Consider the following 70,506-nt stretch of genomic DNA (forward strand, 5'->3'; position numbering starts at 1 on the left):
CAGGGTTTTGACTAGAGCTCTTATCGCTTGGACAAGCCTACTGGTGGCTGTGGAGAGGGAAGAAATGTGTAGACTTGAGAAGTATTTAAAAACTAGTCAGCGCACAAGCTCCTAGACCAAGTGACCTGTTCTCTACTTCCTATCAAGGCCTGGATAGGATGTAGCATATTGTGCAGGAGTTTGCAAACTGGTAGCCTGTTGGTCCATTTTATTCCACAAATATCTTTTGTTTAGCCTGCATTGCTTTAAAGACAAAAAAAAGTTGCACTTTCTAAAAATAGTGATTGTACATAAAAATCAGAATTCCTGTCTACAGGACAGTGGTGGGGCGGGGCCGGGGGGGTTGTGGGAGGGAGGCTCAGGAGGGAAGGGGATACACGCCTGCATACAATTGACTCACTTTGTTGCAAGCAGAAACTAACAGCGTTGTAACACAATTACACTCCAACTGAGAAAGAAAAAGGTTAGTGGTGAGGATTCAGATCAACAGGTCTATGCTGGAGGGAGGGCTCAGAGTGGGATGCAGTGTGTTCTGTCCGCAGCCTTCACCCGGCCCGTGAGGTTACTAATAAAAATAAGAGAAGGCTGAGGGACACTTCAGAAATGAACTTAAAATGGGAGTCAAATATTTCTGATGTCCTTTATAAATTTACTTCACAGGAAAACTTTGAAGACAAGGTAGAAAGTTAGCAATAATGTGTCCCTCTTCCTCCCCACCACGAAATCTTTCTTTTCTTGTGTTAGGCCTATTTGCTAATGCGCTGACAAAACCCTCAATCCTGGCCGGTTACACGATTCCGTTTCTGGCACATCAGTCAGCTGAAACTTTGCTGTTAAAACGTCTAAACGGTTCAGTTTCAGCCAGCCTCTGCTGGGTCTTCCAAGTGGCCCTCCAGACCCATCCAGCCATCTCCCCATGGGCCCTGGAACAGAGCGCCTTCTATGGACCCTCTGGGTCCCGGCTGCCCACAGTGGGTGCCCACTGGGTTCTGAAGGGAGAGTGAGGTCAGCGACCAGTCCACACTCTGGCACTGCAGGGATGTCCTGGGCCAGCTACGCCGCTCGTCACGCAAAGGCAGCCCTGCCCTGGGTCCCACAGGGAAGGGGGTGGCTGCTCCTCCCCCGACACCCGTGGGGACACCACACTCCCGGTGTTTACCCTCCAGCTTTGGAACCAGGCTCAAAGTTTCTCCAACTTTTCTAATTTGAGAGAGACTGAGAGTGTTGGTTGCTCAGGGTCTGACTCGTGCGACCGCAGGGACTGCAGCCCACCAGGCTTCTCTGTTCGTGGGATTTCCCAGGCAAGAATTCTGGAGCGGGCTGCCGTTTCTTTCTTTAGGGGATCTTCCCAACCTGGGGATGGAACCCAGGTCTCCTGCACTGCAGGCCGATTCTTCACCATCTGAGCCACAAGGGAAACTCTAATTTGAGGGTGTTATCTATTTCCTGGTACATTTCTGAGTCTCACACTTGCAATCAAATGCACAGAAGAAAAAATATCCTTGTGACAGTCATTTTCTAGGATTTGAAGATACTATTTGAGAAAATTTGCAGCAACTTAAAAGTATGCCTTTAGGTCATGAAGAACTTGAGAATTATATATTCTACCTTTGGGCTTCTTTGATGGCTCAAACAAGAAAGAAAGAATCTGCCTGCAGTGCAGGAGACCCACGTTTAATCTCTAGGTTAGGAAGATCCCCTGGAGAAGAGAATGGCTACCCATCCAGTATTCTTGCCTGGAGAATTCCATGGACAGAGGAGCCTGGCAGGCTACAATCCATGAGGTTGCCAAGAGTGACTGACTGACTAACACACACACACACACACACACTCTACCTTTAAGGCGGAACTGTTTCTAAACATTTAACAAAAAAATACATATGCAGTGTTTAGCCTTGAGAATTAAAAACTGACATTCCCTCTAAAACTGGACAGTTAACTTGGACACCTCATTTTTGCACTATGAGGCCTCCATTGGTGGTTTGGTATATCAGTGCCATCTGCTGGAAAGTTAATATAATTAAGTCTTCTAAATCCCAAACGGGTTATCTTCTGGGGGAGGGCAGTAGGGAGTAAATGTACTCTTTAAGGAAAAAACCCTTATTTTTAAGTACATAGCTGCTTAACTTCCACATCATTATCAATATAAACCGCAGTTAATTATAAATAAAGTCTAAAACGTAATTAAAAAAAAAAAGAACCTAAACATCTCTATTGGTTCATCTCAGTTGTTCTGCTCTATGTATGAAGCTCAACATGCCTCAACTTGTTTCTGCGTCATCTGGACTCTTAAACCAATATATGTAAGAAGTATATATGCTAAGATGTAATATATACTGCACATATTTAAATAAAGCACACATATGTTTTAGTACACAACAAAGTGTCAGCTGGGAAGTGAGTGAAAAGAGACAGACGTAACACGGGATGGAAGCGGTGGTTTCATCAACGCAAAGCGGCGACTGAAATAGACACAGATGAACAGCGTGACGCGCATAACCGTTAGAATCTTGTGAGTAAAAATGGCACAAATATTCTAAATGACAATATAGAAACGTGAAAGACTGCTTAACTGATTTTAATAACATGACATGAAGCCCCTACACTTGATATAATTGTTATGCAAAATACATAGATGAATACTGTCTTCTTTTAAAAATATAAAATAAATAAGCAAGACATGAAAATAGGCAAGTTTCCGTTAAATAAATGAAAAATTTAAAAAAAGTTTTGCTTTCCATTTCATTTGAAGAAGGGAAATTATCATTTTAAACAATATTCAAGTTTATTAAACAAATTAAAAAAAATTTTATAAAATGTTTAACTTTCATCAGCTTCAAGGTTTATGTTACTCCCGAATTTTGCATATAACTGAACTTTCAGATCTGCTAACACCCGCTGAATTGATTCCACTCTGGATTCTAAGGCATCAATTTCCTCTTGCAAATTTTTCTGCCAAAAAAAAAAAAAAGATTAGTTTACATTGATTCTATTCAATTGGATGATTTCTGAGCATCTGTGGATGAAGGATGAAGTAACATCTGGGAAGGATTTTAGGTCAAACACTTCCTAAACTTGGACAGGCAGCTAAATAATACTGATAATTAAATCTAAACCAAAAGTCTGAATGTGGGCATGATCTGTATTTGCTTATTATAGAATAAGTCAGGCTTTTCTCAGTTCTGGCTGACTTAAAAGAACAGAGTAAGATAAAATAAATGATCATATCCCAATAAAGAAAGAATGATATATAAACATTTTAGGTAAACAGTTTACCATGGGCCTGCCTTCTGACACAGCCTCTTTCAACTTCCCACAAAAATAACTATGGAACTATGGAAATGATAAAAATTCACACTCCCACCAATAATTAAGAGTAACAACTTGTCAAAATCTGGCAGGCTTCCTAACTATGAGGCCCCTGGAGTCAGACTCTGAAAGAGCCGTAATGAGTCTCATTTATGACAGAGAAGCTTTGCCACACAAAATGCACGGAATGTCAGAAATCCCTTCCTGGCCAGGGTCAAAAGGATTTTTCCTAAATATGACAAAGAAAAAATGGAATCATACAAGTAATACACATACCCGTTAACATCTGGAATAAAAGAAGAATGTCTAGTATCGGCAATGTTAGGGGGGCCCCCAGGTCACCGGGGCGCCACTCCAGGCCTCACGAATAAGGAATTCGTGGCACTGGACTCAATAACCTGAATTTTTAACAAGCCCAAATGTTGTCAATGAATCCATATTCTGACCCAGTAATTACACTTCTCTGATTATTTCCTTAAAGAAACTTCCTAAAGGTGAAAAATGATTTAATAAGAATGTTCACCACAATATTCCTACAGAAAAACAGTGAAAACAAATTACTGTAAGGAGAGGACAGTGAGCTGAATCAAAGTCCTCTAACACGACATCAAACGGCCATCAAAAGTTATGCTTTTAACGCACATGTGGCCCCAACAGGCTCCCGGAGAAGACCTGCTGGATAAATGAACACTGAGTGGAACAATAAAGTACTCCCACTAGGATATGAACTGGCCAAAATGTGACGCAAAAATACCCAGAGGAAGAGAACATGAAAGAAATACAGGAAACTGTCTGTCACGGACGATTAACTCCGGGTGGTGGGGCTACGAGTGGTCGTCGTCTTCTGTTTTATGATATTCTGTACTTTCTGAAAACTATTAACTTAGGCCACAGCTTCTGGGCTCAGGGATCATCCCCTTTGTCACTCTGAGTGAGTCCCATAACCTAAGACTCTGTTCTTCTTGAACTCTAAACTGGGATTCCCACAAATATGCCACAGAGTCATCCTTGAGATTAAACAAAATCATGTTTACAAGCATCCAGAGAAGGCCTCGGACATCGGAAGGATCCATGAAATGTTAGCTAGCATCCCTTCTTTTCCCTACACCTATAATTACACATTCTTTATAATGACATAAAACCCTAATTTAAGAGGTAAACTTCACCCTCCAGAGAGATTTCAACATACCTTGGCTTCTTCTAACATTTCTTGTGTTTCTTCTTGAGAATGACTAATGAAAACATCGCCAATCTGATAAGGTATCATTAAGCAGTCGTCATCTGCAAGCATGATGTCCTCACAGGCATCTTCTAAATTCTGGAGTTGTTTCTGTATATCAGAAGTGAGCAGCAATGAAAAATGCACTCAAAATTCTCAAATAGAGGGTAAAACCCACTTGTCATTTGGGACACCCACGCTCTAAGAGACCCTTTCACAAAGGAATTATCACACTAAAGTAAGAGGGTCGCACGTTTTTTAGACGCATTTCCCACGGAAGCACACAGGAGCACACTGATACACCGCCCTCTGGACAGCCCCAGATGGCGCCACAGGCCCGGAGCGCACCGTGGGGGTATCCACAGCCACTCGGAAGGTCTCCTACTTTGCTTCTCACCTTGGGAATTCCACCTTCCACTAGCAGAATAAAAACACGAACACAAACGTGCCTTTCTCAGCTCTGCTTGATGCAAGCAAATAATGACATAAATTCCCCTAATCAAAGACACTTGACCTGGCCTTCAGCCCAGGCGAGCTGCCATGAGAAGTGGGCTCTGACATGCAGGCCAGGGGTGGGCAGCGGCCCAGAGTCCCAAGGACCGCGGGGCAGAGTCCTCCCCAAGGAGGGCACGGCCAGCTCTGCGTCAGCGGTGAAGCAGCAGCCCCATCACCGGCCCTGGCCTCTGCGCCAAGGCTCTGGGACCTGCTCCTCGACCCTCAGCCAGAGGGCACACCCCTCAACAATCGGCCTGCACCCACCTCCCTCAACTAACACCTTCTGCTTAAACTAACTGGAGTGTATTATGTGACGCACAATGGGGAACCCAAGACCGTTACCATCACACATGACTGAGTTTAGTTATGAACAGCCACAGCGGGAAGAGCTTTCATGTTTCTTAAATAACATCCAGTTTCAATACCTTTTTTACTTCTATTTCTTCCTTCAGCTCTGTGATTCTACTTGTATTCCGTGCAAATTTGTTTATCTTTTGTTGATCCTCAAAAGTGACATTGACATCTTCTGCAGCCTAAGAAAACATTGAAATGTTTTGTAGAATTAATCTGAATGGAGAGGTTAGAGGTTAGCTTTTAGCATAACTCTGAAACATCTCGATAAACCACTTGTCCTCCGAGTCCAGGATCACAAGAGGTAGAGACTGTCACAGACACAGACCCTACCAAGCCGAAGATTCTTCATTAGACCTAGAACCTCTCCTGATATGCTGCTGCTGCTAAGTCGTTCCAGTCGTGTCCGAGTCTGTGCGACCCATAGACGGCAGCCCAACAGGCTCCCCTGTCCCTGGGATTCTCCAGGCAAGAACACTGGAGTGGGTTGCCATTTCCTTCTCCAATGCATGAAAGTGAAAAGTGAAAGGGAAGTTGTTCAGTCGTGTCCGACTCTTCGCAACCCCGTGAACTACAGCCCACCAGGCTCCTCCGTCCATGGGATTTTCCAGGCAAGAGTACTGGAGTGGGGTGCCATCACCTTCTCCACCTGATATGCTATGGAATGCCTAATCCGCAAAAACATTTCAAATATAAACAACAATTGAGAATAAATCCTGGATCAAGTTAGTCAACTTTTGACCTGGAGCAGAATTTCTCAAGCTGGAACATTCTTTCATCAAGATAATCCAGGGAACAAAAGTGATGTGCTAGTTGATTTTGGTAAATGCCTCAGACTAGTTTATTCTATAAGAGTTAAAACTTGCTCAAGCTTATGAGGCTATTGCAAGTTTGACCATTTCCGTAATTTTTTAGAATTTATTTTTAATTGGAAGATACTTGCTTTACGTTGGCCACCTGATGCAAAGAGCTGACTCAATAGAAAAGACCCTGATGCTGGGAAAGATTGAGGGCAAGAGAAGGGGACAACAGAAGATGAGATGGTTCCAACAATCTCAATGGACACGAGTCTGAGCAAACTCTGGGAGATAGCTGAAGGACAGGGAAGCCTGGCGTGCTGCAGTTCGTGGGGTGGCAGAGTCGGACACGATTTAGTGGCTGAACAACCGCTTTGCGTGGCTGCGCTGCTTTCCGCTGCACAACGTGAATCAGCCACAAGTATGCAGACGCCCCCTTGAACCTCTCTCCCACCTCCCCACCCCCCCCTCCAGGCTGTCACAGAGCGCCAGGCTGAGCTCACTCATTTCTATAAGTTTTAATCCAACTGGTGCACTGGCATGAGGGTCACTATGCATTTCAGTGACTGTAGTCCACACACACACAGTAAAAGTTTACGTTTGCTTTAATGTAGAACTTACGTGGCTTCACTATGAATAAGGTGTTGCTGCTGCTGCTAAGTCGCTTCAGTCGTGTCCGACTCTGTGCGACCCCATAGACAGCAGCCCACCAGGCTCGCCCATCCCTGGGATTTTCCAGGCAAGAGTACTGGAGTGGGGTGCCATTGCCTTCTCTGTGAAGAAGCTGTAATTCACCATAAAATGAAAAAAACTGAATGCCGAGTTCCAAAGTACAGCAAGGAGAGGTAAGAAAGCCTTCCTCAGTGATCAATGAAAAGAAATAGAGGAAAACAATAGAATGGGAAAGACTAAAGATCTTTTCAAAAAAATTAGAGATACCAAGGGAACATTTCATGCAAAGATGGGCTCAATAAATGACAGAAATGGTATGGACCTAACAGAAGCAAAAGATATTAAGAGGTGGCAAGAATACACAGAAGAACTACACAAAAAAGATCTTCACGACCCAGATAATCACCATGGTGTGATCACTCACCTATAGCCAGACATCCTGGAATGAGAAGTCAACTGGGCCTTAGAAAGCATCACTACGAACAAAGCTAGTGGAGGTGATAGAATTACAGTTGAGTTATTTCAAATCCTAAAAGATGATGCTGTGAAAGTGCTGAACTCAATATGGCAGCAAATTTGGAAAATTCAGCCACATGACTGGAAAGGGTCAGTTTTCATTCCAATCTCAAAGAAGTGAAGTGAAGTCGCTCAGTCATGTCCAACTTTTGCGACCCCATCAACTGTAGCCTACCAGGCTTCTCCGTCCATGGGATTTTCCAGACAAGAGTACTGGAGTGGGGTGCCATTTCCTTCTCCAGGCCAATCCTAAAGAAAGGCAATGCCAAAAAATGCACAAACTACCACACAATTGCACTCATCTCACATGCTAGTAAAGTAATGCTCAAAATTCTTCAAGCCAGGCTTCAGCAATACGTGAACCGTGAACTTCCAGATGTTCAAGCTGGTTTTAGAAAAGGCAGAGGAACCAGAGATCAAATTGCCAACATCTGCTGGATCATCGAAAAAGCAAGAGAGTTCCAGAAAAACATCTATTTCTGCTTTATTGACTATGCCAAAGCCTTTGACTGTGTGGATCACAACAAACTTTGGAAAATTCTTTAAGAGATGGGAATACCAGACCACCTGACCTGCTTCCTGAGAAATCTGTATGCAGGTCAGGAAGCAACAGTTAGAACTGGACATGGAACAACAGACTGGTTCCCAATAGGGAAAGGAATACATCAAGGCTGTATATTGTCACCCTGCTTATTTAACTTCTATGCAGAGTACATCATGAGAAACGCTGGGCTGGAAGAAGCACAAGCTGGAATCAAGATTGCCGGGAGAAATATCAATAACCTCAGATATGCAGATGACAACACCCTTATGGCAGAGAGTGAAGAGGAACTAAAAAGCCTCTTGATGAAAGTGAAAGAGGAGAGTGAAAAAGTTGGCTTAAAGCTCAACATTCAGAAAACGAAAATCATGGCATCTGGTCCCATCACTTCATGGGAAATAGATGGGGAAACAGTGGAAACAGTGACAGACTTTATTTTTTTGGGCTCCAAAATCACTGCAGATGGTGACTGCAGCCATGAAATTAAAAGACACTTACTCCTTGGAAGGAAAGTTATGACCAACCTAGACAGCAAATTAAAAAGCAGAGACATTACTTTGTCAACAAAGGTCCGTCTAGTCAAGGCTATGGTTTTTCCAGTGGTTGAGAGCTGGACTATAAAGAAAGCTGAGTGCCAAAGAATTGATGCTTTTGAACTGTGGTGTTGGAGAAGACTCTTGAGAGTCCCTTGGACTGCAAGGAGATTCAACCAGTCAATCCTAAAGGAAATCAACCCTTAATATTCATTGGAAGGACTGAGGCTGAAGCTTAAACTCCAATACTTTGGCCACCTGATGCAAAGAACTGACTCACTGGAAAAGACCCTGATGCTGGGAAAGACTGAAGGTTGAAGGAGAAGGGGACGACAGAGGATGAGATGGTTGGATGGTGTCACCGACTCAACGGACATGAGTCTGAGTAAACTCCAGGAGTTGGTGATGGACAGGGAGGCCTGGCATGCTGCAGTCCATGGGGTTGCAAAGAGTTACAACTGAGCGACTGAACTGAACAGATGTGATTCATGTGGTTAAATTGGTAAATAAAATTAAACAGCTTACATGACAAAGTATGAAATCATATTAGTAATAGCTAACGTTTACTGGAGAAGGAAATGGCATTATTCTTGCCTGGGAAATCCCATGGATAGAGGAGCCTGGTGAGTCCATGGGGTGGCAAAGAGTCAGACATGACTGAGTGACTAAACAGCAACATGTCCTGAGCACGCACTATGTACCAAGGGCTTTCTAAGTACTTTGTTAGTGCTGCCAATCCTCCAATCAGCCTTAGTACGCAGGATCATTAGCACCACTATTCTACAGAAAGCGTGGCACAGAGAGGTCCAGGAATTTGCCCAAAGCCGCACAGTGAGCACGCGGCAGAGCTCGGTGTCGACCCCAGCAGTCTGGCTTCAGAGCCAAAGAGACCCACGAGCACTCCGAAATTAAAGGCAGAAGTGTGTGTGTGTAAGTGTGTGTTTTAAACATGCAATCACACATCTAGAAGGAGCAGGAAGTCCGTGGCTTCAGAGTTTCAAAGGGACCACATTTGTTTTTGCTTCCTTCCCCTTTTCACTTGTCTCTTTTTTATTTTATTAAATAAAAAGTTTTAATTTTATTTTATATTGGAGGATAGTCAAGTGATTAATGAGGGACCACATATTTTTAAACAATCTGTTAAATAACAGATTTTTAGTGCTTAGAGTTTCCGCTCACTTAACAGATAGGAACAAGCGCACATGGCTACACCTTAAAGGAGGAAAGAGACTTGGCTTCAACAAGGACCACCGTGGGCTCTGTTACCAGGAACAGTGATGGTTCACAATCAGCACGCCACACCCTATCTTTTCACCTGGTCTCTTATGACCAGTGGCTTTTATTTCTTTCATTTGACAGGCAACCTGTTGTCTCAAGCAGTAGGGAGCTTAGCGGTCAGAACAGACACGCCAACTCCTAGAACTCAGCCCTGCCCTGACCCAGGCTCCCATCGCCCAATAAACACGCATCAGCCTCTTCAGAGACCAAGCAGATATCTTGGAAAAAAGTCCTTTACAATGGGATATACATATAGCTTTGAATGTTCAACCTGGTGCATAACTTTTATGAATACGGAAGTTGGGAAACACTGAGCTATACAATATAGAAGCTAAATGAAGTCCATACACAGATATGCTGGCATTCAAGTCATCTCCCTGCAAAAGAAGTCTCAACTCCCTACCGTATATACAATTAGACAGCCAGAGGGAATTTGCTGTATGACGCAGGGAGTTCACACCCGGGGCTCTGTGACAACCTAGAGGGGTGGGATGGGATGGGAGGGGGGAAGGAGGTTTCAAGCGGGAGGGGACATGTGTGTACCTGTGGGTGATTCATGTTGATGTATCGCACAAACCATCACAATGTTGTAAAGCAATTATCTTCCAATTAAAAATAAATAAATTTAAATAAAAAAAAAAACAAACAAGTTTTAACTCTCTAAGCCAACAGGGAACAGAGAATTCTAGACTCCCCGCTCCTGCTGAATTTAAATACTGAATCTTTAAAAGCCTGAACATGTATTTACAGATCACCTGTCACGGGAAGGCTTTCACAGGCTAATCCCAGGGAAACCCCACACAGGGTTTGCCTGGAACACAGCTGAGGCTTAACACACTGCTTCTGAGGCTGCATCTGAAGCAGGTTCGCTCAGACTCACTGACGAGGGCTTTCTGAAAAGCTACAGAGTCTGGCCACCTGCCTTCTATCTTCCCAAAGCAGGTGGTTCCTGCTGTAGCCTCACCGAGCAGCAGCCCCCAGCACACTGGACCCGAGCGTTCACTTCTGTAACGGTGGCTTTCTCCGGGGGGTTAAGGGCTGAAGCCCGGCTGTGAGGCCAGCACCCGCTGCCTGACCCGCGGTGGAAAGAGACAAGTCAGCAGCTTCCCTGACTGCAGCTTCTGTTTTCATCTCACTGATCCAGAACACTCCTCTGCTGCTGGAGGCCCCGTTTTGGCAGGGAGGGAGTAATTCTAAACTGGGAGTGCAGACTGCGAGAGGCCCATGTACTCCCCGGCACTGGGTATGACATGCGGTGTGTTACGTGTGCATTCTTCTGGAAGGGTCTTCATGGCTTTCATCCGTTGTTAATGGGACTCATGCCCCGAAAGGTCAGGAGAAAAGCCAGATGTAGTTACTACTGTTCACGAAGCCAAAATAACTCGAGGAGGAAGGAGACTTTCCTAGTTTTGGAGGCAGCACAGAGTGGCGGAAAGAGCAAGAGTGGATGCAAATCCAAGCAGACACAAACCATGGGCGACCTTTTCAGTTCTCTGGAGCCACCTTGGGTTTGTCATCTGTAAAATGGGGAAGCTACACCCACCTTCCAGAAGTGCCAATAATGAGCACGTAGCAGAGGGCCTAGGGATGGAGTCACCTGTCCATAAATGACAGCTAAGTGCTTTATTTTCTGAACGTTTGCCAAAAATCATTACAAAGAACAGACCCAGATCTAGAAGGAAATCCTGCTGGGCCTAAGAGAAATGTGACTGCTCAAGATTTCAGGTGAAAATTAAAATCCCCTTGCGCCCTTGCCGGGAGTATCAGCCTCTCCCGGGATCCCGGGAAGAAGGGACCCATCCTCAGTCATGCTCGCACTGAGTCTGGGACCTATCACCAGCAGGCTGAACTCACAGCTGGGCCCGTAGGGTTCTAGAAGTCCTAGAGGGAAACTCTGGCTAATTTTAATCTGCTTTAATTTTTGTTTATTAAAGGTTATCTACCCAGTTTTTAGAATACAAAATTTTGTTTTATATTTTTTTTTTCATCTTTCATATGAACAGTCATTAATTAATTTAGCATTTCCTAAGTGCAAGGAGGGCTTCCCTGGAGCCTCAGTGGTAAAGAATCCACCTGCCAAAGCAGACCTGGGTTCCATCCCTGGGTCAGGAAGATCCCCTGGAGTAGGAAATGGCAATCCACTCCGGTATTCTTGCCTGGGAAATGCCATGGACAGAGGAGCCTGGTGGGCTACAGTCCATGGGGTCTCAAAGAGATGAACATGACTTAGCAACAGGGTAATGTGAGTCCCCCCTCGTGAGTACTGGCAAGCTTACATTCTACTAGAGGAACTAGGTAAAAAGCAAGATTTTTGCTAGACAGTGATACGTGTGATGGTGAAAGCAAAAAGGTTAAGGGGTGGAAGTGCTGGAGGGCTTCTTTGAAATATCAAAGGTGGCTTCTCTGAGGAGGAGACATTTGTCCTCAGGATGTATAAACAAAAATCAGACTGTAGCCCCCACCCAGGCCAAGAACCAGGTCTGAGAAAGAACTTTGGAGATGTTAAGACCGAATCATCATCTCATCTTAACTTCTCACCATAAAAAGTCATGACCCAGTGGATGTTACAAATACTCAGTGTAAAGCACTCCAGACTGCAAAGAGCTCTTCTTAAACTCCGAGGGCTGTCCTACGATATTTTGCTCTCACCCACGTGGCACGCATCTGTCTTCTCCGAGAGTCAGCAGAGAGGAAGACACACATGTCGCTAGCCTCTTAGAAACTGTCCACAGTGCCAGAAACACCTACAGGAAGATGCCGCGCCTGTGAGAGCCTTCCTGAGATGAAGAGCCTGTGTCTGGGCTGCCACCTTCCCCTCCAAGAGCCCTCTGCCATCACGGCTCAGCCTGCTCCCGCCCAATTCCCTCCCTCCTGGCCATCTTTTCACTGAACGCACCCAGGCCTCTGCAGGAGGCACTCCCAACCTCCTCTTGCCCTCCTCACGGAATCCAGACCACATCTTCTCAGGAAAGCCTTCTCTGACCTCAAGACAGACCTATTCCAGCCGTCATTTCACAAGCCCCTTTCTTTCATAGTTCTGCTCAGAGTTGCAAATTTAACAGCTTTCTGTGTGACTGCTGATTAACACCTGCCTCTCCCCAAGGGTGTCAGTTCTACAAAGCTAAGGGGAAAAGGAGATAAAAACTTCATTACTAGGCCTTCCCACGTGGCTCATTGGTAAAGAATCGGCCTGCCAATGCAGGAGACACAGGCTCGATCCCTGGTCTAGGAAGATCCCACAAGCCTCGAAGCAACTAAGCCCGTTTGCCACAACTTCTGAGCCTGTGCTCTGGAGCCCAGGAGCCAAAACTACTGAGACCACGGGGCGCGACTACTGAAGCCCCAACATTCTAGAGCGCATGCTCCTCAACATTCTACAGCGCATGTTCCACAGCAAGAAAGAAGCCACGGCAATGAGAAACCCACGCGCTGCAACAGAGAGGAGCCCCTACTCTCTGCAACTAGAGAAAAGCCCGCTCAGCAACAAGCACCACCACCCCCGCCCCCCCCCCAACTGAAAAAAGAAACTTCATTACTGCTAATCAGTCTTATCTCCGTCACCTAAAACAGAAACCGGGCCACTGACCACACTCAAAAAGTCTGTTAAATGAATGAAAGGAAAATGCTGTTCATCAGAACTTCTGCGATCAAGCCCAGGGCTCAAATCATCCTTTGACCATTTCCTCGATGTTTGCTTATTTTTTTGTGTGCTTCAGTTTCTACATCTGTCAAAAGAGGGTGAACCACGACTACTATCTTCCGTGGAGTTAAAGGTCATAAGTGACGGAGGGCTCAATATAAACAGAAAACAGGCCAGATGAATCTCGCTCAGCTTCTCAATCACCAAGCCCTAAACTCTACTCTGGAGCCCAACAAGAATTTGTGGATGACAGACCAGTAGAACGAGCGACTCGTCTTGGTTTGCCTGGAGCTGTCCCAGATTCAGCAACCCCTCTGTCTCGGGCAACCCTGAACAGACTGGTCACCCTACACCAAGAGCGGGTGGCTAAAGTTGTGAGGCGGTGTGGAGCCGAAAGCAATCGAAGCACATTACCATGCGGTCTCAGAAGCGGACTGAAGGAAGCAGACAAAACCTACGGAGCCAATGCCTTCAGCAGCGGACTCTCATCAGACACCATGGAAGTTAAACACAGAGACTCTGGAGGCAGAACTTCCATCTTTATTTATTTCAACCCTAACTTTGCCTCTGTGGTTCAGGTTCTTCACTTGCAAAATAAAAATAAACGCAGCATGACCCTAAAAGGAGTAGAAGATTAAAATAACGTGTGGAATGTGCTTAGACCGGCGCACAGTACCGCCTCAGTACATCAGATGCTCTCACTGCCTTGCCCCTCTCCGTGTTCGTTTATTTCTATGCGGTATCAAGCATCGGTAGACTGACCGAGCGATAAGCCCTGAACAAGCGCTTTGCTTGCTTAGTGGGATAAAAGGTGGGCTTTGGGGAAAGACTAAATTAAACCTGGGTGTGCACTCGGGTTCTGCTTATTAGCTGAGTCACCGGGAAGCCGCTGATGGCTCTGTTTCTCCGTCCCTCCCCAGCTAGACTGGAGGGAGCAGAGGGGACATGCGGGCGGCCCGGCCTGCGGGGCGCGGGGCGAGGACGGGCGCCAGGGCTGCGGGCCCCGGCCCTGCGCGCCGACCGGCCCTGGGCCTCGGCTCCCCGGGCGCCGGCGGCCCCGCGTGAAGCCGCGAGGGTTGGCTGCACGCCGGCCGCAGTCGGCCCCTCCGGCCACAGCCCAAGGCGGGGCCCCGGCCTCTCCAGGGCCCTCGGCGCCTTCGGGCGGACCCTGCTCCTCCAGGGCGGGCGGCCGGGCCTGGGGACCCCGCGGCGCAGGGAGCCGCCCCGGCCGCCGAGCCCCCAACCCGGCTGCCTGCGCCGGCCCTCCACTCCGACCCCCGGCCCCGGCGCCGGCCGCCCGCCGAGCCCCAGCTTGTCCCCCGGCCGCCCGCCCGCCCCCCGCCCCGGCCCCCCGGCCCCGGCCGCCCGCCCGCCGAGCCCCGGCGCCCCGACCTCCCCCGGCCCCGGGCCCCCGGCCGCCCGCCCGCCGAGGCCCCCGGCCCCCGCCCCCGGTCGCCCCCGGCCCCGGCCGCCCACCGAGCCCCCTCACCGCCTTCTTCATGGTGGCCGCCATCTTGGGACTGCGCTACGGCGCGAGGCGGGGAGGGCGGCCGAGCGGACCCGCGGCCCCGCGCCCGCCCTCGCTCGCCCTCGGCCCGGACCCGCGGCGGACGCAGCGCCGGCTCCACATCCCCCCGCCCGGGCCTCCGGCCGGCGGCTCCTCGCGCCCGGGCTCGGGGGGACCTGCAGCCGGGAAGGACTTGGTACGCGCCAATTAAAGGGGCAGGCACGCCTGTGGGCCGACAGAAACCGCGGGCGGCGCGGCTGCGGCGCGGGCGGCGGGCAGCAGGGGGCGCCGGGCGCGGGCCCGGGAGACCGGCCTCCCGGACGCGCAGAGCCGCGGGGCCGCCTCCCCGACGAGCGCGGGGCGACGCGCGGGGAGGGGCTGCCCTGCCGGGCTTCATTCATTCTGCGCTTACTGTATACGCGCACACGTGTGCCTCTTGAGTCTTCACTGTCCTTTTTTGGGGGGAGGATGTTGGGGTCTTTACACTCTCAAAAGTCGTTGACGACCCCGGAGAACTTCTGTTCTATATTCATCGATACTTATCACATTAGAAATTAAAACAGAATTTTTGAATGTACTTGTTAATTTAAAATAATAAAAGATCCCTTCCATATTTATCATAAGCAGCACTTTAAAAGAACCATATTTTCCAAGAGAAAAAAAAAATCTTGAGAAGACTGGCATAGTTATACATTCTTGCAAATCTCTTTAACAGCTGGCAATGAAAGCTTAGGTTCTCACACCTGCCTCTTTACTCACTTCCTGGCAATATGTTGTTTAATTGACACAGATGAAGAAAACCTGATCTCACATAGATATGAAGTTAGAAAAAGGAGGCCCTCTGGAGACCCCCTGAAAAAATCTCAGGGACAAGTTTGAGAATTGCTCTGGACGAGTGTCGTTTCTCATAGCCCCAGTTTCCTCTTTGGGAAATGGGGATTTGGGCTAAGTTGCTTCAGTTGTGTCCAGCTCTTTGCAACCCCATGGACGGTAGCCGCCAGGCTCCTCTGTCCGCGGAATTCTCCAGGCAAGAAGACTAGAACAGGCTGCCATGCCCTCCTCCAGGGGGAGAAGGGGACAAGGACGCCCTACAGCACCCCTGCTTCCCCACCACAGCACTCAGCCCCGCGTGGCCCTGCGCCTCTGTCTCGGTCCCAGCTCCAGATCCAAGCTCTTTGCACTGGGTCACCCCATGCACAGCTCATACGCACTCAGTATATATTTGTTGAATGAAGTTTTTGCTTTTTCAGTGTTAAATCTCTTCACAGGATCTGCCCTGTATTGGACTCTCCATCAATGACACTCATTCATTTCAAAGTTCATTAACTAGCAACATTTAAAGGTGCTCCAGAAACAGTGGAGGGGGAGATAAAAGATACAAGTGCAATATCAGGACTTCTCTGGTGGTCCAGTGGTTAAGACTTTGCCTTCCAATGCGAGAGGTTTGGGGTTTGATCCCTGGTCGGGCAGCTAAAATCCCACATGCCTCAAACCAAAACATAAAACAGAAGCAATATTGTAACAAATTCAATAAAGACTTGAAAAATGGTCCACCTCAAAAAAGAAAGCAAAGTCATCACAGATGGTGCAGAAGGGCGGAACAAGTGCAGGGCTGAGACAGAGAAGAGCAGGAACGATGGTCAGAAGGGGCTCTCTGGAGGTGGCCATTGAAAGTGAGGAGAAGATGGAAACTGACTTCATTTTCTTGGGCTTCAAAATCATTGCGGACAGTGATGCAGCCATGAAATTAAGACGCCTGCTCCTTGGAAGAAAAGCTATGACAAACCTAAACAGCATATTAAAAAGCAGAGACATCACTTTGCCAACAAAGGTCCATATAGTCAAAGCTATGGTTTTTCCAGTAGTCATATACGGATATGTGAGTTGGACCATAAAGAAGACTGAGCGCCAAAGAATTGATGCTTTTGAACTGTGATGTTAGAGAAGACTCTTGAGAGTCCCTTGCACTGCAAGGAGACCAAACCAGTCAATCTTAAAGGATATCAACTCTGAATATTCATTGGAAGGATTGATGCTGAAGCTCCAATACTTTGGCCACCTGATCCAAAGAACTGACTCATTGGAGAAGACTGTGATGGTGGGAAAGACTGAAGGCGGAAGAAGAAGGGGACGACAGAGGATGACATGGTTGGATGGCACCACTGACTCAATGGACATGAGTTTGAGCAAGCTTGGGGAGATGGTGATGGACAGGGAGGCCTAGCATGCTGCAGTCCATGGGGTCGCAAAGAATGGGACACAACTGAGTGAGTGAACAGCATTGAGAATGGGAAGCGTTACTTTTGGGGGACAGCCTCTCACAGAGGAAGGGAATGCCTGGGCTAGATCAGCAGCTCAGAGTCACCCTCTTCCTGTGTTCAGGCCTCTGTAATAAAACGCACCAGACAGGACAGCTTATAAACAACAGGAAGCTGTCTCACCACTCGAGTCTGGAAGTCTGAGGGCAGGACACCAGCGTTCTCAGCTGAGGGCCGCCCTCCGGGTTCACCGCCAGCACCTGCACCGCGTGCCCAGGGAGGAAGGGGCGGGAGCGCGCTGGTGTCCCTCGCAGGAGCGCCTAGCCCTTCCACGGAGGCTCCGCCCTCCTGAGCGCTGCGCCCCCGAAGACCCCGCCTCTTAGCGCGTCACAAGGAGCCCTAGGATTTCAAGGCATGAATTTGGGGGTGGGGGCCCCAAACATTCAGACAGAAGCAGATGTCATGGCTCCCAGCTGGATGTTCTGTCAGTCCTTGACCTTTGCCCCATGGCAGAGCGGTCCTCCTGGGTCCCCTCACCCTCCTGCTCTCTGCCCGGGTGCCCCTTCCCCATAAAGTCTCTTACTCTGTCAGCTCGTGTGTCTCCTCGGACACTTCTTTTCCAAGCGTTAGACAAGAGCCCACTTTCAGGCCCTGGAAGAGGGCCCCTTTCCTGCAACAGTTGCACCCTCAGGCATCAAGTCTTCATCTGAGAGGTGCAAAGGCAGAGAGGAAAGGGGTCCGCAAGCAGCTCTGTGCTCCGGCCTCTTCTGACTTGCTGTCCTGTGCTTTCTCGCTCTCCATCTTGCCTTCTCTCGCTCTCCAGGAGAGATGTATTTCCCAGACTCTCCCAGCCCCCTTTATGGTCTGCCTTACACCCACTTTGGGCTTCCCTGGTGGCTCAGACAGTAAAGAATCTGCCTGTGATGCAGGAGACCAGAGTTCAATCCCTGGGTCAGGAAGATCCCCCGGAGAAGGGAAGGGCAACCCACTCCAGTATATTGCCTGGAGAATCCCATGGACAGAGGAGCCTGCCAGGCTACAGTCCCTGCGGTCGCAAAGAGTCAGACATGACTAAGCGATTTTCACTACACCCACTTCAATCACTGGCCAAAAGCAACAGGATTAATGATTACCTTAAACAGTGATGACGAATTCCTCGAGGCTGGAAATGTGGCTTCCTGAAAACAAAACTAGCCCGGGCTTCTCAACACTACGAAGAGGAAGAAGGGAGCATTGTTGGGTCAGCAGCCAACAGTCATCACTCATCAGCTAGGGCTGTTCAGAGAGCCAGGGCAGACCGGGGTTGGACAGGGTCTCAAGGCTTGGGAGAGTGTCACTTAACCTGGGTGGATGGGCAACGGGCAGGCCCCCAACCTTGGTGCTGAATGGGCCGCCTCTGGTTCAGAGGTCTTTCTCCTTCCATTTCTCACCATCCCTTTCCCCCTCGGCTCCCCATTATACTACTTGATATTGAGTATTTCCTACCTGTGTTTCTGTTGTGTGTTTGTTTTTTTTTTTCCCCTCCGGCTTGAGACTGGCCCTATCTAGTTGGACCCACAAAATAAAGAAACCTAGGGTCCAAATGGGGACAATCAGAGACTCTAGCTCAGGAAGGAAAATCCCAATAAGCTCTTGAAAATACTGTCCCCAGTGGACGAAGGAACACATTCCCTTATACTGGACTGAAAACTGGCCGCCCAGTGACCGGATGCAAGATATGCTTTTTTTGGGGGTTCTTTTTTGACCCATACAGTATTTTTTTTTAATTGAGCCAACATTTGAAACAGGAGAGTTCACTCAACAATATTCCAGTTTTTACAGAAACAGATTCACAGACTTAGAGAACTAACTTATGGTTAGTGGAGGAAGGATGAGAGGAAGAGATAGTTAGGAGTTTGGGATGGACAGGGACACATGGCTAGATTTAAAATAGATAACCAGCAGGGCCTTGCTGACGCAGGAGGAAGACGGGCCCCTGGGCTAAAGCGCTTGCAGCTTCACTCCCTGTGGTCTGAAATGCCGAGATAAGAATAGCAGGACAGGGAAGGGAGGGGGCCTGCCGAGACCACATATTTCTCCTTCTCCAGGTCAGGAGACCTGGCCCACCACACATGCGCAGAGAAGCTCCTCGGAGGCCAAGGGGTCAGTCAAGGGATGTTCTCTACCCATACGCTGTTCAGTAAAATCCATCTTGGCCAAGAGATGCCTGCGCACAGGTGGGAGGATCCCGAGATATACCAAACGTGAACTGTGAACCGGGCAAACCAAGATGACTGGCCAAAACCTAGAAGTGCCCCGTGAAAGGGACTCAAACTGCCACGAGGGCGTGACTCGCGGATGCTCCCCTGCATCTGTCCACACAGAATGTACTCTCTTCCCTCCTAATAAATACTTGACTTGCTTCTCTGCTTTCCGTCTTTGTACAGATTCCTCTCTGCAAAGCCGAACGTCCAGGGCCCTCGTCACTGACCACTGATCTAGGAACTGGTGCCTTCACCACGGCCACCAGCCTCCATCTCTGGCTGGGAACCCAAACCTCACTCCAAGCCGCTACAGGCCGAGGCCACCCAATCACCGCCGCAGTGCAGAGAACTCTTCTTGGTACTGTGTAACAACCTGAATGGGCAAAGAATTTGAAAAAGAAGAGATGAGTAAACTGAATGAATCACTTTGCTGTACACCTAAAACAATCACAATAATGTTAACCTGCTATATTCTATATAAAATAAAAAGTTAAAATAATAATAATCGTCGAGTTTTTATTTCTCTCTTGCTGGTAAAAGCAGAGTCCTGGTGACCCTCAGCCTCCATTCCTGCGTGCTGGCCACTGCTGGTACTGATCCGACGCGGACCCTTTAGCTCACAGGCCTTGTCCAGGGCACCCGCAGGCCCCTGCCTGCCTCGCCTGTGTGCCTACCTGTCAGGCCCTCCAGGTAGATGGCCTTCGCCACGCCCAGGCTTGGCCCCTGCCTGCCTCGCCTGTGTGCCTACCTACCTGTCAGGCCCTCCAGGTAGATGGCCTTCGCCACGCCCAGGCTCTGCTCTAGCAGATGTAAACGAGGGGGTCTGTGGGCGCCTCTGTTTTCGATCTGTCCTGTTGTAGATGCTACTGCAACGAGAAAGATGAACCCGACCAGGCGCCTTGCTTCAGGGAGCCTACAGTTGGCACGCACAGATCACCACAACCAGGGCGCCTGGAGCTCAGCCCTGAGACCACCTGACGGTCCTGGCGAGGAAGAGGCTGTGTCTGGCTGGAGTCGCCAGTGAAGCCTCTAGGACTGATCGAGATGGGCAGATGGTAGGCAGGGGGGCTACAGCCCTGAAAAAATAAACAAAATTCCTTGTCCTTATGTAGCGTAAAGTGAAAAAGTGAAAGTGTTAGTCACTCAGTGGCATCCAACTCTTTGTGACCCCACGGACTGTATCTCGCCAGGCTCCTCTGTCCACGGGATTCTCCAGGCGAGAACACTGGAGTGGGTTGCCATTCCCTTCTCCAGGGGATCTTCCTGACACAGGGATCAAACCCAGGTCTCAGCTAGTAATGGGAGACAGACCATGTTCAAAATATATAAATATGTTACACAGTATGTTAGAAGGTGTTATTAATATGCAGCTTTAATAGCTATAACAAGAACACATAAAAATCATAAAAGACTACGTAACTACCAGTATGAAAAGTGCATGAGGAAGATACAAGGATAGAATGTCGAGCATGTGGAGGTGGGTGGGGAAATTCTATTTGAATTGACATGTAAGCTACAAAATTGTCCAGACACGTCCCAGCTTAATTTAGATTCTGTCACAAAGCAATAAGGAGCTCATTTCATAGCTGTCTGTGCATGAGTGCCCTCCAAAACCTGCAACATCCGTGCCAGGCTCCCAGTTCTAAAACTTAAAAGGAAAATTTGGAGATTTCCTTTGAGGACAAGAACAGTGAGGGGTAAAGAGGAGTCCAACATCCCTGTGGCTCAGCTGGTAAAGAATCCACCTGCGATGCAGGAGACCTGGGTTTGATCCCTGGGTTGGGAAGATCCCCTGGAGAAGGGAAAGGCTACCCACTCCAGTTTTCTGGCCTGGAGAATTCCACAGACTGTATAGTCCATGGGGCCGCAAAGAGTCAGACACGACTGAGCAACTTCACTTTCACTTTTCAACCTCTGTGATCATGTGGTGATTTACTCATAGGCAGGTGGATTATTTACATCTGAGCCATCAGGGATGCCCCTGACAGCCACTAGCTAATGAATAAATAAACATGCGTATGAGTGAGTGGGCTTCCCCGTTGGCTCAATGGTAAAGAATCCACCTGCAATGCAGGAGATGCAGGTTCAGTCCCTGGGTTGGGACGATCCCCTGGAGGAGGAAATGGCAGCCACTCCAGTGTTCTTGCCTGGAGAATCCCGTGGACAGAGGAGCCTGGTGGGCTACAGTCCATAGAGTCACGAAGAGTCAGACATGAGTGAGTAATTAAGCACACACACACACACATGAATGAGTGACTGTGTGTTTAGGAATTCATGCAGTAACATATAATACAATATATCTGCCCATGAATTCATTCAGTAACAATGTACAGGAGTCCATAGAGGATTTCCATTCCCTCTTTTTTTTTTGCTAGTAGATCTTTTACTATGTCCCTCACAGATGGCTATCCTGTGGGCTCACTGGCTGAATAGCTTTTCTTTCCCACCAGGTGGTGCTGTGACCTCAGAATCTGAGATTTTATTTCCTATTTGCAAACCCTCAGGAGGGCTTCCCTGATAGCTCAATTGGTAAAGAATCCGCCTGCAATGCAGGGGTCCCCAGTTCGATCCCTGGTTGGGAAGATTCCCAGGACAAGGGAAAACCTACCCAGTCCGGTATTCTGGCCTGGATGATTTCATGAACTGTAGCCCCAGTCCATGGGGTCGCAAAGAGTCAGACACGACTGAGCCACTTTCACTTTCAAACCCTCAGAACAGTCCGAGTTCTGTAGACACTCCACAAAGCAAGATTGCACAAAAGCAAGGAAACCTCTCTGTTTCCTGGCCAAAAGGTAATCCTCTCTCTTCAGTTTGAATTCTCAACTTAGTTTTTACTTGGAAAAAAAGTGTTAACATTTCTCCAAACCCCTCCAGAATGTACACTGGTTGAAGGTTTCTGTAAAATAGACCATGAAAGAAACTGTTTCAAGGTTTTGTGCTTACAGCAATATATGGAGAAAAGAGTCAGAACTTGTTATCAGGAGTAGTCACAGCATATCTTCAAATTAAAACATAAATTCCTGAGTGTGATTCATTCCACAAGAATTCACCCAGAACCTGGGTTGCATTCCATACTGAATTCCAGCAGCCTCTTCACGCAGATGCTGCTCATAAAAAGATCTGTTCTATGGTGGAGAGGGGACACCTTACATATCTGTGACCACCTAATATCTCCTGAATACTTTTCTCTACATTTGGGGAAATTTCCAGGTCATTTGTGTCAACTCTCAATTTCAAAGCATCCCTTAAGCTAGGATGCAGATCTCTCAAATTCACCGGGCTTCTCTCCTAGCTCAGACAGTAAAGAATCTGCCTGCAATGCAGGAATCCGCCGGCAATGCAGGAGACCCGGGTTCAATTCCTGGGTCTGGAACATCCCCTGGAGAAGGAAATGGTAACCCACTACAGTATTCTTGCCTGAAAAATGCCGTGAACAGAGGAGCCTGGTGGGCTACAGTCCATGGAATTGCAAGAGTCAGACATGACTTAGCGACTAAACCACCAATCAGATTCACCAGTGGGAGACTTTGCTCTAAGAGGACAAGGAGAAGAGGTGTCCGGTGCCTTGGGGGCCCACTCCTGGTGATGAAGGCAGCCCAGCAGAGACAGCTGGGACCCTCGGAAGCAGCAGGGAGACAGCCCTCATAGAAGCCACGGCCTTGGTGACTCCAGCTCGGAGGTGCCAAGATTTCAGCGGCCTGCAGTCCTGCAAGGGTGCTTCAATGTCATCCCCAGATGCTTGCCTCCACTGTAGATTGCTCGGCCCTTACACAGGGTCTGTGTGCATTCTGACCCCCTTTTCCAAATCCTCTGTCTGCTGAATCTAACACAGGGGTTGTTGTTCGCCACAAAGACCCCAAAGAGATGTTATTTTTAGAGAAAAGTAATTCCTTTGTTAGTGTAAGTTCGGTCAAGACAATCAGGAAGGGATGGACAGACAAAAGGCTATCATACTCTTTAGTCTGTTGTGAGGTGCTGCTGGTTTGATAGCTGCAGAGGTCAAATTCTACCTGAAAATAAAAACATCCTTCCGACATGGCACAGCGTGCACCAATTACAGTCAGGGAACTTGTGCCGACGTTCACGGCTTTTTATTGTATAAAGCACGCGCTCACGTAATCGGTAGGTTGCATTTGAGTTACGCTGACACAGACTTCAGTGGCTGAGGGGAGACAAAAACCACACAAAGCCACCCCCAACCCCAAACCAGCACGGCCACCCACCAGCCCTGCGTCACAATGAGCGGCAAGGTGACAGGTATGAATGCAAAGAGCCGTCAAGAGAGAAGTGACAGCTCAGCAGGTGCTTAATGGTTGTAAAGCCTCAAAAGGCATCAGGACTAATCTCTGGAGAAACATGGTTTGCGTGGGGTGATTAGCAAAGGATGAGAAGGAAGATGCCACGGCAACCATTGCTGTGAGTCGGTGGCAGCGCTTCAGTCTTTCCTGGAGCAAAACACTTTACAGACCCTGAGACTGAAGAGAGGAATAAAAGAGAGGAACTACCCCAAGGGTTCGGCTTAGGAAACTTCGGTTTAGTCTTCCGTGACTCCTAATCAAAAGAGTGGCCAGTGATACATTTTGGTGACATCAGTGTCTTAACAGCTCCTGGGGCAAGAGCTTGCTGCAGGGAGTCGATCTGAGGAAATGATCCTGGGGAAGGAAGGGGTGGGGTTCAGAAAATTTTAAAAGGCGAGGATGGGAGGCCCCTCTGAGGGCCGGTCCCTGATCTGGTTACCCCAAGTGACTGGAGACGGTTTCTCCTGGGAACTCTTTGGAGAAGCTGTGTACCTCATGTCTCAGAATGTTCTCACCCCAGAGATGGCATTTCTCCGTTCATCCTTGTCTGGTCAAGGGTTGCCCTGCGGTGTCAAATCCCTTGCCCTTTCGGGATTGTTCTTGCCTCTTCATGTCTTCAGGAGTTTCCTGTACCCTGTGCGTGAGCGCTAAGTCACTTCCATTGTGTCCAACTCTTCACAACCCCATGGACTGTACCCACCAGGCTCCTCTGTCCATGGGATTCCCCAGGCAAGAGCACTGGAGTGGGTTGTCATTTCCTTCTCCAGGGGAGCTTCTCAACCCTGGGATCAAGCCCGCGTCTCTTGCATGTCCTGTATTGGCAGGCAGGTTACTTACCACTAGCACCACCTGGGAAGCCGTCAAACAGCATGAATCCTTGTTTGGACTTGAAGCACCATGACGACAGGCACCATATATGGGTTTTTTTTGTTTTTTGTTTTTTGTTTTTGCTAATCGTGCCTGAAAATTAGCACAGGGTTTGACCCCATAGATGACATTCACAAGTCACATGTGATCCACACATTCACACAGGGCCTCTTGTTCAGAAGATCCCCATACTTGGTTCAATGCTTTGCTGTTGCCCTATTGAGATTCTTAATAATGTTGTTTAAAAACCTTTTTATTTTGTATTGGAGTCTAACTAATTAATGGATTTCCCTGGTGGCTCAGACCGTAAAGAGTCTGCCTGCAGTGTAGGAGACACGGGTTCGATCCCTGGGTCAGAAAGACCTGAAGAAGGAAATGGCAACCCACTCCAGTATACTCGCCTGGAGAATCCCATGGATGAAAGAGACCTGGTTGCAAAGAGTTGGACATGACTGAGTGACTAAAGCTTACGACACTTATAGCTGATTAACAACACTGTGATTGCTTCAGGCGAGCAGCAGAGGGACTCTGCCGTACACGTGACATGTATCCATTCTCCCCCAAACGTCGCTCCCGTCCAGGCTGCCACACAACACTGAGCAGCTGCTGCTGCTGCTAAGTTGCTTCAGTTGTGTCCAACTCTGGGCAACCCCATAGACGGCAGCTCACCAGGCTCCCCCGTCCCTGGGATTCTCCAGGCAAGAACAGTGGAGTGGGTTGCCATTTCCTTCTCCAATGCACGAAAGTGAAAAGTGAAAGTGAAGTCGCTCAGTCGTGTCCGACTCTTAGCGACCCCATGGACTGCAGCCTACCAGGCTTCTCTGTCCATGGGATTTTCCAGGCGAGAGTATTGGAGTGGGGTGCCATTGCCTTCTCCAACACTGAGCAGAGTTATGTGCTATACCGTAGGTCCTGTTAATTAACTGTAACAAATGAACTTACAAAACGGAAAGAGACTCGCTGACTTAGAGAATGAACTTATGGTTGCCAGGAGGAGCGGAATGAGGGAAGGGGTAGGTAGGGCGTTTAGGATGGACATGTGCACACGGGATAACCAGCAAGGAGCCCCTGCACAGCACAGGAAACTCTGCTCAGCGTTACGTGGCAGCCTAGATGGGAGGAGGTCTGGGTGAGACACACGTCCACGTGTACGGCAGATCGTTTTGCTGTCCACCTGAGACTGTCACAACATGGTTAATCGGCTGTACTCCAATACAAACAAAAAGTTAAAAAATTATTAAAAGTCTTAATATGGCAACAGCAGAGCACTGAACCAAGTGGGGGGATCTTCTGAACGAGGGGCCCTGTGTGACTGCCCAGATCACGTGTGACCCCGGATGTCATCCATGGGGTCACACCCTGTGCTAAGGTTCAGGCCTATGTTGGCTAAAAAACACTATGGCAGCGGTCCTCACGGGGCTTCAAGTCCAGGCAAGGAGTCATCCTGTTTATTTCATCAGGATCCTTTCCTGGGTACCTTTCAGTCTGAGTGCTGCCTATGGTGAGTTTGATTCTAGTAATTACTTTTTCTCATGCAGAAAAATTACTAGAACCTCCGGAGCCCAAATGCAGAAGTGCGGATCTGTTCCAGGGCAGGGGATGGGAGGGGCGGGCAGGCCGCTGGCTTGGGGGGTGGGGTAGGGGGTGGGTGCATGTGTCTCCAGGAAGTGGCTTCCAAGGGACCACCAGTATAATCTTAGCATCAGGCGTCAACAACTGTTGATGTATACTCTGGTTTAATCCCAAATGCTGAGTATTCTGTGGCTCCAAGGAGTCTCAGCTCGTCGCACAGGACGCTCCCACCCCTGCTTACAGCCTTCAGACCTGAGCGCCTGGACACGGCCACTGCGTCTGCACAGGACCGCCAAAATCCTTCATGGAGCTGTTGTTTAGTCGCTAAGTCACCTCTGACTCTGCGACCCCCTGGACTGTAGCCCACCAGGCTCCTCTGTCAGTGGGATTTCCCAGGCAAGAACACTGGAGTGAGTTGCCATGCCCCTCTCCAGGGGATCTTCCCCACCCAGGGACAGGACCCAGGTCTCCTGCATTGGCAGGTGGATTCTTTACCACTGAGCCACCAGGAAAGCCCCAAATCCTTGATACTTACTTGCTAATAGTTACAATATTCCTCACTTAAGTTTTTCAGAGACGCCTCTCTACTGCTTCAGAGGCTTGCCAAGCACCAGTATCCACACAGGGAACCAGAGGGGCTGGAACTGCCGCCCAGGCTGGCTCCCCTGAACTGGGAGCAGAGGGCAGCGGCCGCCTCGGGGCGTTGGAAGGGGCTCAGGGGCAGGAAGTGCCCGATCCCGGTTCAGGTGTTCCTAGGCGGGACTTCCAGCTCCCGCCCCGTAGAGGATAATGCTGTTTACGCGACAGGAATGTGCTCTTCCCATCCCTGGGTTGCTGAACCGCCCAGATCATGTTCCCACCTGTTAGACGCTTTCACTTTTCCTTGGGTTGTAATGGGTTCAGTAAGTTAACGACTAAAATCGTGAGACTCCTTCTCCAAAGACCTTAATTCTAAAGGAGTATCTTTATCTCCAGGAGGCGCTAGAGCAATTCTATTTAAAATGTAACAAAGGAAGGAGGGAACATGTGTATACTTAAGGTGCTAGCAGTAAGGAAGCTGCCTGCCCATGAGGAGACTTAATAGACGTAGGTTTGATCCTTGGGTTGGGAAGACCTCCTGGAGGAGGGCATGGAAACCCACTCCAGTGTTCTTGCCTGCAGGATCCCACAGACAGAAGACTCTGGTGGGCTGCAGTCCATAGCATTGCCAACCAAGAGTCAGCCACAACTGAAGCGACTTAGCACACACACACGTATATCTGATGCCCGGGTCTATTTTCCAAATGATTACATTTCTCCTCTAGGATGAAGACAAGGATTTTGACAGTCTAATAACGCACACATTTTCATTTTAGAGAAAAGCTATTTTATTAACTACTCATTCCACGCTTTAGACTCCAGACTTGAGATTTCATAAAGCGTCAGTAGCCCTGTGGACTAACCATGTTGTTGAATAGCAAAATGTCTGAGTCACTTATGTGGAAGAAGCACCTGAGGACCTCTCTTTGTGACTCAAGTGGTTTTGAAATCAAGTCACAAGCTCGGGCATGAGAATAATATATTTATTTATGTTGGCGAGATGAACTGATTGTGAGTGTTGTATATTGTATAAGTAAAAGTGAATGGACAGACACTCCCAGCCCACCAGGGAGACACTGTTAATGATGAACCATGATCACAAGTCTGAGAGCAGGGTGTGTGTATGTGTGTGTTGGGAGGGTAGGGGTTGGTCATGGTGGTGGGAGGGATGGGTCCTCTTGTCCACTCCATAAAGCACCTATGTATTTCAATAAAAAGTATTTTCCCTCCACTCCCATACCTTCAGATAGCTTTCCAAGTGTGAATTTAATGTTTCTACATTCTGGTGCTGCTACATTCAATTCTCATTGAATTCTGTGAGTAGAGAGTCTTCTGCCTCTGAAAACACCCTGTGGCCTTCTAGGAATGCCTCAAATTCCCTTAGCTGAGATTTCATAATTAGAGAAAGGGCTTCCCTTGAGAAGACACTTGTGGGAGAAACCAATTCAGAATGAAATCAATAAGCCCCACCAGATTCCTTTCTGAGAACTGATTTTGATAAAAGAAAGGGTAAAACAGCAAGTGTGCACTGGACATGATGTTCACACTAGAAATGAAACCCTGGAATCTGAAGCAGAGGAGGGTTTACTGTAGGGCCATGCAAGGAGACAAGAGCCTCAAGCCCTAAAAAGCTCCAAGCTCCACGAAGGGTTTTGGCAAAGCATTTTTAAAAGCCAGGTGATGGGGGGCAGGTGAGGGGAGGGGGTCACAGGACACGTGATCAGTTTGTACACAGCTCTCCGACTGGCTGATGGGAGGGAACAGGCGGTGTCACAGGGGTTAACTTTATCAGTCCTTCGCCTCCAGGAGGCCTGGGGCTTTGTGCTCAAGGTCCTCAAGTAGTTAACATCTTCCACTGGGGTGGAGGAGGTTTCACACCTGCAAAACAACTCAGAAAGCGTGCATCAGATACTGTTACCTTGATACTTCCCGGAGGAGCTAAAGCAGAGGACATGGGAAGGCCTGTCCCCCACCCAGGGAGGCCCTACGGGCTCTGCTTGGGTGCAGTCTGATCACACATGCAGTCAGATCACATCATTCCTGGTGATGACTTCTTTTCTAGTAGATTAGGGAACTGGATTTTCAGAAAGTCTCACACAGCTGAAAAGTGATAAAACAAAGGCCCAGTCAGGCCCGAACCCGAGCTCACGTTTGCAACGACGTCTCAGCGGTGAAGAATCCGCCTGCCAGTGCAGGAGACTCGGGTTCCATCCCAGTTGGGAAGATCCCTGGAGGAGGAAATGGCAACTCACTCCAGTGTTCTTGCCTGGGAAATCTCATGGACAGAGGAGCCTGGCAGGCTCCAGGCCACGGGGTTGAAAAGAGTCAGACGCGACTGAGCGCGCACACACTCTGTCCACGCATGACTGTGTTTTCCTGAACTGCTCCAGGCCAGAAAGATTAATTCCTTTCCTAGCTACCGATGATTTTTCTTATTATTAACATTAGGAAGATCTGATAGCAACATGTTTAGCATGAGTGCGCTAGCCAGTACTTTCTGATGCAAGAGGGGAAACCCAGGTCAGAATGGAATTAGCAAGCACAAGGGGTGTGTTGTCAGGGGTGGATGGTCCCAGGTGATGCCACCAAGGCTTGATGCTGTCTTTCTTACACCTCCACTTAGCTCTGCTTTCCTGAGTTGGCTTTGCCCTTAGGGCACCTTCTCTATCTACATGGTGGGTGTGTGTTCCTGCTCGGTCATGTGTGACTCTTCGTGAGCCCATTGATTGTAGCCCACTAGACTTCTCTGTTCATGGCATTTTCCAGGAAAGAATATTGGAATAGGTTGCCAAGCCCTTCTCCAGGGGATCTTTCCCACCCAGGGACTGAAACAATCTCCTGCACTGCAGCCAAATTCTTTCCACTGAGCCATCTGGGAAGCCCCATCTACATGGTTCAATCCAGTTCAGTTCTGTTGCTCAGTCATGTCCAACTCTTTGTGACCACATGGACTGCAGCATGCCAGGCCTCCCTGTCCATCACCAACTCCTGGAGCTTGCTCAAACTCATATCCATCGAGTCAGTGATGCCATCAAACCATCTCATCCTCTGTCGTTCCCTTCTCCTCCAGCTTTCAATCTTTCTCAGCATCAGGGTCTTTTCCAATGAATCAGTTCCTTGCATCAGGTGGCCAAAGTATTGGAGCTTCAGCTTCAGCATCAGTCCTTCCAATGAATATTCAGGGTTGATTTCCTTTACGATGGACTAGTTGGATCTCCTTGCAGTCCAAGGGACTCTCAAGAGTCTTCTCCAACAACAGTTTAAAAGCATCAATTCTTCGGCGCTCAGCCTCCTTTGTGGTCCAGCTCTCACATCCATACACGACCACGGGAGGAACCACAGCCTAGACTAGACGGGCCTTTGTTGGCACAGTCACGTCTCTGCTTCTCAGGAATGGCTTTACATGGTGGTTTCCAGCAAATCTGGGCTCTCAGTTGCCTCTTCCATTGGATTCATCTCTTTCCCAGTTACTTCAGCAAAAGTCCCAGGGTCCACTAATTTGACTGACTTGAATCATGGATGCACCCCTGATTGGTCATAAACCATGGTCCCCCTCTGGGGGATGAGATGAGCCCATATGACCACCCAGACTGCTGGAGGAGAAGCAGCACTTCCAACGGAAGTCAAAAGACAGTCCGGATCCTGGATTCCAAGCCCACAAATGCTCATCATGTTGATCCCATCCCTGTTTTCTTCTTTTTTAAACACACATCCTCAGAATAATTATACTTCTTAGGGGCTGGGGGACAGGCAGCCGTCTCTAAACTTATCAGTGCTCAAGAACATTGTGTGCAGCATTTGGTCGATCAAATGACTCACAGATAACTTCCACGTGCAACATTTAGGGACCTGAAAAAGGGACCAAAGTTCACCCCTTCCCAATGATTACCTTACAGAAGCTGTTCCCACCTGTGAACTGGCGAAAGTATGGAAGTTAGCTCTAATAGTATTATTCAGTTTAATTCTTATTTTAAGCAACTCTTGTATATTTAAAGAATTTTAACTCTCAAATCTGTGTCACCAAACAAAACACCCTTGAAATAATAATATGCCTCTCTGTAATATTAGAGCATGGCAACCAGAAAGCATTGGATAATTAGATTTGGAGAGGACAGTAGGAAATACTGTCCCTTTGTCTTTGGGGTGAATAAAAGATACGTGTGCTTCTGATCAGGATTCCTTCTGTGATTCTCTGTGTGGGTCTCCTTAAGCTGTTAGCTGTCAAGGGCCTGTCCCTGATCCCCCAGATCTCAGTGAGTCCAACTACTTCTCATAATTTGAGTCTCAGCTCAAATGCTGGTTCCTTAGGAAGGCCTTTGCAGCCTTTTGTTGTTGTTGTTTACTCACTAAGTCTCATCTGACTCTTTTGCAATCTCACAGAGGATAGGCCGCCAGGCTCCTCTGTCCATGGGATTTCCCAGGCAAGAACACTGGAGTGGGTTGCCATTTCCTCCTCCCAGGGGCTCTTTCCAACTCAGGGATGGAACCTGCGTCTCTTGTGTCTCCTGCGTTGGCAGGTGGATTCTTCATCACTAGCACAACCAGGAAGCCCATAAGAATCCTACAGCCCATTTCATCTCCATCCCATCTCCCTGCTTTATGCCTCTTTGAAATTGTTCTATTTCTTTGATTACACATGTGTTGTCTGTCATGTGAGCTCCAAGAAGCCAGAGGGCTTGTGTGCGTTATGTGCCATTGTGTCTCCAGCTCCAAGACTGGAGGTGCTCAGTAACCATTTACAGAATGACTCCACGTCCAGTGAGTTCCATTCTACCTGAATCGAATAAAAAATCGAGAAATCAGTGGAAACGTACATGAAATTATCTTTTCACGGAAAAGCCCGTTATTCGGGAGGAATCTCAGTGACCATGTGCACATACAAGGTCCCAGGCCCTTCTATCCGGGCTTCAGCGGGATTGGACCTTAGCTGACTCTCCCCTCCCCATAACAGACTCATTTGATAGCACCAGGCACCAGAATACAAGAGTTGCTCAGCCGTCCTCTGTCAGTGGGAGAACCAGGATGTGAGATCTAAGTCGTGAGGGCTATTTGGCATTTACTGCTACCCAAGGCTACCGCACAGAGTCGGACACGACTGAAGCGACTTAGCAGCAGCAGCAGCAGCAGCAAAGGCTACCTAAGTCCTCTGCTAGCTAAACTCCCCCCGCTGCCGCCCCAAAGATAAGAGTTCCCTTGTTTGGGGATTGCTCGCCTGGCCCACTTCACAAACACTGACAAACAATTGAATGTCTCCTTCCATTCTTCCCAGAGTTGACTCACCCGGACAGCACAGGTACTTTCCATCCGTTCCGTTTAAGGTGTGAATGTCAAGTGGAAGTAGGCCTGTGGAGGTTCACATTAAAGCCTTGACAAAACACAGTCAGAGCAGATAATCCTGCATCCGAATCGAGAGACACAGAGAGATGTATCAAGGCAGGCTCTTGACAAACGGGACTGAGACAGAATGGATTCTGGGTCCAAAATAATGAGCAATAATAATCCTGCCATGGAATTTCCCCGATTTTCACTCTGATGGAATTAGCCAAATTATATCATGCAAGAAAGCATAGAATGGGGAACTATGTGATGATGTAATTTTGAAAGTTAACTATGAAATATATATGGTACTAATGGAATTTTTCAAAATCAATGGTTTTTTTAATCATTAGCCAGCTTAATTTGACTCTAGAGCAGAGAGATAAATCTAGATCTTCCTTCTAGAATTAGTAATATTGTAATAATTATAACACCCTGGAAATGTTCCAGTGTCTCCTAGTTTATAGTCTATGGGAACTTGAATAGAATGTGTATTCTACTGTTGTGTGAAAATTGTATAAATTTTAATTATGCTGAATTGGTTCATGGTGCTTTTCAGTTCTACTGTATCCTATTTTTCTGTATATTTATTCTATTAATTTTTGAGAGTTTGATATTGAAACTCCAACTAAAAATCTTAATTTATCTATTTAAAAAATAATTGTAATATATAGCGGAACTATATGTAACTTTGTTCTGTTTTTTCCAAGTCTCCTGTAAATGTGTTGTCATACTTTCCTAATTTAAAAATAAAAAAGAAAGAGAAAAATCATCATAATAATAGCTAATACTATTTACCAAGTAAAAAGTACTCTTCAAAATAGTAACTCATTGAACTGGTGTTCTCCATTTTTAAGTGGAGATGCTCTAAAGAGGGCACATCTTCTACATACAGATCTCAGTTTCCTCAAACATTATTGAAAAAATGAAATAAAATATCTCTTTATACATAAGGCTTGTAGTTAAACACAGGAACTGTTCCACCAGGACCACAGAATCAACTAAGTTGAACACGAACAGCTGTAACACTTGAGGCATTTACACACTGTTATTTTGCAATACATGATTTGACAGTTATTTACTGAGCACCTTGACTGATTCAACCCAGTTATGGCTACTAAGGACACAGTGGACAACAAGACAGACTGTCCTCCTGCCCTCAGGGACTCCCTGAAACAGGCTGGAACCCAAGTTAAAGACAAAACTTCAATGTGACAGTAACATATAAAAGCCACTGTTGTTAGTCCCATTTTGCAGATGAGGACGAGGTGAACGACCTTGGTAATGTGTAGCAGGTAGACTTGAACTCACATCTGGCTTAACCACTGTAAGAAACAAGTTTACTTACACAAAAAGGGAAATAATACTTAACTTACAAATGGTGTGGGTAGAGATACAAATGGCACCCCACTCCAGGACTCTTGCCTGGAAAATCCCATGGGCGGAGGAGCCTGGTGGGCTGCAGTCCATGGGGTCGCTGAGAGTCGGGGCACGACTGAGTGACTTCACTTTCACTTTTCACTTTCATGCATTGGAGAAGGAAATGGCAACCCACTCCAGTGTTCTTGCCTGGAAAATCCCAGGGACAGAGGAGCCTGGTGTGCTGCTGTCTATGGGGTTGCACAGAGTCGGACACAACTGAAGCGACTTAGCAGCAGAGATACAAAAAACCTGGCAGACACATATTAGCTCTTCAATAAATTATACTTTGTAATAATAGTAAAAATGACTCATGACCTTGAATGCAAACCCCACGTTTTTCATTTCCTTAAAAATGGAGCTGCTCTTTTAACGAACTTTTACTAAAGTTCTCCCAGTGTATCTGCATTTTGGAGGCTTTAAGATACATTTTTCATAGTATAACTTTAATTTACCAACAGGGCTGAATTCTACCCAGAAATCATCAAGCATATACAGGAGTCAAATGGAGGTCTATGAAGACACTGGTCGATTGTGCTTCCCCTGATATTTCAAATATTCCTCTTAACTTTCCTGAGACATAAGTATAGTAACCCCCAGTTTGATGAATGAGGAAACTAGACTCAGAAAGGTTAAGTAACTTGCCTAAGGCCCCACAGCTAGTGAGTGCTAGAGCCCTGGCCTCAACCCAAGCTGTTGCGAGCCAAGCCATTCTTTTTGTCTTGTAGAACTGCTTCCTATATGACACCCAAATAAAACCCTCTGGTATTTACCATCAACCTCTTCCTCAGAAAACAAAGACTGTACTGATACAAATCCTTCTCATTTGGCGATGAGGAAATCATCAATAATCAATTGCCTATTATGTGCATATTGGATGCTGGCCAAGATAAACAGCACTGTGTCATTTGCTCTAGCAGAGACAAAAACAAGGAAACTGATGTCTGTAATTTCGATTATATTTTTTTGCCTAATTAGACAGAAAACCCAAGACCAATGCAACAGAGATTATGACCATGATTTGAGAGCCCAAACCTTGTTCATTCTTAATAATGTTAACAATAAGCGTTTCAGAACCTTTACTGTATGCTGGGGATTTTCAGTGCTTTGTCATCCTCAGAAAAACTCTACCAGGTAGGTACTCTCCGTTATGAACACTTTGAGATGAGGCATCTGAGCCCTGTGGTTCAGACAGCAAAGAATCCGTCTACAATGCGGGAGACCAGGGTTTGATCCCTGGGTCAGGAAGATCCCTTGGAGGAGGGCACAGCTACCCACTCCAGTATTCTTGCCTGGGGAATCCCTTGGATGGAGGAGCTGGTGGGCTCCTCCATGGGGTTGCAAAGCACTGGACACGACTGAGCAACTCAGACACACATACACACCTGAGCCTTAACTGAGATAAAAGTAAATAATCCCTGGTTGATCTGGCTCCTAAGTGACTGAGCCGGGCTTTGCACTCACAAGCAATTCTCTGCTAGTCCTCCTCAATTATATGGTTCTCTGAGTCAAATTACACTGTTAAGTTGAACACTAGGTATAAGACCTGGGACATCTATGTTGCCTTTCTAGTGTGAAGTCTGCAAAAAGCAAGGCACACAACGTGATGTTATAGGCAATGTTTACTGAGCATTGTTCTGTGCTAAGAACTGTAGATGTATCATTCTCACAGCAACCCCACTGGGCTGGCTCTTTTTATCACTGCTCTTTCCAGGAGACTTGAGCTTTACTGTGTGGTTGGTTCTCACACCATCCATTCGACAGATGTGGAAACTCAGTCCTTCCAGATTCCACAATCAGAAAGGAGATCTCGGCGTTGAGCCAGAGCTTTGAAGCTCAGAACTGTGTGTTAGCCTGGGATACAGTTGAGACAGTTCTGGGTTTCTCAGCACAGAGAACACAGCCATAGCCTCACCCTCACTACACAACAAAGTCACACGCATGCGCACACGCACACACACACACACACAGACTTTGTCATCTGCGGTCGCTGGGTGTGAGGGCTGGAGTATAATTATCTATTCAGGACTCGGTAAGAGTTCCCAGAACAAAACAGAGGGCCCGGGCCTGTCCCGGTAATGACGGTGGGCATTTATGAGGCGCTCCAAGATCTCTCATTAGCGATTCCCAGCAGCATCTCTGCCGGGGTGACTCACCCGGGCCAAGCCAAGTGAGAGCGCGCCCCTGGGACCGGCTCAAAGGACTCATTTTGCCCTGAGCTGCATCTCATCAAGGACGGGTAAGTGTGGATGTCAACAAAGTTTCAAAGGGCCAGCACTGCTTTCCTCTGCAATCCAGGCTTTTTCCACTGGACAGGAGAAAACAATTTCCCCGAAATAGAAATGTTTTTGCTGGCTATCATGAGACCAAGGATTGCCTGCCCTTCTAAGTATCTACTTGGCACTTATAAAGCAAAATGATGCTAAACTCATGTGAAAACCCTAGCAAATCTGAAATTCTTTTCCTTGCTGCTTAAGCACACATGCAGAAAGAGAAAGAAAAGAAAAAACAAGGGGGGAGGGATGGATAACTCAATAGCTGACATAACAATAGGATTTAGCATTTCTTGACCACTTACTACGCACAAGCATCACGCCGGAAGCCAGGCACGCACTGGTGAACTACGTGGTCCTTCTTTTGGGGGCTGTTAGTTTCATTTTACCACCACTGGCATATGAAGCAACATTTGCATCGCACAGTCCTATATATACGGACCCCACCCACCTTTCTTATGGAGGTATTTGCATATAAGAAATATTTCCAATATTCTGAAAGGTTACTGGTTTAAGAAAACGTGATATATTATAGCATGTTGTATATGAATGTACATAGTAAAGGCTAAAATCAGAAAATCTCGATCTGACTCCCACAGGAGCCTAGGGTAAGGTCTGTGTCCCAGGACAAATTATATAACTTTCTAAATTTCAAATTTATCTATCCATTTAATTTTTGTCATTGGGCTGAAATGGGAAATTCTATGTAAAATGTTTAGCTTAGTGCCTGGCTAAGTCATATTAAAAAGCAGAGACATTACTTTGCCAACAAAGGTCTGTCTAGTCAAAGCTAAGGTTTTTCCAGTAGTCATGTATGGATGTGAGAGTTGGACTATAAAGAAAGCTAAGCCCCAAAGAATTGATGCTTTTGAACTGTGGTGTTGGAGAAGACTCTTGAGAGTTCCTTGGACTGCAAGAAGATCCAACCAGTCCATCCTAAAGCAGATCAGTCCTGGGTGTTCATTGGAAGGACTGATGCTGAAGCTGAAATTCCAATACTTTGGCCACCTGATGTGAAGAACTGACTCATTGGAAAAGACTCTGATGCTGGGAAAGATTGAAGGCAGGAGGAGAAGGCGACGACAGGATGAGGTGGTTGGATGGCATCACCGACTCCATGGATGTGAGTTGGAGTAAAATCTGGGAGCTGGTGATGAACAGGGAGGCCTGGCGAGCTGCAGTCCACAGGGTCGCAGAGAATTGGACATGCCTGAGCAACTGGACTGAAGTCATAAGCCCTTTGTCGTTGTTCAGTTGCTAAGTTGTGTCCAGCTCTTTTGGTGTCCATGGCTGTAGCCTGCCAGACTCCTCTGTCCTTGGGTTCTCCAGGCAAGAACACTGGAGTGGGTTACCATTTCCTTCTCCAGGGAATCTTCCCTATCCAAGGATCAAACCCAGATCTCCTGCATTGGCAGGTGGATTCTTTACCACTAAGCCACCTGAGAAGCACATCATGAACCCTAGAAAGTACACTCTGTAACATATGGTAACAAGATATAGTGTATATTACATATAGTATCTAATCTATAGCATGTGCTGCATAATATGTGCTATATAGTATATATATAGATACCTATGTAGATACAATACATCATATATAAATTATATTCAGATATCATGTTACTTCTATTAACATGAACAGTCACTGAACTGTAATCAAGACAAATCTGAAATGACAGAGTTCAAGCTCCAGTCGGATTGTAAAAGGTTTCTAGAAACCAGCTAAGAGTTTACAGTGAACTTGCCAGGGAAGTTTAACACTAGGGTTAAACAACAACAAAAAAAAAATGCAGTCACGTAACTGAAAAGCCCTCAGCGGTAACAAAACTTCCCTCACTTCTTCCTTGGCGGTAGTTTTTGTACTGGATCAAAAGGGGGCAATAAGAACCACTTTAAAGCAGTCAGCAAAAATCTTCAACTTCTCTTTCTCAGTTAGTACAGAGAGTTCAACCCCTGCCCGCCACGAGGGCTCTAGAAGTGGGCGTGTGTGCGCGCGCGCGTGTGCCCCCCGCGCTTGCTTAAATTCGACTTTGTAGGGATAGGTGCGCAGAAGGCAATGGCACCCCACTCCAGTAATCTTGCCTGGAAAATCCCATGGATGGAGGAGCCTGGTAGGCTGCAGTCCATGGGGTCGCTAAGAGTCGGACACGACTGAGCGGCTTCACTTTCACTTTTCACTTTCATGCATTGGAGAAGGAAATGACAACCCACTCCAGTGTTCTAGGCTGGAGAATCCCGGGGACGGGGGAGCTTGGTGGGCTGCCGTCTATGGGGTCGCACAGAGTCGGACACGACTGAAGCGACTTAGCAGCAGCAGCAGGGATGGGTGAGGAAGATGGGGACCGAGGCTCGAAGGTGCACAGGGAGGTCAGTGTCCAAAGAGTCGGAAGCGGAGGCCGAGCCCCGCCTCAAGGGCTGGCGGCGCTTCTGCCACCGATCGCAAAACCACTCGAAGCGGCACCAGCGAGTGGAGCGCCCGGTGGACGACTTGCCCAAGTTAAGACCCGAAAGTGAAATTACTTCCTCGGGTGCCTTTCACTAAGTCGCAAACCCTCCCCACCTCGGGAGGTGCAGAAACCCAAGCTTCCTCCAACGAGGTCCGTCCGGGCTGGCAGAAACTGGTTTGAAGGAGGCGCGAGGGCTCGGGGCCCCCGGCAGGAGCCCGCAGCCGCCCCGGTCGCACTCGGAGACCTCGGCCGCCCGGCCGTGCGGTTGTGCAAGCGCCGGGCGGCAGCCGCCGGGCGAGGGCGGGGAGGCGCGCAAGGCGCAGCCCCGATGAACTCCGGCGAGCCAGCCTTCCCCGGGGGTTATCTCCGGGGTGGAGTCTGCGGCGTTCCCGCCCGGGGAGCCGCGCACCGGTCACCCGAGGCCCGGGCGCCCTCGCTCACCTCGCTGACTGCATCCTCTTCCCACCCCCAGTCACCCCGCCCCGGGCCCCGCGCCGCTCCCGGCCCGGCCAGCCGCAACCCGGTCCGCCCCACCGAGCGCGTTCATTGGCCACCCGGGGCGGCCGGTCTCCATAAATACATGGTCCCCGGGCATGGAGCGGGACAGGGGGAAAGCGCAGCGCCAGCAGCATCTCTTCTACCCTCCTGGACACCTCCACTTCGGCTCCACAGCTGGAAGTAAGACTTAACACCAACAGGCGAACTCACGTCCGTCTTCCTTCTTGCAAGAGACAGCCAGCTCCCCACTGCGCTCCTCCAGCCCCTGTGGCCGGCGCTCGGCGGGCATCCGCTCCCTGAGACTGCAGCACGGTGCCGCGTGCAGCATCCTCGCCCAGCTCCTGACGGCTCTCTGTCCCCCTTCCGCCCTTCCCTCCGCACCTGCTGCTCCGCCTTGCCGCTTTTTCTCTGTGTATCAAGACCCCGAAGCTCGCCGGCGCCTCTTTAACAAGCTCGCCCTGCCCAGTGCCCACCTTCCCAGGAGCCCAGTGTCCTCCGCTGCCATGAGCTCACCCATTAGCAAGAGCCGCTCCCTTGCCGCCTTCCTGCAGCAGCTTCGCAGCCTGGGGCAGCCACCCAGACTCGTGACATCGACGGCGTGCTCGCCCCGTCGGCCGCGGGAGGTGCCCCTCTGCCCCGTGATGGAACCGGGCGAAGCGCAGGACGCGGCCACCCTGCCCGGTCCCACCAAGTGGCCACTGCTGGGCAGCCTGCTGGAGATCCTCTGGAAAGGAGGCCTCAAGAAACAGCACGACACGCTGGTAAGTGCCCCGTCGCGCCCCAGTGCCCTCTCTTCTCCCCGCCTCGCTCTCCAAACCCTCGCCGAGGCGCGCGGCGCGGTGCGTGCGGTGCGGTGCGCGCAGCTGTCCCGGCTGCAGCGGTCCGCGGTCCCAGAGAGGAGAGAGGTGGGAGGAGGGCCAAGCGCTCCAGGGACTGCTCGGGATGCGCGCTGACTTCGCGCCCCGCCCGGCCCCTGCAGGTCGAGTACCACAAGAAGTACGGCAAGATTTTCCGCATGAAGTTGGGTTCCTTCGACTCGGTGCACCTGGGCTCGCCGTGCCTGCTGGAAGCGCTGTATCGCACCGAGAGCGCGCACCCCCAGAGGCTGGAGATCAAACCTTGGAAGGCCTATCGCGACTATCGCGAGGAGGGCTACGGGCTGCTGATCCTGTGAGTCCAAGACGCAGGATGGGGGCTGGCGGCTGGAAGCTGGGAAGGCGCGGGAGTTAGGGTTCCCTGGGGCTGGACCCGCCTGGTGCAGCGAGAACACGGAAGCCCCTACCTGCTGCTGTCGCGGGCTCTGGCGTGGACTGGAATGGGTTGAAGGACAGCCCTGCTATGCACAGGACACTTGTGTTCTTTCTGACAAGTGGGCTGCGCCAGCCCTTTCCCGCAAAGAAACGCCAGAAAGGTATGAAGATTGTGATGTTCGGACCCTGGGCAGGAGGAGACTGTCAAGTCAGCCTGCCAGGCAATCAGGTTATACAAACAAAGTATCCCTTGAAATTCCATGACCCTCTAGCTCAAAGGCCAGAAGTTAGTTTGTAAATTTGAGGCGTTCGGTGCATGTGGCTTTCAACCCAATTCAATGGATTGAAAGATGACAGAATTTTCCTTCACACCGTTCTGCGTTGCTGGTGAGGTGAGTTCGTGCACCCGCTCTTACTGCTGGGAATTGAAGCCACTGGCCTTCCAGTTCAACCCCAGCAAGGGCACCCCAGAAGCCCTGGCTTCATCTTTCTGGCGTGATCTTTGGCTCAGAGGAAAGGAGCTTATTCATCGTATTGTCAGACCAGCCCCCAGTATTCCAATGCTAATATTCTCTGGCTATTGCTTGGCACAATTCTGTGTTCATTTGATTATATAGTTAATGCACTTACAGAGCTGGAGGGATCTCCGCTTCTTCATTCTTTTCCTTTCAATTTGCTCTAAATATAATTCTGCTTCTCTCCCAGGGAAGGGGAAGACTGGCAGAGGGTCAGGAGTGCCTTTCAAAAGAAACTAATGAAACCGGTGGAAATTATGAAGCTGGACGACAAAATCAACGAGGTTTGCAGACTGGGGCTCACTTTCCTGGTTTTCCTGGGGATGGGGGAACGTTAGTGGAGCTTCAAGCCACAGCCACACAGTGCAAAGGAAAAAGCAGGCAATCTGGATGTATCAGGACTCTTCTTTCCTCCTCATTCCTCGTCACTTCCTCCACCTCCAGAACTTGAATTCTTCTCACCTGTCTTTTAAAGTAGTGTCTTGGTGGCAGAGCAGTTAGGAGCATTGACTTCGACATTCTACAGTCTTAGATTTGAAAGTCAGTCCTGCACCCCCACCCCAGCTATGCAACCTGACTGTACCATTTAACTTCCTCAGTTTCCCAGTCTATTAACTAGGAGTTCACAATTTCCACTCCATAGATTTCTGTGCATGCATGCTAAATCACTTTAGTCGTGTCCAACTCTGTACGACCTATGGCCTGTGGCCTGCCAGGCGCCTCTGTCCATGCATGGGATTTTCTGGCAGGAGGACTGGAGCGCATTGTTGTAGCCTCATCCAGGGGATCTTCCTGATCCAGGGATTAAATCTGTGTCTCTTAGGTTTCCTGCATTTGGCAGTCTCCTGCATTTACCGCTAGCACCACGTGGGAAACCCCCATAGGTTTCTGTGAGGATTAAGTGAGATGATGCTATAAAATTCCTAGGTAGTGACATTTGAGCTGGGTTTTGCAGGATGAGTAAGAGTCTGCAAGCCAGAGAAGGTGGAGAAGGGCATTCAGGCAGAGAGAATAGCCTGCTGACAATATGGAGGCATGAGATGGTATGTTCAGAGAATAGTACCTTTAGGGCAGCTGAAGTGAAGCTTTCTCTGAAGTGATGCTGGGCAGAGGGCAGGTCTTAACAATATTTTTCAGGTATTTTTTTTAAGGTATTTTTAATGCCATGCTAAGGTATTTAGGCATTATCCTTTAGCCAACAGGAGGCCAAAGGAGGAAGGATTTAAGCAGATAGAGAACTCTTTTTACTCCTGTCCACTCTGGGTATTTATTTTGAACTGAACCCACACAGGATCATATAGGTGAAAGGTTACACATTTAAAAGCTTCCAGGAACCACGTGATTAACATAAATGTGTAAGGCAGGCCCAGTAGGGCTTTTAGCAAATGGAATAGTACACGCCCTTCCTAGAGGGGGCAGCTGCTCCAGCTCTGGCAAATCCCTGCCACATGAGAATGTGGACCGAGAGGCACCAGAGTCGTTCATTATTGTTATTCTTTGAGGACTCAAGTGAAGTGAAGTGAAAGTTTCTCAGTCGTGTCCGACTCTTTGCGATCGTGTAGACTGTACAGTCCATGGAATTCTCCAGGCCAGAATACTGGAGTGGGTAGCCTTTCCCTTCTCCAGGGGATCTTCCCAACTCAGGGATCGAACCCAGATCTCCCGCATTGCAGGCGGATTCTTTACCAGCTGAGCCACCAGGGAAGCCCAAGAATACTGGAATGGGTAGCCTATCCCTTCTCCAGGGGATCTTCCTGATCCAGGAATTGAACCAGGATCTCCTGCATTAGAGGCAGATTCTTTACCGGCTGAGCTACCAGGGAAGCCCCTTTGATGACTAGTGAAAATTAATATGTTCACATGAACTCTCTGGATTTTTTGATGGGAGCAAATTCAAAGTACTTTTTCATGTGCCGTGGGCTACCACAACATGCCTATTAGTTTCGTCTGTGGGTTTTTTAGTCACTTGCACCCTATTTCAGGGCTTCCCTGGTGGCTCAGTGATAAATCCACCTGCCAATACAGGAGGTGTGGATTCAATCCCTGGGTTGGGAAGATGCCTGGAGAAGGAAATAGCAACCCACTGCAATATTCTTTACTGTCTGAGCCTCCAGGGAAGCCCCCTAACCCACTCCCGTATTCTTACCTGGAAGTCCCATGGACAGAAGAGTCTGGTGGGCTACAGTCCATGGGGTCTCAAGAGTCAGACAAAACTTAGTGACTCAGCACCACCACCAAGAGCTTACCCTACTCCAGACCCCAACATGGTCACTTTTATGTGTCCAGGGGAGAGTGCCTTAGTCACTCTCTAAGCCTCAGTCTTCTCATCTGTCAGCTAGGAAATGGGAGTAAAGACAGTACTTTCTACATCATGACGCTGTTTGAGGATCAGCTAAGATAATACACTTTTGACTGCTTGGTTCTTCCATACAAGCCTCATTAAATGCAAAGCATTAGTCATCTAAAATCCCGACTGTGGAAACTGGCATTTAGGGACCTTCCACGACCTGCCCAAGGTGACAGAGCTGTTTAGTGATGGTACTGAGTCCAGAATTTACGGATTTCCTGGCTCTAAGCCTAATGTGCTTAATACAACGCCAACCAGCAAGGACACATTTATGTGCCCAGCTCTAGAAATGGCCAGCCTCAGGGCAGCCAGAGCCCTTGAGATGCTGTGCCCACAGACACACTGGCCAGTTCCTCCTTCGTGGTTTATTTTCCATTCTGATTAGAATAAATGTTTTCCTTTTCTTAAATTTAGATCAAACACTGAAACTTAAGCTCCAGGAAGGCTTCAGGGAAAGCTCAAGAAATAACCCAGTACAAGGGTGTTGGGGCAGGAGGTGAGCTCTCAAGGAGAATATATAATTAGTGATGATTCAGAATGAATAACATTATGAGCAGTGAATATACAAGGTCACAAAACCCAAAGCTGGCTTACTGAACCTGAAACTTCTGTTTCCCTTCAGTGACTGAAATGTGTCTTTGGTGATTTCTTTCTTTTAAGGTCTTGGCTGATTTCATGGGTAGAATAGATGAGCTCTGTGATGAGAGAGGCCGCATTGAAGACTTATACACTGAGCTGAACAAATGGTCTTTTGAAAGTAAGTTGTCTTCTTCAGATCTTGTCTGTTTGATTTTGCAAGTGACTTTGAGGACAAAGGTGGGTCCATTGGCCATTCTCCTGTGATCACGCCCTGTTGCTGACTAGGCCAGACCGTGGCAGCCCTCTGAACGCTTTCAGGGACTTCACGGCACTGTGCCCCTGGATCGTTTATGTAGCCGTTCAACAAACGTTTATTCAGTGCCTGCTGAAGTGCCAGGCGCTGCACTGGGGACATGGCGGTGAACAGAACAGGCTACATCCTTGCTCACGTGGAACTCAGATTTTAAAACCGGTGACAGCCAACTAATACACGTATTTTTGTGTGTACTCCATCAAGAAATAAGGGAGTCAGAAAGAACGCAGCTTCCTGGGTGAAGCAGGCCTGCTTGGTAAGGAGACGTTTGAGGTGAGGCCTGAGGGGAGATGAGCAGCACGCCACCAGGGGGTCTGTGGGGAGACTGTTCCGACCGTGGAGTCAGGAAGTGCAAAGGCCCTGGGGTGGAAGCATGAGCCGTGTCTCTGAGGAACTTCTGAGGGTGCTGGCTGGAGTGGATGACGGGGGGCGGGGAGAGGAGCTGAGAGAGATTAAGCCTGAAAGCCCCCAAAAGAACTTCTACTTTAGGACCTTCCTGGTGGTCCAGTGGCTAAGACCCCACGCTCCCAATGCAGGGGACCTGGGTTCGGCAAAAGAGCAATCGTAGCAACTAAGATCTGGTGGAGCCAAATAAATAAAATACATTTTTAAGAAAAGAACTTCTGCTTTGAGTCAGATGTGGAGCCATGAGTCATTCTGAACAGAAGGGAGCTTGGTCACTGACTTTAAGGGCCACACTGGGGATAAAAGCAAAGCCCTCCCTCAATGTGCTCGCCTCCTGGTGGGGACGCAGTGGGGGAAGCAAGGCGCCTTCAGTGGAATGGGGAGCACTTGGCTGAAGGGGATCAGGGCTGGCGGAGGGTCCCAGAGGCTGTCCGCAGCTGAGTGTGGTCAGGGCTGCTGCATGGAAGTGGGACCGTCTCAGCCAAGGCCTGGGATGAGCAGGAATGCCCCAGGTGACCGTGAAGGAGGGAAGAATATTCCAGGTGGAAGGAGAAAGGAGGAGAAAGAAAGGGGTTCCAAGTGACCAAAGCATATCCTGCAAGGGACGCGGATGGCAAAGCAGAGGAGGGGGGGCAGGCAGTGGCCCTCACAGCCACCTGTATAAACCGGGGATGTAGGTGTGGTTTTGAGCCCAAAGTCCCTGGGAGTGATCGTAGAGCACTTTCAGCAGGAAGGTGCCATGGTCCAAGTCACTGGAAGCCTCACTCTTGGCTGCCGATGTGCGTAATTGGAGAGGACGCCCCATTCAGAGGCTTTGGTCCTGACCTGTCTCCCTGATCAGATAAACCTCGCTTTAAAGTCACGGGCAGTCATCTTAGCACATAAGAAAGCTCCATGCCGATAAGAAATCCACAGGAGGTGTTAAGGGAAAGAAAAGTCAAGAGAGGGGATGATTACAGAGGAGAGAAGCATATGTTTTGGAAATGGTCCACTGGAAATACCCAAATGAAGGTGTATCACATGCATTTCTTTGCAAGTCAAGGAAAACCTGACCATGGTGGTTTACAAATTATCGTCCAACATTACGAGAAACCCTGAGGAGGCCAGTCCACAGCTGGCACTCAGTGGTGTCACTGGGACCCAAGTCGGTTCCATCTTCCTTCTCATTCATTCTGAGCTGGTTGCAGAACAGCTACCTCCTCTCCTGGTCTCACCTCTGCATTCTGGGCAAAGGCGGGAAGGGAAGAGGGGAAGGGCTTAGCTCTTCCCCCTCTGTCAAGAAAGCAAAAGTGCCTCCGGGAGGCCCAGTGGCCAGCCCCAGGTCACGTGACTGCTGCGGTTCCTCGGGAAGCCTGGGAATCGGGGAGCAGGGTTGTCTGAGATCAGTGCTGGCTTACTGCCTGAAGATGCATGCACTGACCAGCAAAGTAAGCCAGCGTTCTCTTAGGGAAGAAGTAGGGAAGAATGAGCATGGGGTAGTTACTAGCAGTGTCTGCTGCGTATGATGTCAAGGGTAAACTGAGAAAAGCAAGACATTCCAGGAGACATTCACTCGGGTCTAAAAATGGTTGCATCTTCGCAGTGGTTTTTCTGATCAGGAGGTTCTGCAGAGGACAAGTTGTTGGACCTGGAGATAATTTCTAGAAAGAGAAGAGAGTGATCAAGACCCTTGGCCTTAGACTCTCTGCTTCTCTGTTCTTCGAAAACACCTCATTTTTATGGGAGACGGGATTGATCCTTTGGTAGCCAGCTAATCATAGACTCCAGTGTCTCTGTGAGTGGGTAACAGTGTGATTACTTTAAATAACAGGCATCTGCCTTGTGCTGTATGAGAAGAGATTTGGGCTCCTTCAGAAGAACGCAGGGGAGGAAGCTTTGAACTTCATCATGGCCATCAAAACAGTAAGTGTCCCCTAGGGGACAGCAGTTTCCTTATTAATTGTTTACAGAACCCAACAAATGTGCATCCCAATGTTTCCCACATATATTTTATTATAGTAGTTAAGTGTTCATTTTAAGATGTGTTATGTATTTTCATGAATGTATGTGCATATATTGTTGTTGAGTTGCTAAGTTGTGTCTGACTCTTTTGAGACCCCATGGACTGTAGCCCACAAGGATCCTCTGTCCATGGGATTTTCCAGGCAAGAATACTGGAGTGGGTTGCCATTTCTTACTCCAGTGGATCTTCCCAACCCAGGGATCAAACCCATGTCTCCTGCCTTGGCAGGTGGATTCTTTACCACTGAGCCACCAGGGATACCCTTGTGCCTATATGCACATGTAATAAAGAAGCATGTTAAATCATTGGCAGGCAAGGTGAAAGGAGAACTTTCAACTAAAGGTCAGTTGATTAACTACTATCTTAAAGAGTCTGAAAATTTTCAGGTAAAATTTTCTGGATTGTTTAGGTTGTATATGGAGGCAGTAGGCACTGAAACCAGTTTCAAGAACAACTAAAGTTTGGAAACTACTGGAAATGGAAGTGGATATGAGGCTTATAGTTTTCTTTTTTTACATTTAGGTCATAAGATCAATTTTTTTCGACTCACTGTGTGGTTTGTGGGGTCTTAGTTCCCTGAGCAGGGACTGAACCTGGGCTACCGCACTGTAAGCTCCAAGTCCTAACCACTCGACCACCAGGGAATTCCCATAAGATCAAATTTTTTATGAACCCCATCCAGGGGGAAAGCATCCCAAAGCTGATTTTCATGTGTCCTTAGCAGGTGGGGACTGTTGCTGAGAGCCCGGGGCATCCCTGGGAGTCCAGCCTTTGGGGAGCAGAGGATATGGCTGCTGAGGACGCATCTCTCGTGGATTGCAGGTTGTCTGTGGGATTAAGAGCAGGGGGCTGAAAGGCATTTGTGTTCCCCACAGATGATGAGCATGTTTGGAAAGATGATGGTCACCCCGGTTGAGCTGCACAGGAGCCTCAACACCAGGGTGTGGCAGGCACACACGCAGGCATGGGACACTATCTTCAGATCAGGTAAGGCGGCCGCAGGGGCCCAGCAGTCCTGGCTCCGGAGATGCTGCGGAGGTCTGGGTGACTGTCCTAGTCTCAGCACCCCGCCCGTGGCTGGAGCCGCTCCTCATGATTCTTTTGGACTTTGCAAGCGCTTGAGTCTGGGGATTGCCCTGGTGCAGATACATTCTAAGAGAAAGGCGGGAGGTAGTTTTCTGTAGTCTTTTTTGAGAAGTAGGAATGATTAAAAGCAAGAGTTTCAGAGTTAAAGATTCCTGAGCTCAAGTTCCAGCTCTGTCATTGGGCATAGTGGCTTCAACAAATACACTTTTTTCCTTAAAAAAAATTTTTTTTAATGTTTATTGATTTTTATTTATTAAGTTGGATGCACTGGGTCTTAGCTGTGACATGTGGAATCTAGTTCCCTGATCAGGGATGGAACCCAAGCCCCCTGCATTGGCAGCGTGGAGTCTTAGCCACTGGGCCACCAGGGAAGTCCAAACTGTTTTTCACCCTCAGTTATCTTGTCTTTCAGTTCAGTTCAGTTCAGTCACTCAGTCGTGTCCGACTCTTTGCGACCCCATGAATTGCAGCACGCCAGGCCTCCCTGTCCATCACCAACTCCCAGAGTTCACTCAGACTCATGTGCATCGAGTTGGTGATGCCATCCAGCCATCTCATCCTCTGTCACCCCCTTCTCCTCCTGCCTCAATCCCTCCAAGCATCAGGGTCTTTTCCAATGAGTCAACTCTTCACATCAGGTGGCCAAAGTACTGGAGTTTCAGCTTCAGCATCAGTCCTTCCAATGAACACCCAGGACTGGTCTCCTTTAGGATGGACTGGTTGGATCTCCTTGCAGGCCAAGGGACTCGCAAAAGTCTTCTCCAACACCACAGTTCAAAACCATCAATTCTTTGGTGCTCAGCTTTCTTCACAGTCCAACTCTCACATCCATACATGACCACTGGAAAAACCATAGCCTTGACTAGGTGGGCCTTTGTTGGCAAAATAATATCTCTGCTTTTTAATATGCAATCTAGGTTGGTCATAACTTTCCTTCCAAGGAGAAAGCGTCTTTTAATTTCATGGCTGCAATCACCATCTGCAGTGATTTTGGAGCCCAAAAAATAAAGTCTGACACTGTTTCCACTGTTTCCCCATCTATTTCCCATGAAGTGATGGGACCAGATGCCATGATCTTCGTTTTCTGAATGTTGAGCTTTAAGCCAACTTTTTCACCCTCTTTTACTTTCATCAAGAGGCTTTTAAGTTCCTCTTCACTCTCTGCCATAAGGGTGTTGTCATCTGCATATCTGAGGTTATTGATATTTCTCCCGGCAATCTTGATTCCAGCTTGTGTTTCTTCCAGCCCAGCATTTCTCATGATGTACTCTGCATAGAAGTTAAATAAGCAGGATGACAATATACAGCCTTGACGTATTCTTTTCCCTATTTGGAACCAGTCTGTTGTTCCATGTCCAGTTCTAACTGTTGCTTCCTGACCTGCATATAGATTTCTCAAGAGACAGGTCAGGTGGTCTGGTATTCCTATCTCTTTCAGAATTGTCCACAGTTTATTGTGATTCACACAGTCAAAGGCTTTGGCATAGTCAATAAAGCCAAAATAGATGTTTTTCTGGAACTCGCTTGCTTTTTCCATGATCCAGCGGATGTTGGCAACTTGATGTCTGGTTCCTCTCCCTTTTCTAAAACCAGCTTGAACATCTGGAAGTTCACGGTTCACGTATTGCTGAAGCCTGGCTTGGAGAATTTTGAGCATTACTTTACTAGCGTGTGAGATGAGTGCAATTGTGTGGTAGTTTGAGCATTCTTTGGAATGGCCTTTCTTTGGGATTGGAATGAAAACTGACATTTTCCAGTCCTGTGGCCACTGCTGAGTTTTCCAAATGTGCTGGCATATTGAGTGCAGCACTTTCACAGCATCATCTTTCAGGATTTGGAATAGCTCAACTGGAATTCCATGATCTCCACTAGCTTTGTTCGTAGTGATGCTTTCTAAGGCCCACTTGACTTCACATTCCAGGATGTCTGGCTCCAGGTCAGTGATCACACCATCGTGATTATCTTGGTCGTGAAGATCTTTTTTGTACAGTTCCTCTGTGTATTCTTGCCACCTCTTCTTAATATCTTCTGCTTCTGTTGGGTCCATACCATTTCTGTCCTTTATTGAGCCCATCTTTGCATGAAATGTTCCCTTGGTATCTCTAATTTTCTTGAAGAGATCTCTAGTCTTTCCCATTCTGTTGTTTTCCTCTATTTCTTTGCACTGATCGCTGAGGAAGGCTTTCTTATCTCTCCTTGCTATTCTTTGGAACTCTGCATTCAGATGCTTATATCTTTCCTTTTCTCCTTTGCTTTTTGCTTCTCTTCTTTTCACAGCTATTTGTAAGGCCTCCTCAGACAGCCATTTTGCTTGTTTGCCTTTCTTTTTCATGAGGATGGTCTTGATCCCTGTCTCCTGTACAGTGTCACGAACCTCCGTCCATAGTTCATCAGGCACTCTGTCTATCAGATCTTGTCTTTGAAACGGGCTGATGATCAGCAGCATGAACACTGTTCACAGTAGCAGGGTGTGTCTCAGTGCAACCGTTTTAAGTCTAATAAGGAGAATGTGAGACGCAGCGGAGCCCAGTGTCTCAGTGGATCAGAGCTACTTCTGGTACGGTGTGGAGGGAATATTTGGTGCTAAGAATTACTGTATGATCGCATGCACACACCCATTCACACAGACACACATTCACACATAGATACACACATTCACACATACACACACATGCACACATGCATTCACACATACACACAGATTCACATACACATTACACACATTTACAGACACATTCACACATATTCACACACACACATTCACACATACATATACACACATTCACGTACACATTCACACACACATGCACACATGCATTCACACACATGCATATACACATATACACACATTCACACACACACACAAACACACATGTTCATTTAATTCTCACAGAAATCCTATACGATAGGTCCTCTTTTCGGACACCCCTGGGCGACGGCAAAGCCAGGCTCTGAAGTCAGACAGAAGGACTCCAGAGGGTCCAGCTCTAAGCGCCGTGCCGGTCATTGACGCTTCCGTTTTTGCCATCCTCACTGTGATTATTATGACGATGGCGGCTCCCGTAATGGGTTGAGGGAAGGAGATGTGTGCCTAGCATGTGCTGTACCAACAGCAGAGGCGTTCGCCTTTGTGTCGGCCGGCGTGGGCCCTGCGCTGTGTGCGCACTGCTGTTCCGCAGCGGGGGTGGGGGGGTTCTCCTCTCTGTTGATCTGGGAGCCAGAGCCCCGTCTCTGTATCAGTGACCGCATCTGCCTCATGCCTGGATGGGAGTCCAGGTTCTGATTCTAAGACGGACCCAAACCCCACCCCTGTCTCACGATGACCTCTCCTGAACTCTCAGCGCTCCCTACTCGAGACACGACCCCAGACCCAGCATCGGCAACACAGGGAAGCCTGCTGGAAACCAGACTTCCAGGCCCCCACTGGACTCCTGAATCAGAGTTTGCATTTTAAGAGGATTCCCAGGGGACTCTTGTGCTCATGCAGGCATTGGTCAGTCCTTGGCGTCTTAGCAACAAGGCAATATTAGCTTATCTAACAAACTGTCAGATTGCCTGCAAAGGCCCTTTGGAAGTTGCAGGGAGAATTGGATCCTGGGTTCTGCTTTGTTCTTTTCCTCATCCTGACTTTCAGCTGATTTCTTCATGCCTTTCCTCTCCTCCAATAGTCAAATCTTGTGTGGACAACCGGTTGGAGAAATATTCTGAGCAGCCCAGCATGGATTTCCTTTGTGACATTTATCACCACAATCAGCTTTCAAAGAAAGAGTTGTACGCGGCCGTGACGGAGCTCCAGCTGGCTGCAGTGGAAACGGTAAGGGTGGGCCTGGTTTGGGTTTACTAAATCAATGGGCTGTAAAATCTTTTCCATGACAAATGGTACATGGTCATTCAATTCACCCATTCCACAAGGACGCACTGAGCTTGAAAAGCTTAGCAGAAATAAGAAGTCTACTCGAATGTGTGGGAGACCCCATGCACAGCCTGAGTGTGTAAATGTGATAGAAAAAGTCACGTGCTCTGCAGACAAAAAGGGCCTCACAGGTGGTGCCGTGACAATGCAGGAGATGTAGGAGGCGCGGCGCGATCCCTGGGTCGCGAAGACGCCCTGGAGGAGGGCACGACCCACTCCAGCATTCTCGCCTGCAGAAGCCCATGGCCAGAGGAGCCTGGCAGGCTGCAGTCCACGGGGTCACAAAAAGTCAGACACGAGGGAAGCAACTTAGCACGCATGCAGGGACAAAAATCCAGAGCAGAATATCATTGTCATGACAAATATCAAAGTACTACAGGAATTCAGAAGCAGTAAAATTCTACACGGTAGCAAGGCAGGTAATCTAGGTTTTTAAACATTGGATATATTTTAGTTTTGCATTTTACCAAAGTGCCTCACTCTGGTGGTTGTTTAGTCTAAAAATACTGAAATACTCTCTGCTAGTCCAATATTTTTTTTCCACTTAAAATTGTCAACAGAGGGAGCTTGGGAAAGCTTGATCTCAATTTCAATGAAGCAGCTAATCTTATTTTATTTACTGATTAGTTTTTAAAAATACGCTTACTCGTGTATTTTTGGCTGTGCTGGGTCTTTGCTGCTGCGCACGGCTTTTCTCTGGTTGTGAGCGGGGGCTTCTCACTGCAGCGGTGTCCCTTGTTGGGGAGCACCGGCTCTCGGTGCGTGGAACTCGGTGGTTGTGGCAGACGGGCTTAGTTGCTCTTCGGCATGTGGAATCTGCCCAGACCAGGGGTCAAACCCATATCTCCCACACTAGCAGGTAGATTCTTAACCACTGGACCACCAGGGAACTCTGAGACAGCTAATTTTAAAAGCCAAAATTCTGTCCTCGCTATGATTGACATTCCTTGTAGGTACACAGTACAGCCAAACTCCAAACACAAATACTGGCAGGAGTTCAGGGGAGTTGCAGTATCTTTGGAGTGATAATATTAATATTCCTCCATGGCCCAACACCTCTCACACAACTGTCGTCTCTGAGAAAAATGTATACCAGGTCACTTCTGTTCCATGTTCCGTGGTGTTTCTGATCTGAACAAAAAGTAGGATTTTCTATATCACGGAATAGCAAGGTTCTCATTTCTCCCCATGCTCCAGAAGACTGTGAAAAGTGGGAACTTCAGCTCGTTTTCCCATTAAATCTCTTACCCCGAGAGGCTCCTGAGAGTGATAACAGTGAAGCTTCCCCCATTATTCTTCTTTTTCCATCTGGGATGTGAGTTCCCAGTGATGACATAGCAGTCATGACTTTGTTTTGTCCCCTGCTGTATTCCTAGGATGTGGAATAGAAGTTGGCACACAGTGGGTGTTCAGTAAATACTTGTTCAATAAATGAAAGCATTTAGGAACTATTGAGTATCTGCTATGTGTCAGGCACTGTTCTGGGTAGTTGAGAGACCACGAAGAACCAGTTTCCCTCACGGAACTTCAGTGGCCGTTGGGAACCAGCAATAGACAAGTAAACGACCATTGAGATGCATCATTTCAGATAGTGGCCCAGGCCCCGGAGCAAGACATCAGGGTGACGTCATTGAGAGGCAGGGGAGGTTGTCCCTCTCTGAAGATGTCATACTGGAGCTGACGCTGGAATGATAAGAAGGAGACAGCCAAGGGAAGATGGGGTGGAGAAGCACTCCAAGAGGAGGAAACAGCACATGCAAAGGGCCTGGGGCAGAAAGAGGGTGGCCTGAAGAACTAGCCCATGGAGTCAGACTTAGTCTGGGAGAAGCCCATGGGCTCTGTTAGCCAGGAGCCTTAGGAAGGTGGGGCTTCCCTGGCGGCTCAGATGGTAAAGAATCTGCCTACAATGTGAGAGACCCAGATTCGATCCCTGGGTTGGGAAGATCCCCTGGAGAAGGAAATGGCAACCCACTCCAGTATTCTTGCCTGGAGAATTCCATGGACAAAGTAGCCTGGTGGGCTACAGTCCATGGGGTCCCAAAGAGTCAGACACAACTTAGCAACTAATACTTTTCACTTGGTAAGATATTTGAATTATTACTCCTGTGATGAAAAGCTCTTGGAGCATTTTAAACAGGGGAGTAACTTGATCAAAGTGAGGTTTGGTAAAGTGGTCTCTGGGCTTCCCTGGTGGCTCAGTGGTAAAAACTTGCCTGCCCATTCAGAAGATGCAGGTTCAATCCCTAGGATGGGAAGATCCCCTGGAGGAGGAAATGGCAACACACTCCAGTACTCTTGCCTGGGAAATGCCATGGACAGAAGAGCTACAGTCCATGGGGTCACAGAGAGTCAGACGTGACTTAGCAAAACAGCAAGAGTGGGCTCTGGCTGGTGGATGGGGAGTGGACCCCGCCGAGAGAGCGGAAGTGGGAAGGAAGGCCAGCGAGGAGACGGGTCTCCTCCGCGGAGGTCAGGCCGGGATACTTCGCGCCCCTGAGGTTTCTGAGGCTGCTTGCCCTGCGTCCAGACTCTGCAGTTACCCCCACAGGCCAGGGCTGTCCTTCAAGGCCCTGGTGAAAGCTACAGTTATCTGCCTTTTGGGAACTCTGTTTGGTACTTGCGGTAAGGGACCCACTGATATGGGTCAATCTGTTTCTTTTTTCGTCCTGGCTATTCTGAACGTCGCATTTGGAAAATCAGAGAAATCTGAAAGTGTATCTAATTTGGTGGCTACGCCCTCTTCCTGTTTTGAAAATCGGCCTCTTGTAATAATGACATCCACGGTTTATTTGCAGCTGAGGCTGCCAGTCCTCTCACATGAAGAAGGCTTCTTGGAGGCATCTTCTTCCAAAAATAATAAATACCATCGGCTCCAAGTTGTCCTTCACTTTGCTCATTTGTGTGAGTGACACTTTGCTAAAGCGTCTCTGTGTCTGCCGAGAGAGGACACAGCAACCATTTTTATGGGGATATTTGGCTTAAATTAGCCAAGAATATGGAGAAAGCGATGGCACCCCACTCCAGTACTCTTGCCTGGAAAATCCCATGGATGGAGGAGCCTGGTGGGCTGCAGTCCGTGGGGTCGCACAGAGTCGGACACGACTGAAGCGACTTAGCAGCAGCCGCAGCAGCAGCCAAGAATAGGCTCAAAAACAAACATAAGACTACCAGTGGTGAGCATTATGAAGCTAAAAGCTGCACACGCTGTTTCTGCCAGTATTTTTTCTCTTCTCATTGCCTTTGGAAAGAAAATAAAGGATGCCACTTAAAAGGCCATGAATGTCTTTGTCAGAATTGTGGCTGCTTCCTTGAAACACTCAACATGATGCTAGAATTTCTTATTTTGGTACTGGCTGCCTTCTACCACGGCGCTTTGCTTGAGGCTGAAACTCTGAGTATAGATAATGCCTTTTTATTTTATGGTAGCTTTTGAGGGTGTGGCAAAAAAAAAAAAAAAAACTTTCTTTTGAATTCCAGAAATGCAGTTTCTTGTGCATTTGCACTGAAAAATTTTTAAAAACCCCATTTTTATTAGTAACACTCCTAGGATCTCCATCTGTCTTTCCCCACTCAGTTTTTATGTTATTATTTATCTTAAACAACTAACAAATTTTATTTTGAGTTAATTGTAGATTCACATGCAGTTCTAAGCAACAGTAGAGAGGATTCCTTAATCCTTCATCCAGTTCCCCCCAATGGTAACACTTTCTATAAGATAAACTTACAACAACCTGAAAGTTTATGTTATTACAATCACCTGTCTGACTTCTCACTTCGCAGTGTACATGTCCTCATCTATGTTCCGTTTTTATACCAAGCTACATTTTATGTCCTAACGCAGCTGTCTATTCAAAAAACTCTCTGATTCCCTCAGGAAATAAGCTATTATTCACGGATGTGTTTTATAAGCTGAATCTGACTTTTCATACATGGTATTTGTTTGAGACACAGCCAAGAAGAACCTGTGAAAAGGCATCACTCATGTGTTTTCATGGCAAGGTGATAGGCACCACCTTTGCTTCAGCTGATACAGGCTTCAAGGCAGTTTATTTACAGAAAACTCAAGTTTATGTCCATTTGGCTTTCAGACAGCAAACAGCTTAATGTGGATTCTCTACAATTTATCCCGTAATCCCCACGTGCAACAAAAGCTTCTTAAGGAAATTCAGAGTGTGTTGCCTGAGAATCAGTTGCCACGGGCAGAGGATTTGAGGAACATGCCATATTTAAAAGCCTGTCTGAAAGAATCTATGAGGTAAGAACACGTGCCTAATACGAATGTCAGACGGCTGTTCTCTCCAATGCATAATAAGGGATCCCCCCCCTTAGTTGATTCATAAACATTTAGCAAGCTACCAAAAAAAAAAAAAAAAAAACCCTCCAGGACCATACTCCTGTCCTATGACTCATTCCTTAAATCATTTGGGCAAATTCTATTAAATCTTGGAAACCCAGAGTCTGCCCCCTTTAAATCAGTAATAATAATACTTGAATGGACACTATAAGCAATAATTAAGATTAGGGGCACAAATGAAGGGAGCGAGATGAAAGCTCAGCGAGGAACCGTGTTATTATACGACAAGACATAGAGACAGGCTGGTTTCTGAGCCTCTGTATAAAATGGTCTTTCAAGATTCTTTTTCTGGAAAACGAAACCCATAAAGTCTTAGGATTCGAAGGAAATATCTTTAACTTTATGAAGGGCAGGTGGAAGAAACCCGGGACAAACAGCAAGCTTGCCGGCGAGCCGTGTAAACGCGACGTTTGAAGTCGAGAGTGAATCGGGACCAGCGCCGTCAACAGCCATGAGCTTACACTGGGGGTTTAACCACACAACAAGGAATAAAAGCAAGAGGTGTAAATACTGGGAAGAAAGAGAACTGCTTTGTAAAGAGTTGGAGCCAAGTCCCCTTTAGGAGAACTTAGGCAGTGATTGTTTATTTAGCCAGACTCCGAATTCCCTTGAGCTAAGACTTGGTCTGTGCCCACCTTGACATCTCTGATTTTGTGTTTTCAGGCTTAACCCGAGTGTCCCATTTACAACTCGGACGCTCGACAAGGCAATGGTTCTGGGGGAATATGCTTTACCCAAAGGAGTAAGTAAAATGTATATAATCTATACCCTACAGAGCTTTGAGAGACACCCTCTTCAAATGCCCTGCAGACCTCCTGAAACGTTTCTACTGGGAGAGCATTCATTTAGAAAAATGGAGATTGCAGTATACAGTTGATGTGTCCTGTAGTCTAGTATTAGGAATAAGGGTTATGGAGACAGAGAGACCTGGATGCAAGTAGAGACTTGAGTGAGTTACATAACCTCCGTGAGCCTCAGCTTTCTCATCTGTAAAATGGGAATAATAATAGAACTCACCACCTGAGGTTGTGAAAATGAGATGCAAAGTTTAAGGTTCTTGAAGTGTTTCTACCACCCAGCACTTTCCCAGCATGCACTGCATGCTGGCATTCGTTGTTATACATTTGTGGGTTACTTTCACATTTGTAAGGTGATGGCTTTTGCAAATCTTGCTATTGAGATGTTTAAGTGCTTTATGTTTCTGTGTGATTGTAGACTGTATTGGTTCTAAATACCCATGTGTTGGGATCCAGTGAAGAAAACTTTGAGGAGTCAAGTCAGTTTAGGCCTGAACGGTGGCTTCAGGACAAGAAAAAGATCAGCCCTTTTGCCCATCTTCCATTTGGTGTTGGGAAAAGAATGTGCATTGGTCGCCGGTTAGCTGAACTCCAGCTCCACCTGGCGCTCTGCTGGGTAAGACCCTGGCAGCGTTTCCGCGGCTGCGCACTGGGCTTTCCTCGAGGCAGGAGCGGAGGGGCTAACTCCACTTTCCTGTGCTCCTGTGTTTCAGATTGTCCGCAAATACGACATCGTGGCCACAGACCTCGAGCCTGTGGAGATGCTGCACTTGGGCAACTTGGTGCCCGGCCGGCAGCTCCCTGTCGCCTTCTGCCAGCGATAAGAAGCCTCAGGTGGGCAGCAGGGGTGCAGAGTGGCCAAGCGGTGAGCCGAGCTTGCGAGTCAGCCGGACGTGGGTTGGAGTCCCTGCTTACTTGGTTCACCCGGTGACCCGAACAGTTACTTAACCTTTCTGCCTGAATTACTTTTTTCATTTGTTACACGGGGACCAAAATAGTATCCATCCAGAAAGTTGATATGAGTACAAAATACATAACCCAGAGCCTAGCATCAAATGAGTGCTCCAAAATTCAAGCTGCTGCTCATGGTTTTTGCATGTGAATATCAGGGCATGGGACTTCCCAGGTGGCACTCATGGGGAAGAACCCACCTGCCAATGCAGGAGACGTAAGAGACACAAATTCGATCCCTGGGTGGGGAAGATCCCCTGGAGGAGGGCATGGAGACCCACTCCAGTGTTCTTGCCTGGAGAATCCCACAGACAGAGGAGCCTGGCGGGCTGCAGTCCACAGGGTCAGAGAGTCGGACACGACTGAGTGACTTAGCACACGTGCTCACATCGGGTTGGGGACACACTTTTCCAGTAAAGGACCAGTTGGCAACATCTTAAGGCTTTGCAGGACATAGAGTCTCTCTCATGCACTTAACTCGCCTTGGTACAGCCTTAGACAGCTGGTTGCTGAGTAGGGTTGGCTGGTTGTATTGGTTTTCTACTGTGGCCATAAAAAATTACTGAAAGGAATTACTCACAAGTTACTAAAACTTGTGTTATGATATAGCATTTATGATTTTATCCTTCTGTAGGTCAGAAATCCAACACAGCTCTTGCCAGCCTTATTCCAAAGCGATAATTTCCTTGATGAATTGGTGTTTTTTAGTCTACTTATTTTCCCCTAATCCACAGTAAAATGAATTTTTAACTATTAAAGTGATAAAAAGTTAACCTGAGGAATCTCAAGATCAGCTTCTGTGGAAATACAACAGCTCCGACAGCATTATAGACGGAGACGCCAGCGGTGAGACCCAGCCTCAGTCGCCCAGCCACGTCAACAGCGCCACCGAGAACCTGCCTCGAGCTAGTTGCCGTTCATTAAGAGCGAGTTGAGGGGGACTTGGGCTTCCCTGGTGGCTCAGAGGTTAAAGCGTCTGCCCGCAATGCGGGAGATCTCCGTTCAATCCCTGGGTCGGGAAGATCCCTTGGAGAAGGAAATGGCAACCCGCTCCAGTATTCTTGCCTGGAGAATCCCATGGACGGAGGAGCCTGGTGGGCTACAGTCCATGGGGTCCAAAAGAGTCAGACACGACTGAGCAGCTTCACTTCACTTCACTTCACTTGCTGATAGGTGGATTATTTGGGAAACGTGCAATTTCAGATGAAATCTGTGAATGAGGCCCAGCGAATTCCTCCCTACACGCCTGACACTGCGGCTGACAAGCGCTCAGTCGTGTCTGGCTTTGCAACCCCATGGACGCAGCCCACCAGGCTCTTCTGTCTGCGGGATTTTTCTAGGCAAGAATACTGAAACGAGTTGCCATTTCCTACTCCAGGGGATCTTCCCCACCCAGGGATCGAACCTCCTGCATTGGCAGACGGGTTTCTTTTTTCAAGCACTAGTACCACCTGGGACGCCCCAGGTGTTCTGGAACCATTAGGCAACTTGTCACATTCTGAGCATGGCAACAAGCAGAGCTGAATCAAGTAGGACCATGGAGGAATTCTAGCTTCATTGTGAAACTCCCCGTCTTCAGCTTGGACACCACGCACGGTTCCTCTGGTAAAACACACGAGCCCAGGGCACTTACTGGTTTTAGCATTTATTTTTGCTAATCATCCCTTTTGTTTAATTATACTGCTCTGATGTATAATTGGAGTATACTTTATATTTCAGATTTTTGTTGTTGTTGTTAATCAAAACAAAAGCAGCAATTTTGACCCTCCTGCAAGAAGGAAGTTTTGGGCTTCTGCACGACTGAAAAGCAAAGGTGGAAAACCATGAAACGACACGTAAAGAGCACTCAGGCTCAGACGTCACACTCCGTCTTCTGCACAGTTGCCCCAGAAGCCACACTGTCTGTGTCGCTGATGGGGTTAAGATTGCATCTGGCTCAGGGAAAGCAGACCGAGTGCTGGAAGACCAGGCCCTCCACAGGGAACACACGCTGCACACACGTGACTTACGTAACTGATGTCGGCACGCCCTGACTGCACAGACTTGCTCGTCTTGCTGTTTCGTCTCGCATCTTCCATGACACGATGGAGCAGCTGGGTGCTTCTCTGTTAGGCAGAGTCACTGCATGTCTCTGTCCCTGCCATGTCAGACTCCCCGCTGGAATCTTCGCTTCTCAAAGTTTACACTTCACAGTGGAAGACCTCCTATAGCTGGATTGTCAGTGGCTCAGCGTAATATTGGCAATCCATTTATTGTAACTCTAATATAACGTTTGGGGAAATACTGCGTAATAATGGAAGCAAAAGTAAATATTTGTTCATATTATCTGGTCTCTATAAAACTTTTTTTTTCTTATTTTGAAATGGAAACATTATTGAAAAATTAGAGAAAATCTCTATGTTAAGAACAACTTTAATGATGTCAAAATTCCTATTCAAGGATGTGTTAGTGATTTAACAGTGCGTCCTTGTGTTAAAGGATCCTGAAATTATTTAATTATGACATTGCGTCTATGTAATCTATGATATTAAGGTGTGGATCAGGTTTTTAAATTGTGTGTGTATTCTAATGGCAATTTGCTTACATCATTTAAAAAAATGTGTATATATTATTTTATTTAGGATCTGAAGTTTATTTAGGGCAATGTTCTAAAGTTTAGTCACAGCTTAAAAATACTCGGTGAGGTTCCCTGCCTTAATTTTCCCAACTGTAGAATGGGTTAGTAGTAAAGTGTGCATGCATTATAGACTATGTAACTCATGGTATGTGATTTGAACTCCTTGGGAAATTGTGATTTCATAAATGGAAAATACATACAGATTTAAGCAATACTTATAAAACTTTCTTAAAAAGTATGTTTACATATCGTCTATGTGCATGGTTTTACTACTTTTCCTAAAAGCATACCATATATTTCTGTATATTTGATAAATATTTCCCTTTTTAGGTTGCATCTTTAGACTATTTCATAAGTGTACATGTATATCTTCATACATGAACAAATATGTACATATCATTGAAATGGGTATAAGCTTCCTGTTGTGAAAGTTTTTAGAATTATAAATCCACATGTGTTGTCAGATTTCTTCTGTAGATCTTCTTTGAATTCTCTGAAAGAATAAAATCTTTAAAATACAAGATGTTTTCTCCTTCATTGCATGTCTTACAACCAAAGTTAAACATTCAAACTTTGTCCCACTCGAAAATTTTGTACAATGTAACATTACAATAATATAGCAGTTTTACCAAAAGATGCTCATTGAATGGCAAAATACTTTTCCTATTTTTTGCTGTTTACATATGTTTCCAAGTCCATTTCCTTCTGTCTGCACCACTGCCTCCTGCATGGTGGACCCCTACAGAAACCGCCAACCAGTCTCCATGCCCCTCCCTCCATACTGTCCGCTGTCTACCGGCTGTGTATTGGTCTCTCCAAAACCCAGGCCCAACCGTATCCCTGCCCTACTTTGGTGGCATTCCATCACTCTTCCATTAAGACCTGAGTCCTTAGGCTGGACTTCAGTGTCTTGTAGAGTGCAGCCCACTGACCCGCAGGCCTCCGAGCCATCCCTGCCACACCCCTAAGCCCGACCCCCCATGCCCCCAAGCCCTCCGCGCCCCCAAGCCCTCCCCGCCTCGCCCCCGAGCCGTCCCCGCCGCTCCCCCACCTCAGGGACACAGACTTCAGCCAGTTTCTTCCAGGCCTCACACACTCTCTGCAGCTGGGTTCTCATCTGCTGTCCTTCCACCTTCCTCCCTCTGGCACACTCATCATCCAAGTCCAGCCCCAGCTTCCTGGAGGGAGTCCTCCTGGATGACTGATAACCCCCAGGGACACACTCACTGTTTGTAGTCGCTCAGTCCTGTCCGATTCTTGTGACCCTCGGACTGTAGCCTTCCAGGCTCCTCTGTCCAGGTGATTCTCCAGGCAAGGATACTGGAGCGGGTTGCCATTTCCTTCTCCAGGGGATCTTCCCGACGCAGGGATCAAACCTGCATCTCCTGCTAGACAGGCGGATTCTTCACCACTGAGCCACCTGGGAAGCCAACACATTGACTCTTGAGAATGTGCTAATATTACCTCTGCTTTACAGATGTGGAGGGGACTGATGCTCAGAGTTTAAAGAACCTTTGTTCTTTACACCAAAAACTTTTTCTTACTGATTATATTAGTGACACTCCTGAACTTCATGGGGACCATAAGTGTGGGCACACGTCCCCAAAGGCATCCTGCTGACATCCTCACGCACACCACACCGCCTCCTCTCCGAGGCCTGGCAGACGGAGGTGGCACAGTGCTCAGCCCAGGTGAACGCAGCTCAGGCCTGTGGCGACTGGCGCCACCCATCTGTGCTGCTCAGTTGCCTGTGGCTTATCCATATGTCTCCTCCAGTCGCTATTCTGTCTCGCTCAAGCCTGCCTCAGTTTTCAGCTTGAACAAAAGTCTAATGGATGCTTCAGGGAAAGATTGAAGGCAAAAGGAGAAGAGGGCTGCAGAAGATGAGATGATAGCATCAGTGACTCAGTGGACATGAACTTGGGCAAACTCTGAAAGATAATGAGAGGCAGGGAAGCCGGGCATGCTGCAGACCCTCGCAAAGAGTTGGACACGACTTAGTGGCTGAACGGGATTCCCTGGTGGCTCAGATGATAAAGCGTCTGCCTGCAATGTGGGAGACCCGGGTTCAATCCTTGGGTCAGGAAGATCTCCTGGAGAAGGAAATGGCAACCCACTCCAGTATTCTTGCCTGGAAAATCCCATGGACAGAGGAGCCTGGCGGGCCAAAGTCCATGGGGTCACTAAGAGTTGGACATGACTGAGCGATTTCACTTTAGTGACTGAACAGCAAATGGTAACCCAGTTCATGATGATACACTGGGAATGCAATCCATTTGGCTTTTGTGATGGCCAGGTAATTGAGAGGGGCAGGGGGAGGGAAGAAGAGGGAAGGGGAAAAAGGGGATTTCCTTGGTGGTCCAGTGACTAAGACTCCATGCTCCCAGTGCAGGGGGTCCCAGGTTTCACCCCTCATCAGGGAACTAGGTTCCACATGCTGCAAGAAAAGATTCCAAATGCCACAACTAAGAAAAGATCCCACATGATAAAGCTAACACTCGGCACAGTTCAGTTCAGTCGCTCAGTCATGTCCAACTCTTTGCGACCCCATGGACTGCAGTACGCCAGGCCTCCCTGTCCATCGCCAAATCCCAGAGTTTACTCAAACTCATGTCCATTGAGTCGGTGATGCCATCCAACCATCTCATCCTCTGTTGATCCTTTCTCCCACTGTCTTCAATCTTTCCCAGCATCAGGGTCTTTTCTAATGAGTCAGCTCTTCCCATCAGGTGGCCAAAGTATTGGAGTTTCAGTTTCAGTATCAGTCCTTCCAATGAACATTCAGGACTGATTTCCTTTAGGATAGACTGGTTGGATCTCCTTGCAGTCCAAGGGACTCTCAAGAGTCTTCTCGAACACCACAGTTCAAAAGCATCAATTCTTCAATGCTCAGCTTTCTTTATAGTCCAACTCTTAGCATCCATACATGACTCCTGGAAAAACCATAGCTTTGACTAGATGGACCTTTGTTGGCAAAGTAATGTCTCTGCTTTTTAATATGCTGTCTAAGTTGGTCATAACTTTTCTTCCAAGGAGCAGGTGTCTTTTAATTTAATTGAAGCATCAATTAAATTGAAATGAAATTAAAAGCACCTGGCACAGCCAAATAAATAAGTAAATACTTTAAAAAGGGGAGAGGAAGGAGAGAATTGAGAGATCAAGGAATCTCCTTGACATTTGTAGCCAAGATTCAGCACATATGATTGGCACTGCTCTTCTGAATAGTAGAAAATTGTTTATTTCATTTATTATTATTTAGGTCAACCACTGCTTATCAGCAGGGCTTCTCAGGTGGCTCAGTGGTAAAGAACCTGCCAGGAAACGCAGGAGATGAGCGTTCAGACCCTGGGCTGGGACGATCCCCTGGAGAAGGAAATGGCAACCCACTGGGGTATTCATGGAAAGCCCATGGACAGAGGAACCTGATGGGCTACAGTGCCTGGGGTCACAAAAGAGTCGGACATGACTGAGCCGCTAAACAATAACAACTCCTTGTAAGCAGGTGGTGGAGCAGAGCAGCATTATGTGCACCTTTAACCCCGAGACTCGACCATCCTGGCTCAGAGCAGAGGGCTGATGAGGGCGGAAGAGAAAACAAGTGATTCCAGTAGCCTCGTCAATGAGGGGACCCAGGGAGTGAGATCCAGGCCCTGTCTCATTCGCCCTGCACATCTCAAAGCATGAGCACCTTGCTGCCCTCTGTATGGTTCTAGAAGTGGAGGGTGTGCATTTTTCACATGCCTGTGTGCCTAGTCTCTAAGCGGTATCTGACTTTGCAAGTCCATGGACTGTAGCCTGCCAAGCTGCTCTTTTCCATGGGATTTCCCAGGCAAGAACACTGGAGTGGGTTGCCATTTCCTCCTCCAGGGGATCTTCCTGACCCAGGGATCAAACTCGAGACTCCTGTGGCTCCTGCACTGGCGGCAGATTCTTGGCCACTGAGCCACGTGGAAAGCCCTTTTTCGTATGACACAGCCCCGAGACAAGCTAACCACTTCATGTTGCTTCAACTTCTTCCAGCCCTGGAGGGAATGCTAACTGGGTGGACTGATGAGAGGTGACTTTATGATGCAGCTTGGAGAAGGAAATGGCAACCCACTCCAGTATTCTTGCCTGGAGAATCCCATGGATGGAGGAGACTGGCGGGCTACAGTCCATGGGGTCACAAAGAGTCGGACACAACTGAGCAACTCCACTTTCACTCGTGGGTGGTTTAAGGGATGTGAAAGGTATCATAACTCTAAGCAATGCTTGCATTCCTTGGTTGACTTGAGAACTCAATTCTCCAATGTGCCTCTTCTCTAATCAAAGGCTTAAAGTCCCCTGCCTTGTAAACTCCACCTTGCTAGTGGGAAAAACACAAATTTGGAGGTATTAACTTCAGCTGGGTTTTCATCCTCTAGGCTTCAGCTCCTAGGTGTGTGACTTGAGTTTACTCAGCCTCTCTGGGCCTCGGCTATTAAACAGAGACTGAAACACCTCATGTGCACACGGTCTCCTGGGGATAAGAAAATTCGGCGTGTGCCTAGCTCAGCACTTGGCACAGGGCAGGGGCAGTGTCAGAACTCATATTTCTGGTTCAAAGCCAAAAATGAAAAACAGCTCCCTTTATAAGGATCGTTGCTGTTTAGTCACTAAGTCATGTCCGACTCTTTGCAACCCCATGGACTGTGACCCGCCAGGCTCCTCTGTCCATGGGATTTCCCACTTAAGAATACTGGGGTGGGTTGCCACTTTCTTCTCCAGGGGATCTTCCCGACCCAGGGATCAAACCCACACCCCTGCTTTGGCAGGTGAATTCTTTACCCACTGTGCCCCCAGGGAAGCCCTTACACCTCACTTTGAAACTCTATTTTGCAACTCTTAGGAACTGACTACACATTTCCCTTTGGCCTTCATGGAATCGCACTGGATTTCAGTAACAAACTAAAATGCACAAATATTTAATTAGGGCGATTAACATTTATTGTGTTCAAGGCCCTTTCCTGTACCTTGTCTCAGCTAATCCTCAGATAGCCTTGCCAGGGAGCTAGGAATCTTCCCATTTTTTAATAAGCTTGGAGAAGTCAAATATTTCACTCAGGAAAACACTGTAAACAGAAAACTCAGACCTAAACCCCAATCTCTGACTCCACAGGCCTTACTCTTTTCCCTACACTTTGTGGCATTCAGAGAATGTGTAAATGGGTGGGTCAAGTTAATCTACCAGCATGTATTTGGCAAAGCCTATTGAACAACTTTGGTTGAAAGCCAAGGCTCCGTTTGTGATTCAGCCTAATTTATTGAACTTTCTCTAATCGCCTGAATCGGACATTGACCCAAATGACATCATCACTTATGCTGTCCGTGATTGCTCCGTCCTGCAGAGCCTCCCTTTATCAGCAAAAAAATATCTGCAGAATGCTTCATCATCTGGATGCCTTGCACCTGGGCTTTCCAAGTAGCATCAACTCCCAAGTACCGATGCTGTAAAGTTAATTAAAAGATTTGCACACTGGCTGCTTTTTCCTCCCAAATGTGTTTGCTTTAGTGCACAAGGGCATCAGGTACTTTTTGCACACTTGGAGCAGAAAGGTGAGATGAGAGGGAGGAAAGAAGTCTGGAAGTCAAAATTGACATTAAGAACCAACTGCACATACTTGAATGAGAAATGTCTTGCATTTTTTTTCTGTGCACTTGCTTCTATTTATCCGGCGGTTTCTTCCTTTGGTTTGGATGCTGCTGGACTTGTAATTCGCTCTGGTCTCTTTACACGGGGACAGCTGCTGGGGGCCAGTCGGTGTCTGCTGATGTGCACAGGCCCGATTGGTGGGTGACGGCTGCCTGCAACACAGCAACAAGAAGGGTTGGAAAGCTAAGTCCAGACACATAATTGTTAAGCATTAATTGTGCTTATATTATATTATCCAATTATGTTATATTATATTATCAAAGCTATGGTTTCCCAGTAGTCATGTATGGATGTGAGAGTTGGACTATAAGGAAAGCTGAGCGCCAAAGAACTGATGCTTTCAAACTGTGGTGTTGAAAAAGACTCTTGAGAGTTCCTTGGACAGCAAGGAGATCCAACCAGTCCATCCTAAAGGAGATCAGTCCTGGGTGTTCATTGGAAGGACTGATGCTGAAGCTGAAACTTCAATACTTTGGCCACCTGATGGGAAGAGCTGACTCATTAGAAAAGATCCCAGTGCTGGGAAAGATTGAGGGCAGGAGGAGAAGGGGACGACAGAGGATGAGATGGTTGGATGACATCACTGACTTAACGGACATGAGTTTGAGCAAGTTTCAGGAGTTGGTGATAAACAAGGAAGACTGGAGTGCTGCAGTCCATGGGGTTGCAAAGAGTCGAACAGAACTGAGAGGCTGAACTGAACTGTGCTTATATTTATTAAGCACTAATTATGTTCTTGGCACTGTATTCTCTGGTTGCTCAGCGGTAAATAACCTGCCTGCAATGCAGGAGACTTGCGTTCAATCCTTGGGTCATCAAGATCCCCTGGAGAAGGAAATGGCAACCCACTTCAGTATTCTTGCCTGGGAAATCCCATGGACAGAGAAGCCTGGCAGGCTACAATCCATGGGGTCTCAAAGAGTCGGACACAACTTAGCAGCAACAACAACGTTGATTTTTTTCACTGTATTTATTAAGGGTGCTTATTTATCCTTTTTCTTTTTTGTGTGTATTTCTATTATGGATTTTTGGCTTGTGGATACCATGAGGTTTTTTTTTTTTAACATTTATTTATTTTATTTGGCTGTGCCAGGTCTATTTCCCTGACCAGGGATTGAACCAGGGCCCATGCGTTGGGAGCGTGGAGTCTTAGTCACTGGACCACCAGGGAAGTCCCTATCAGGTTTTATATGGCGTATATATGTGTACACGACTGTGTCATGTTGCTGGTCTCCTAATTTTAAGTACATGTTTAACAACTGTGGATTTTTCTCTCCTCACCATTACTATTTTTAATATTATATTTTACATCTAATTGTTTTGTGTATCCCTCAACTGCCTATTGTGGATAGAATGATTTTGTCTACTCTTGTCTTTTAACCTCCCTACACGCTTTGTATGTGGATGGTTTTCTCCCTTTACTGTATGTTTTCCTAGCTTTACCCAGGAGCGTTTTCATTTCATCTTTCCTTATCTCAAATAGTGACCTTTTCTCCTTCTCTTAGAGAATTTCCTTTTTTCTTTTATTATTGATTTATTTATTAGCAACACCGGGTCTTGGCTGAGGCACACACGACCTTGGGTGCAGCCTGTGGGCTCTAGCTCCCTGACCGGGTTGAACCTGGGCCCCCTGTATTGGGAGCACAGCGCCTCTGCCACCGGACCACCAGGGAAGGCCCCCTTTAACATTTCTCCTAAAGACAGCTTGGTGGTGCTGAACTCTTTTAGCTTTTGCTTGTCTGGAAATTTTTTGATTTCTCCATCAAATCTGATCAGCAGCCTTGGTGAGTAGAGTATTCCTGGGGGTAGGTTCTTCCCTTTCATCTCTTTAAATAGCCCTTTCCATTCCCTTTAAATATATCATGCCACTCCTTTCTGGCCTGCAGAGTTCCTGCTGACAGATGGGCTGTAGCCCCTGGGAGTCTCTGTCTGGCATTTGTTGCTTTCCCCTTGCTGTTTCCGTATTCTCTCTTTAACTGTCATCTCCACTACAGTGAGCCTCGGTGTCTCCAGCCCTGGAGAGGTGGCTTTTCGCAGGAGGCACCCTAGTCCACAGCACACCTCTCTAGTCACCCGGCTCTATGCCCCAGCAGTTCCCCAGCGAGCGCTGCATGGGCCCCTCTGTTGCGGAGGGCTGACTATGCGGGTGGTCTGGGAGGTGTGGTCGACCACCTGTCTGCTTGATTGCCAGGCCTTGCCTTGTGCAGAGGCTGCTGGTTGCTGCTTAGGGGGCCCGGATCACAGGGCAGCTGCCTGCAGAATCCCAGGAACCCCCAGGGCTTACGCTGTCTCCCTGGTGGGCAGAGTGTCCAGGAGACTCCGGGGCTGTTGCCCACCCAGTGGCGGCTGAAGCCAGGACTTGGGGTAAGTTCCAGACTACTGGCAGGCAGAGCTGGGTCCTGGAGTCTGGTCGTGTGGCTCAGGGACCCCAGAGCTGGTGTCAGCTCGCTGGTGGAGGGGCTAGTTCCTGACACAGTGGAGTATGGGGTCTGGGATATCCCAAAGCTGGTGTTTACCTGCAAGGGATCAGAGCCAGGGTTCAGCTGGACCCCCCAGCTGGGGGACAGTGGGTTTTTTTTTTTCTTCTTCTTTTTTGAGCCTATTGTATACTAACGAATTTCACTTGATGTTTTTTAATGTGTATTTATTTATTGGACTTCCCTGGCAGTGCAGTGGATAAGAATCTGCCTGACAATGCAGGGGACGCGGGTTTGATCCCTGGTCTGGGAAGATCCCTTATGCTGCAGGGCAGCTAAGCCCGTGGAGCACAGCTGCTGAGCCTGCGCTCTAGAGCCTGGGACCCACGGGACTGCAGCCCACGTGCTGGAGCCTGCGCTCCGCCCCAAGAGAAGCCGCTGCAATGAGGCCTGCACACTGCGACTAGAGAGACGCCGCCGCGCTGAAACTAGAGAAGCCTGTGCAAAAAGGAAACGCAAAAGTCAGCGCAGCCAAAAAAGAAATTTATTGACGCATTTATCTCTCTGACTGTCGGGAGCCTCGGCTGCTTCACGCGGGACCTTCGGTTCCGTGCACAGACCCTCTGCTCGTGCCCCGTGGGCTCCGGAGCTCCGCGCTGCAGTAGTTGCGGCCTGCGGTGCTCCTTGGCGTGTGGGATCTTAGTTCCTCCACATGGCAAGACAGATTCTGTGGGGTTTTTTTAATTAATTCATTAGGCCTGAGATCATAGTGTTTCTTGCGTCTGGCACCTGCCCCCTGGTGGCCGAGGCCGGCCCTGCACAAACAGCCAGCTCTCTGGAGGGCAGGGCCAGACGCGGAGGGGCTTCTGGAACTGATGCCTGAACTCCCGGGGCAGGACTGTGGGCTCGGGGGCCTCTAGGCAGCCACCCTGCTGGCGGGTGGGGCCGAGTCCCTGGCCGGTTGGTCACGTGGCCTGAGGCGTCCACGCTGTGCCCACGGGTGGTCCAGTGGGCGCAGCCTTCCCCCAAGGGTCCACACGGTCCACGCGAGGGTCCACGCGGTCCCGAGGGTGTCCCCCTCTGGTGTCTGTCCCCAGCTCCGGTCCACTGGCTGCTTTTGCACACGGCCAGGGGCACGTGAGTGGCTATGGGCCATTTTATTGTTGTTGCAAAACGTTTGAATCATATGCACCCGTTTTTTAAAAAATATATATGTATTTAGTCAGTTTTGGCCATGTTAGGTCTTAGCTTCATGAAGCTTGTGGGATCTTCCGTTGCAGGGCGAGGGCTCTGTGGTCGTGGCGGCATGCGGGTCCCCTGCGTGGGGAGGCAGAGTCTTCACCGCCAGACCACCAGGGAAGCCTCTGTTTCCCCCAGTCCTGGGGGCTCCCAAAGTTAAGCCCTGCCAGCCTTCAAAGCCAAAGACTCCGAGGGCTCCTCTCCCCAGCGCAGGACCCCGGGCTGGAGAGCCGTATGGGCTCCGAGCTCTGGCTCCCACGGGAGAACCCCCGCGGTGTAACCGCGCCCGCTTCGGGGGTCTGCATCCACTGTACTGCCGGTCTGCCCTCCTCGTCTGCCGTGGTTCCTTCTTTATGTCTTCAGTTGTGGAAGATCTTCTGTGCTGGCTCTGGTCTTTTTCTCTGATGACTGTTCTGCAGATGGGTGTGAGTTTGGTGTGTCCGTGAGCGGAGCTGAGCTCAGGGTCTTTGCACGCCGCCCTCTTGGCCCCAGCCACTCAAGGGTGCAAACAGCCTTGACAAATGATGTGCAGGATGAATTTTGGAGGTTTGCACACAAGTAATCTTTATTCCTGCTAATGTGTGCTTACAATTATCTTCCATAATAATGCTAACTACTTTAAAATTTCTAGGAGTACTATTAAATTTGCTTTTAAGTAAGTTGATTTACATTTTATTAAAAAAAAATCTTTTGGCTGCAACACTAGGCAGGCGGGATTTTAGTCCCCCTAACCAGGGGTTTATGTTGTAAAGGGGGGTGATAGGGAATGATGTCAGGCCACCAGCATGAAAATGGCCCCAGAGTGTGTGGGAGTGAGGAACTACTAGAATTTAATAACCCTGGAGGAAAGGGCGAGTAGATGCTCCATTTCACAGATGAGGAAACAGGCTTGGAGAGTCATAACTGCTTATGGTTCTCAGAACTCATATGCAGTGGGGCCGGGATTTGACCCCAGGAGGTTTGGCCGTAGAGCCCAGACACGGAGGTGGCCTCTGTGTTTCCCACCTCCTGTGAGCCCCATCTTTAAATAATCCCCTGGAAGGAAGGGCAAGACTGGCTTCTGACAGACTGTGTTAAGGCTGCTGGGGTGTCACCCCCTGATTTTGTTATAAAGGATTGTCACATCAGTCCTCCCAGCAAACTCTCTTCTCTTGGTTTTATGAGTATCTGTGTTGGGGTGTCCACAGGGCAAGAAAATGAGGGTAGCCTCCTATTAAAAAGGAAAGTCCAAAAAGAAGTCTGTGCGTGTCAAGTCACTTCAGTCTTGCCTGACTCTCTTGTGACCCCATGGACTGTAGCCCCCCAGGCTCCTCTGTCCATGGGATTCTCCAGACAAGAGTGCTGGAGTGGGTTGCCATGCCTCCTCCAGGGCATCTTCTGGACTCAGGGGCTTGTCTTTTGTCCCCTGCATTGGCAGGTAGG

At 48.1% G+C, this 70,506-nt stretch overlaps 2 protein-coding genes and 1 long non-coding RNA gene across 8 annotated transcripts in view; 1 reads left to right on the top strand and 2 right to left on the bottom strand.

Moving 5' to 3' along the window:
* Positions 1–2,562: 2,562 nt before the first annotated feature.
* Positions 2,563–15,750, bottom strand: PFDN4 (prefoldin subunit 4). 3 transcript variants are annotated; one of them, XM_025263266.3, is made up of 4 exons: positions 14,841–15,086; positions 5,449–5,556; positions 4,499–4,639; positions 2,563–2,952 (listed from the first exon to the last, which is right to left on the bottom strand). In XM_025263266.3, exons 1-4 carry the CDS (start codon positions 14,862–14,864, stop codon positions 2,821–2,823), a joined length of 405 nt encoding a protein of 134 aa, XP_025119051.1. In that variant the 5' UTR covers positions 14,865–15,086; the 3' UTR covers positions 2,563–2,820. The 3 variants fall into 3 exon arrangements, with proteins under 3 accessions (XP_025119051.1, XP_025119052.1, XP_044783428.2); XM_025263267.2 differs by lacking the exon at positions 14,841–15,086 and adding an exon at positions 13,766–13,784; XM_044927493.2 differs by lacking the exons at positions 2,563–2,952; positions 4,499–4,639 and having other exon boundaries at positions 5,516–5,556; positions 14,841–15,750.
* Positions 15,751–37,899: 22,149 nt separating this feature from the next.
* On the top strand, positions 37,900–60,278 carry LOC102396198 (1,25-dihydroxyvitamin D(3) 24-hydroxylase, mitochondrial). Of its 4 annotated transcripts, none has more exons than XM_006063676.4 (12): positions 37,903–39,389; positions 39,608–39,798; positions 40,584–40,677; positions 43,401–43,497; positions 45,848–45,939; positions 46,915–47,026; positions 50,794–50,939; positions 55,127–55,293; positions 56,056–56,134; positions 56,608–56,805; positions 56,903–57,054; positions 58,860–60,278. In XM_006063676.4, the coding sequence occupies exons 1-11, from the start codon at positions 39,132–39,134 to the stop codon at positions 57,011–57,013; spliced, it is 1,545 nt and encodes a 514-aa protein (XP_006063738.1). In that variant the 5' UTR covers positions 37,903–39,131; the 3' UTR covers positions 57,014–57,054; positions 58,860–60,278. The 4 variants fall into 4 exon arrangements, with proteins under 4 accessions (XP_044783431.1, XP_044783430.1, XP_006063738.1 ...); XM_006063675.4 differs by having other exon boundaries at positions 56,903–57,023; XM_044927496.2 differs by lacking the exon at positions 56,608–56,805 and having other exon boundaries at positions 37,900–39,389.
* Positions 60,279–69,622: 9,344 nt separating this feature from the next.
* LOC112578654 overlaps positions 69,623–70,506 on the bottom strand; it is a 21,080-nt gene continuing 20,196 nt past the window's right edge. Inside the window, exon 2 of the long non-coding RNA XR_003102945.3 lies at positions 69,623–70,506. This exon is cut by the window's right edge and continues 288 nt beyond it. This is a non-coding gene — a long non-coding RNA (uncharacterized LOC112578654).

This window comes from Bubalus bubalis, chromosome 14 (assembly GCF_019923935.1).
Source record: "Bubalus bubalis isolate 160015118507 breed Murrah chromosome 14, NDDB_SH_1, whole genome shotgun sequence".
Taxonomy (NCBI): Eukaryota; Metazoa; Chordata; class Mammalia; order Artiodactyla; family Bovidae; genus Bubalus; species Bubalus bubalis.

Bases quoted from the DNA above. Each gene is read 5' to 3' on its own strand.
- PFDN4 (XM_044927493.2), bottom strand. From the start codon at position 15,255: ATGAAGCCCGGCAGGGCAGCCCCTCCCCGCGCGTCGCCCCGCGCTCGT. The intron at 5,557-14,840 runs GTGAGGGGGCTC...ATGTTTTCTTAG, and splicing joins CGGCCACCATGAAGAAGGCG to GCTGCAGAAGATGTCAATGT.
- LOC102396198 (XM_006063676.4), top strand. From the start codon at position 39,132: ATGAGCTCACCCATTAGCAAGAGCCGCTCCCTTGCCGCCTTCCTGCAG. The intron at 43,498-45,847 runs GTAAGTTGTCTT...TTTAAATAACAG, and splicing joins GAACAAATGGTCTTTTGAAA to GCATCTGCCTTGTGCTGTAT. The intron at 55,294-56,055 runs GTAAGAACACGT...TTGTGTTTTCAG, and splicing joins TGTCTGAAAGAATCTATGAG to GCTTAACCCGAGTGTCCCAT.